This window comes from Uloborus diversus, chromosome 2 (assembly GCF_026930045.1).
Source record: "Uloborus diversus isolate 005 chromosome 2, Udiv.v.3.1, whole genome shotgun sequence".
Classification (NCBI taxonomy): domain Eukaryota; kingdom Metazoa; phylum Arthropoda; class Arachnida; order Araneae; family Uloboridae; genus Uloborus; species Uloborus diversus.
Window position 1 is genome coordinate 62,760,847 of NC_072732.1, and position 72,089 is coordinate 62,832,935.

Below are 72,089 nucleotides of genomic sequence, written 5' to 3' on the forward strand. Positions count from 1 at the left end.
GCGTGACTGTTCATGTTGCTTAATAACTTGTTCAATTAAAAGTATATACTTATTTATTTATTATTCCTTTCACAAGTGTCTCAAATACTAATTGTTTAAGTATATTTAATTTTTTAATATTGTGTTTTAGTTCGTTTTAGAAGGACGAGGAGTCATGTCAAGCAATAAATTCTCACCTCCGTTACCTAACACACAATGCCATTCCTCATTAACACGTGGCAGTATTGACATCAAATTTTATTTTCCATGATGATACAAGGGAGGCCCCTTGTTTATTTTCAGCCATAGTTGAAGTTGTGAGATTTTTGTTGAAAAACGAGAAGATAGATTTTGCTATGAAAACTTAGCATAGTTATTCTGTCTTCTCACCTCTGTGAACTTGAATTTCAGGGATGTAAATTAATGTAAAAAAAAAGAGAAGTGAACATGTTTTATATACTTAACGTGTGCAGATTGTAGCAACGAAGAAATTTTTTTTCTCTGAAAAATGTATCTATTACGCCTATATTAATGGTAAATTCCTCACCTCCGTGACCTTATCAATGTCATTATTTCTGAGGTGAAAATAAATGATCTAGGGGAAATACATCAACAATAGGCATTCTACCAAAATTAAAAATTGCCAGTACATCTTCATATTTACTAAATACTTTTTTTTAAACATACATTTGAAATTACTAATTAAGCCGTACTTTAATTAAGAGAGCTTAATATTAGATTCCCCAATCATTAAAATAGCTGATTGTTTGCCCAATTAACAAAATTACTACTTTGATATTAAATTGACCTCGATTTTTAAACATTAAAAGTTTTTTTTTTTTTTTTTTCATTTCCGTGAACAAGACATTTTTTAATTTTTTTATTTATGAATAAAATAATTGGAACTTTGCTGGGCCATTGTTTGTGGTTACTTCTAGTAGGTAACGCTTTCATGTATGAATAAAAACAAAAGGTTTCGAAATTGAAAAATATTTGAGTTCAAAAGTTACGTTTTCTGGAGAAGGACCCATATGTACCGGTTTGCTTTGTAGAGAAAATCTCCAAAAGTGACAAACCATCTAGTAACCCATTTCTTTACGTTTGCGAAAAATCTTTCCAGGGAGATTTCCGCTACACAGAGAATAGTTTATTTTTAGTATAGACAAGAATATTTGATATGCATCATCAATTTCTAAACATATATATATATTCTTTTCTTGAGATAATTTAATGATATCCGCTAGATATGGCGTAAATATCCGATATTTATATAAACAATTCGATATTTTCCACGGTCGAGAATGCGGAACATAACTAAAAATCAGGCATAATAATATACAACTCCAAAAATATTGTTATTCTTTCCCAAACGTTTTCAAACGCTAAAAACCAAAAATGAAGTGACCGAACTTCAATTGCTATTAAAAAGTTATCCAAACATTGAAAGCTATTAGCTGATTTAGAGAATAAGACCTAATGCATAGATAGAATGTAAACACGGAAAAGAAGTCGAACTCCTGGGTTGTGAAATCTATTAACTGGATATGATGTTGTTTGCGAAGTGGCAATGACCTACGCTTTATACACATGAGATGGTTTGTTGGAATGTTAGCGGGGGGGGGGGGGGGGGTTTAGCACATCAATACTTTGTCATAAACGTTCATATTTTTTATCTATTCGAGCATTGTCTGTCATTTGAAACCGGAAGCCACTAATACTGAAAAACTTACAGCTATATTATAGTATACGAAGAAAATATATTACTCGCATTTCCATTTCAATAATTTATTAAGATTCATTTGGCTTAGAAACGTTCAACGGTTTTTTGAAAATTTGGAAAATATTACTAAAGACTAAAGTCATAAAAGGGAACATCTCGCAGTTAATTATATTCATTCTCGATGGCGTGCAGCGTTTTCCAACCTCTTTCAACCCATAAACAGTCAAAAATTAGCGGGGGAGGGGGAACCCCCTGCAGACTGGTGAATTTTCCTCCACCCCCCTCCCTCCCTACAAGGTGGGAAAAATTCGGTATCTTCTGATTTACTCCAAAAACTTGAATATAAAGAAAGATACTTATTGTAACCAATATGCACAAGTTTATAAACCTTTAAGAAACACTTATGTTAAAGAAAATAATGCAAAATAATCAAAATTAAATACCGTAAAATATGGCAGTTGTATACCTGATTTTATCAATAGCATTAATGGTGACGAATTTCTAGGGTTACGCAAATGTCGAGTAAGTTTTTTTTTTTTTAATTTTTATATATTGCAATAGTTTTTTCGTTATTTTCATTAACTATCTTTGAATCCTTTCTGTCTGATGCAAAAAGATTTAACCACTTAAATAACAGCTATCTTGGGAAATATGGTACATTATTTAGGATACATTATGAATATGGTGGCGGAAAATTTACGCAAAGTAATTCGACAATTTTGTTTCAAAAATAAGTAAGCTCAAAGAAAACTTAAAACAATATCTTCAAGCAGTTCACTTGTTTCATAACATAATTGTTCATTAAAACTCTAGCTTTTAAACATAAATTAATGAATAAATATATTTAAATGATAAAGGGTTTACCGAGTTTATAAATGCAACGCTCACGAAGTTTGTTAATTTAAATAACCTAGATTTTTTTTTTTTTTTTTTTTTTTTTTGAATCTACGCTCATTTTTCATAAAGGACAACACAAAAGACAGACACAAAATTCGGCTTTGGAGGAATACTTAAATGATTAGATTCGGATAAATGTCAGCATGGAAGAAAAGGCGTCCCTTTACGTCTTTACTTTTACAGTATTTTAGAGTCCATTTTCATTGCATTTCTTTTGTTTTTAATTGTTGAAGTTTCAACGAAGAAGCAGTGCAAAAGTCACTTCCTGCAGAATATAACTCAGTAAATACAATAAAAATGACAGGTAGCCCTTACTCTTTCCCCTTTAATCTATTAATATCAGCGTTTCGTTTTATCAGGCCCAAGGTAGCAGTAAAAGGCTGAAAATACAAGTCATATTTTGCGCGGGGGGAATGGGGCGTAAAACAGTATTTCGCACAAAAACAAAAAAATATTTTATTAAAAATACGCAGGAAAGGATTTACAAAAGGCAAAATAAAGGAAAAGAAATATTTCTCCGGCTATACGAGGACACAAATGTCTAATAAAATGCTTTTATTACAACACTTATACTAAATAGCTCATCATTATTCCTTAACCACTATATTTTTGAGCCCGAACACCGTTCGAGATCTACGAAAAAGAACTTTTTTTATTTGTGCATTCATGCAGTGCATTTCCTTACAGGGTTCGAAAATATCGAATATATATATATATATATATATATATATATATATATATATATATATATATATATATTTTTAAGTCTACATATTGTAACATTAATATAAGGAAATAAAGAGTAATTTGAGGATGCATTTACTTTTTTGAAGACTTTAGTTTGCTTTGATTGAAAATATCGGATAGATATCAAAACATCGGATATATATATATATATATTATATATATATATATATATATATATATATATATATATATATATATATATATATATATATATATATATATATATATATATATATATATATATATATATCCGATGTTTTGATATCTATCCGATATTTTCAATCAAAGCAAACTAAAGTCTTCAAAAAAGTAAATGCATCCTCAAATTACTCTTTATTTCCTTATATTAATGTTACAATATGTAGACTTAAAATTCTTTCCCTATTTATATCTAATACTTCATTTTCAATTTTTATCGGTTTTAATGGAATTAATTTAGCATTAGCTGTTATACTCATTTTTCTTTACAAAAGTTATATGATTCAGAAATAAAACGTATGCATTAGTCGGTGCACAGTCATTAGACTTTTTTTTCTAACCAACAATTAATATTTAATTAGGGACTTTTAATATGACTTAAAATTGTTCTATTACTAACAACTTCATGAATATAAATCAATTATATTACTTTGTTATATTAATGATGTATTAATATAACATAAAATATAGTACATATCTTTCTGGTTATTTTTAATAATAAATGAACAATATTACTATGATTAATATAACTTTTATATTGAAAATACCGTAGTTGAAAAAATAAATATCGAAAATATCAAAATATCATGATATTTTCAAAATAAATATCGGATATATATCGTGATATATGTCGACTGATATATATCGGCGAACCCTGTTTCCTTTCACCAATCCAATGATTTGCCTGGTTATTTCACATTTTTAAAGCTTTGCCCGAACAGTATTTCTTCCCTTAGTTTTTCCCTTCGTAGTTAGTTAGTCTTAAAGTATTTCTTCCCAATTTTTCATGAAAAAAAGAAGGATGATTGAGAGTAAGTGGCTCATAACACAATATGCATATCGTAATTCTAATACTTGATCAGATAACTAACTTGAATTCTACATATATGTATATATGTAGAATTCAAGTTAGTTATCTAATGTAATGTAAACAATAATACAATAATACAATAATGTAATGTAATGTATCTAATGTAAAGTAAATGATTCTAGTAGTCAATATCTCCATGTTTTAATACATACCGTTAAAAAGTTGAGTTATGTAAGAGTGTAAAGAATGAAAGTTGTCTTTCTTCCACTTCTCCCCTGTAAAACGTTCTTCCTAACATAATTTCATCTTCAGAAAAAAGCCAACTTTAAGTAAAAATACCGAATTTTCTCTACGATTAAAAATTATCAAAAATTAAAAAATGCAATACTTTACGTTTTGATTGCTGATTTGAATTTATATAATCCATTAGAAATCAACTTGTTTTTCTTTTAAAAAATGCATAATTTTGTTCAAAATATGGCAGGAAAATGAAATGGTTAAGTGATTAAATGATATTTCACACAGGCTGAGAATTCTTCCTAAAACGTAACTGACAGAACTTTAAGATAGGTTAAATTTCGAAAGCAATGTTACTTAGCGGTACTTTACGAATACGAAAAGGAAACAAATATCAAATATTTTTAAATGATTAAAAAATACGTATTTTTCAAAAAACGACTTAAATCCGGACTCAAGTTCGAAGAATCTCACCTTTGTTTCATTTATAATATTTTGACACTACAAATGAATGTTTGATTAAGAAGAGATAACTTATCAGGCCTTCTTACCAAACACGTAACGAAGGAAAGACAGACAGGAACTTACCTAAAAATAAAAAAGAATATAATTAGTTTCAAAGGGAAAAAAAATAATGATAGACAGTGACGGAATTTACAGGTTTAAGGGCCTGTTGTAATGTGTTTGAGGAGAAAAGGATTACGTAAATTATTTCTCATGAGCCTTTTTGAATTCCTCTTGGGAGCCTCTAAGTAGTGAGAGCCTCGCGCAGTTTGCAACATGATAAATCCGCCACTGAATATACAATGAAAATAATAATAATAATAACAATAATTTAGGCAGTATTTCAGAACTCAACCAAGTATTTAGAAAAACAGCATTTTAATGCCGGCGTCAATAACGAATTCAAAGAAGTCAGAGGTGTAGATTTCCTATTCGAAACGTATCAGGCGCAATCAGAACATCCTACATGCACCACGGCCTACAAGACCAGAAAGTAGAAAAAAAAAATATTAACTGTCACTAATCCAGTTTCTTTATATTTAAAAAAAGGTGTAATCACACTCAACTGATGTCAATCGTCAAAGACAAAATTATGGATTTTAAAACTTCGAGTTATTATTAACTAGCGGCACCCGTACGGCTTTGCCCGTAGTAGAAAATAGAAAGGTCATTTGGTTCGCCTGTACTTTTACTAATAATGGTTGATGAATTTCTCGCCAATTTGCTACTTTGATTTGCTCGCCCCTGTTATGGTAATTTGCTCGTCCACGTTATGATATTTTACGCGTCCATGTGATGATAATTTGCTCGTCCACGTTATGATATTTTACGCGTCCATGTGATGATAATTTGCTCGTCCACGTTATGATAATTTACTCGTCCATGTTGTGATAATTCGCTCGATAAAATGTTCTTAATCGAATTTTCGAAAAATCGCCTCGAGGTGCTCACCCCTATGGTACGAACTAATTTTGTGCCAAATTTTATGAAAATCGGCCGAACGGTCTAGGCGCTATGCGCGTAACAGACATCCAGAGATCCAGACTTTCAGCTTTATTATTAGTAAATAAAAAACCTTTATAAAATTCACTATCATTAACAAGAACAATTTTTTAAATCGCAGATGTAAAGATATCCAAGCACTGGTAATATGGGCCGTTGCGTGTCCGCTGGTACAGCAGTTGAGAATCCTTGGTCTAAATTATTTTATATCACACTAGCAGTACCCGCACGCGATGCCCGTGCTAAGAAGTTAAAGGAAGTTCGTTGAATAAAGAAATCAACGCCCCCCGCCCCCTTTCTGATGCGAAATGATCATTTTCCTTCAACTAAAATGTATACACACCTTTTCAAAAGACCTATTCAAGTCTCTTTGGAATTTAAAACTGTTCGCCAAAACACATAAAAATATTAACAGTAGCTTTAAAACTCAAAATAGTCCTTCAATTGCATAGTTCATCGCTTAACGCGCCAAGCAACTACGCTACCGTAACCCTGCGTTTTAGCGAGTGAAGCGGTCCCCCCCCCCCCCTGCAATTTAAAGTATTTCGAAAATGAACAATGCGATAGTGAAAAAGTTATAAAGAACAATCAAAATTGAATAATACAACGAATCAAATTATTTACTTATAATAAGTAACTATCTTCAACTATAAGAAAAAAAACAAACGTTGAAGAAATAAGGAAAACAAAACCCAATAGAAAAACCTACAAAATCAAATTATGTACCTAAAAACATCGAAAAAAAAAAAGCATTAAAAAATCTGTTCTCTGATCACAATGGCCGGCGTAGCGTAGGCACGGTTACTCGCAGCTATCGACACTGTCGGCCAGCACCCTCTCGAAGAGTTAACTTATCCCGCCATCTGTTATGAATTCATAGAGCTAAATAATTAATTGAACATTTAATTTGCAATCACAAACATTTCGGTTAATCTGATTTTTTTAAAAAATAGCCTTTACCCTTCCTCAATAAATGGACTACTCAACACAAAAATAATTTTTCAAATCGAATCAGTAGTTTCTGAGATCAGCGCGTTCAAACAAACAAACTCTTCAGCTTTATAATATTATTATAGGCATAAATTTTACCGTTTTCATAACATTTTACATTGCTGCCACACACCCATTAGTCATAGCGTGATGTTATATAGCCTACCTCAATAAATGGACAATTCAACACAAATAGAATTTTTCAATTCGCAACTCCAGCGCTCGAATACGCTACCTTGCGGTGATTTATAAAACTGCCGGGAAAACTAAAACATTGCCACGTTGCGTTCCATGTGTGTCTGTTGACGTAAACGCAGTCAGTTTGTTCTGAGTATTGATTAACGCAATCGATTTGTCTTAGTTCGATTTCTATAGCTTTCAGCTACAGAAATTGTTTCGTCCCTTAGTAGTATTCTCGAGCTTCTCAGAATAATGTTAGCTTTCCTTATTTCCTTCTAAAATGTGAGTTGATTGAGAAATGGTTAAAGCGAAAACTCTGGATTAACAAACTTGGATAACGTTATACAAAGTAAAAAATTTTATTGTTTTGTATGAATTTGTAAGAATATGGGTTTTTTTTTTTTTTTAATCTTAAATTAATTTAATTAACCATATTTTACAGCAGCATTCAGTTAGAATGGACGGTATGCAAAATATTTTCTTGAATATATTATCGTAGAACAAAATGAAAAATGTTTAACCGAGAAAGAATTTACTTTATTCCTTTTATTCTCAGTTGAAAGGTCTCGCCAAATTTGTTTAGGGTTATAGTTTTAGTATTATGCGAGCAAAGTAACCTTGGCGAGATTTCGAGTTTTTAGTTAAACCATTTTTAATTTTTATCATGAGTGGAATAAAACGGTAGTAAGATTACAGAATTCGATAAGTAAAAAGAAATAATGGTCAATCAACTGAAAAGAAAACTACTACCATATATCCGTGAGAATTTTGTTGATGATTTGCATAACATGACACAATTAAATCGTAACTCAGAAATTAGAAACATCGAAACAAAAAAATTTTTAATTAACCGATTCGGGAATTTGAGAGAAATAACTCAGCTACAAATGCAAAACAATAAGCGGTAGCCAAGCAAGGCAAAGAAGTATCATCTTTTGATAATAATTTGTAATGTCATATTAAATTTTCTAGCATTAATTGTTATTCTTGTCAGGCCACAATTATTATTTAGTTTTATCAAGAATTGATAAATATCGAATTCAACATCGTGGAAATGGCTGCTTAGAACTACGAACTACGTAGTTTGCATTAATGTTTGACGTTTAGTAATGCTTCTTGAACTTACATTTCTTTCTACGTGGGCCAGAATATCAACAAGACTTTGAAAATTAATTTAAAAAGAATAAAGCGAAAAAATCATACATACGAACTAAATTTACTAGGCTTATTAGCATTTTCTTCGTCACCACGTGTGTTTGTTTTAGTTTTTTCGTCCGCCATTAGACAGTGACTGCTGTGCCCCCTATAGTTCGTTGGAGTTGCGAATTCCTGAGATTAGCGCGTTCAAACAAACTGTTTAGCTTTATATTATTAGTAAATTAATAAGAAAAATAAGACAATGATACATATATTTTTTTACAAATCATTTTTGGCATCGTTAAGGATTTTCTGTGAAAAGTGTACCCTCGAGATTTGCCTCATAGCTGACTTGAACCTACGCCCACTAGATCGAGAAGCCCACATTTTCAGGTCGAGCCACCGTATATAAGCATAATCTGCGTTCCAAGCATTTCATATTATAATATAAATTTTCCCGTTTTCATAATTTTTTTATTGTTGATTTACTCGTATTAGCCACAGCGTGGTGATATAGATATAGCCTTCCTCATTGAATGGACTGTACAACGCAAAAATAATTTTTCAATTCGAATCAGTAGTTCCTGAGATTAGCGCGTTCAAAAAAACAAACTCTACAGTTTTATATTATTAGTATAGATAAGCGATTATAATTGTAGCAGTGAGAAGCAAAGGGGTGTAAGTGGAAAGTGTTGAGAAAAACGCATTACAAGTTCAAATCCTCTATAGGCTTTCATTAAATTTTTTTCTGAATCCTGCTAATTCTATTCCTTGCCACGAAACAGAGGAGAGGTTCGCCTACCTTTTATACAGGTTATATCGAAATTTTCTATTTTGGCAGTTACATCCCTTTGCTTCTCACTGCCTCAGCTGGAATCTGAGGGGCTGAAGAAGTTATAACTGCTTACTGTTATTCAAAATTCCGGAGCAGAAGTTAAACAAATAAAAAATTCGAATTACAGCGAAGCACCGCTTATACGTTTCTCTTTTATACGTTTTTATCACTTACACGTTTTTTAATTTGGTTCCTGCAGAATTTAATACATATTAATGTATCCTGCTATATGTTTTTTTTATTTGTACGCTTTTTTCATACAGTCCCTTCAGAAACGTATAAACGGTGCTTCACTGTATTTATCAATTTTATCTTCCATTGTTTTATTGAAGTAAAAGCAAGAAGATAATATTAAAAACAGTTATCAATAACTAGGTTTTATAATCTCGCGTCGATTTCAGTCCCGCGGGATTTCGGGATTGTAAGAAGCTAGTCCCGCGGGATCCCGGATTGACTTTTTTCTTCGAAAAATAGAAAAAGTTGTGCTTTTTAGGAAAAACTGCTTTTGTTTCTTGAATTAGAGTTTTTTTTTTTTTTCTTTTTCTTTTTTTGAATTCAGTACACCAATTGAAGAGCACTACAAAGTCAAATTCCAAATAGTAATTGTTTGGTATGCAAAAGTGTGTCCTAAAAAGGTCCAATGCGTCTTAACAAAGCATCGCTAGTACAGGATGAGAAAGGATTTTGACTCCAAAAATAATGAGTTTGACGAAAACACGTGCTGTGGCTCCACTTTTGCAAAATATCTCCATTATCTTCATCTTCTGAAATAGATTTTTCTACTCTTATTATGCTTGGTTTTTTTCCCCAAGAACTGCAAATTTCGGATAAAAACGATGGCTTTGTATGTTTTGCTGTATCCAGTTTAACTTGCATTAAGAATACCATTGTTGTTTCATAAACGTTGGTCATTGAATCAGTGAATTTGGTTCATTACTGCAAGGGGTGAGTGCTACTTAGTTTCACTAAGTCGTAGGCTCAGTAAAAGTTTTTGGATAATTTCACTAATTTTACCTCTTACTTTAAAGAGACATTCAAAAACTTGAGCAGTTTAACTTACAGCACTGTCATGCGAGTCATCCTATGTTTCATCTAAGTTTCTGTCGTCTCTTTTAAAGTCGTGCCGAATATATAAATAATGGCAGGTTTTACATTGCTTTCTTCTTTGTAGGAAAATATTGTGCACTTTAAGTTAAAGCTTTTGAGTGCATTCCTTAATCTTACAGAAGTTCTTCAATATTGCATTGAGGATACTCCAGCAGGTTTTGCAATCTCTCTATTTTTTTCTAAAGCGTTATTTTCTGAAATTGAAATTTTAGTGAAGGTTTTCGAAAATGTTTTTAAATTACATGCATTTTCTCAATTGCTGAACGTATGAAAATTAAATCCTCCGAATGAGAATACCAATTCAAACTCAGAAAAATAAATTCAATTTTTATTGTGTTCTTAAATGGTAAATCCACCGTTCATCATATGAGAAACTAAGTTTTTCTTGCTCACCTTGCAGATATAAGAGGAAAGTTCTTCAAACTTCAGTTGATGCCTGTGAAAATAGTTATTTTATGAGCGGCAAAAGCTGGAAAACGTTTACATGGGAAAAAAACTGCGGGATTTGACTTTCAATCCTGCGCAATTAGTCCCGCTAAATATTATGCGGGATTCGAGATGGAATCCCTATCAATAACACATTTAGCTTCTGGTGGATTGGAAGGAGTCATTTTGGCAAGGGTTCAAGTACAATTTTCGGCTGCAAAAAGAAAGGGTCTGGAACATTCCGAAATATAAGTCCAAAAAATGCAGTCTTAAAGTATATTTGGTCGCTTAAGGGGAGGGCTGGTGGCATGATCCCCTCTGCATAACCTGTAATAATAAAACACTGATATTTGAAGTACCTTAAGAATGCTTACATCAAGCAACGAAAAACAAAAACAAACGTAAAATATTTTATCAATTACTTTTCTTTGGAGGTACTAATTTTAAACAGTATAACATGCTACTTGATTTCGTATTAAAATCGAGTCATGGATTATTTTTTCCTCATAAATTCTCTATTTCAATAAAATAGTTTCTCATTCTGTGGAAAATGATTCCAGTTGTTCCTTTTAAGTGCTCTTCCGGAAAAAATGTGGGTTTATGACAGTTTTTAGTATTATCGTGTCTTTTTTTGTCGATTCATAGCCTGTTTAATATGATGTGTTAAATTTATGTTCCGCCTGAAAGCAGAATAAATTTTCTAAAGTTTTCCATACGTCATAAGCGCGTGTAAACAGTGCAAGAAATTAGCACTGAAATTTCAGAAAAAAAATAAACTGTAGTCTGTAAAATTTAAAATTATTTAAATTGATTTTATTTATTTATTTATTTATTTTACATTTTATTTTATTTGCGCCCTCGAACGAGCACGCTTTCGTTTTTTACTTCCTTTTACAAAAAAGGAAGTATTGTATTCGCGAAAAAATTTTCACTCAAAAATCGCCCTTAATTTCCATTTTGCTCACCCCCAAATGAATGTTGAGTTTTTTTTTCGATTCGACCACATGCGGAAAAGTGCCTAAGAATGTATAGACACGCGAAATATCCATTTTGACCATCACCGAGGTAATTACAACGACTTTTCTCGTGACGTCTGTATGTATGTGCGTATGTGTGTATGTGCGTATGTGCGTATGTATCTCGCATAACTCAAAAATGGTATGTCCTAGAAAGTTGAAATTTGGTACATAGACTCGTAGTGGGGTCTAGTTGTGCACCTCCTATTTTGGTTGCATTCGGGTGTTTCTAAAGGGGTCTTTTGCACCTTTTTGGGGGGAAATCATTGTTAATTTCGATGCAAACTCAAGTGGTGTTATAATTCGGCGGTCACTTGGCGATATATCGCCAGTCTTTTGGTTGCCAAGTTTTGTCGCCAACTTGGCGAAAAATTTGGCGATTTTTTTTTTTTTTTTTTTTTTTAATCTGCTTTCAATGTGGCCATTGCTAGTGATATTTAAAGAGTTAGAGAGAGAATCCCATTAAAATTGCAATAATAGGGAAATAGCATTAAATTGGTGTAAAAGGAAGTCATGTGATGCACACATCAGCTCGTTGAAAAAAGTTATTAGTATTTTTTCCCCGCCCTCGAATTTGGGAACCTTCCTTTTATTCCGTACTCAAACCTGTGCACCGTTGGGGGGGGGGGGGGGTTACGCCCTCAAACCTGTGCTTCTGTTTTTTTAGGGGGGGCGTTAAGGTTGACGTCCTTTTGGAGGACCCACGAACACAACTGGTGCAAACACTACTCAGCACAACGCTTGACGGCAAAGACACCGCCACGCCACTCCAATAGTCTAATCAGTTCTTTTAGTTATCCATTTGCCATACGTTTGTTCTAATAAACTACTTTTTATATTTTTACCCGGATTGGATGAATTCTCAAGTGGGTTTACTTTATTACAGGAAATATTACACATTTACATTAATGACAAAAAACTTCAACGGTGATTACTTTGTATTAACATTATTCAGCTTTAAAACGTTTTTCAAAGTCGCAAAAAAAAAAAAAAGAGAGAGAGAGATTTTGCTTACTTTTTATACCTTTTTTTGATCTGCTTTACCATAGTCATGAAGTGTCTCTATGCATTTGAAATGCCATAATTAATGTTACCTTCTGTTCTCGGAATTGACGATAAGCAAAATCTAAACTAATGTCTTACGTTTTCAGAATAACTTGATAAAATTTCCTTGTCCCTGTAGAAAATTCACTTCCAATTATGTTGGGTTAGTTTAAAAATTTAGTCGCTAATCTTGCCTAAGACGGCAACATATTATTGCCAATACTATTCAGGGGCTTGCACATGGGGGGGGGGACACACCTGTTGGCCGATGTCCGTACCTGGCCCAAGATTTTGAAACTGAGGGGTGAAATATATGTAGGGACGTAGGGGTAAGTAATGTGGAGGGGGTCCTGTAAGAGTCATTTTTGACGGACCCCAAAATTTTTATTCAAGTTTCTGATACTATTTACTATTATATGTAATGTTAGGGACCGGGGAGGTTCGATGTCTTTCTTCAGACACTTTTGAAAATTAAAGTTTGAAAAAAGATCTCTGTAGATCATTTTCAGCAACGTTACGGGACACGTATGGGGTTCAGAGACTTTGCTTCCGTAAATTTTTAAAAAATGATCATCCATAAAAGTAATTCAGGTGATTTTCCGTTATATTAGGGAAAGGTGGTTGAGGGAAACTACCCGGAAATTTTTCGAAATTGAAGTCCTAAAAACGCAATTGTAAGCCAGCTTTGATAACTAAAGAGAAAGAGGGTGCTTGGAACTCTCTCCCTGACTTTTTTTCAAAATAGACGTTCCCAACAGGAAATTTTTCACAATCTCAGATGACGTTAGGAAGACAGGAGGTTCGCATCCCATAATTTTTAATACTGAAGTTCAAAAACTGCAATTTTACGTGACCTTCAATAACATTAGACGAAGAGGGGATTCGGGGCTCTTCCTCGGATAATTTTTGGAATTGAAGTTCGAAACATTTGCGACCAATACGTGCAAAAGATAAATAATAAGCGCCTTGAAAACTTTCTAGATCTTCCCTAGATATTGCCATAATGTTATTCCGATTGAGAGAAATGATTTTTCTGGTTCCATTCGGTTAAAACAGGATTTGACTGTATACATAGGATGGAAGCCAATTCTATAGTGTGGTGTCTGCATGTATGCGCTTTTCATGTCTCAAAGCAAAACAAAGTCTCATTCAGATCGTCTCAATTTCCGAACATAATAAGCAGCGATACTAGCAAAAACTCGTGTTGACAATTAATCGACATTCCCTTAAAAAGAAAATCTAAGCTGGGAAAGGAAGAGAGGGAGGGTGTTCTCCAAAATCTGAGCGACCTTCCGCGGACAACATTCTTCTACCTGAACACAAGCCAAGTGAGAGCCAAGCCTTTCTGCTGGGTAGAGGTAAACCAGTTCCACAACACACACAATCACTTCATATTACTCGCGGAAGAAATCTAGATCGGACCCGGCGAGCATTGGGTGCCTTCGTTCTGTGTGAGACGGCAAGAAACTAGTTCAGCACGGTTCTTTTGGAAAAACTGGTCGTTAGAAAAGTAGTTCTATGGGAAAAACAGCCCGTAAAAATACGCATGAAAACATTCTCAGCTCGTTTGTATTTACTTTGCATGTTCTAGAAAAGTGTATTTGAAGGGGGGAGGGGGAGCGAGAGAGCGATCCGAGATTCAGCATCATATCCTAAATTCGGACAGCGAAATGACCTACTCAATCTGAAAGCTTTATTTGATCAAGAGAGAAAAAAAACAATGCGATAGGAACCAACAAACAGTTTTTCCTGCTCTTCTGGGTTCTCATTGGATATTATTTTTGCTTTTTTTTACTGGCGTGAGTGACAACATGCTATGTGAAACAAAATAATTAAAATTAATTCCGCTTCGACCAGTAGATCGGAGTTGATGAAGAAAGTTCAGAAAGAAAGCGATATATACGAACGCTTAACTCATTAAACTGCAAAATTAGAAATGGGCTAATGGGGAGAATGTAGGTCACTCCAAATAACAATGAGGAAATGAGTGAAAAAGTATACTTAAATATTTTGAAAATAATAACTAAATAGAAATGAGGAAAATAAATAATCGCAACCAAAGATTCAATGTAAAAAAATTTATAACATTTATGACTTGAAAAATTACTTTGTATAAAATTATACAAGTATTTATACTACGCGCAGAAAAACATTTGTTAAAATATTATTTGAAGAAAATCAATACATTTTACTAGGTACTTTATGCAGATAAAGTAAAAAAAAAGCATTGTATTTTTGGAATAAAAATTTAAAAATAAACGAGAAATCAAAGAGAGAAAAAAAAAACGGTCTGCACACACACATTTTTACTATTTACTTAACTTTCATTTTTGTCCAAGCAACATTATCAAACATGATGCATCCAACAGAAAAGGCAAAACTTTGATTGCATTTGTAATTTATACGAAAATTCCTAATAATACAATTTACTCTATTCACGGCTGATTTAACTATTCTATTCACTATCTACAGTAGGGGTCTCAAACCCGTGGCAAGTGGGCCACCAGTGGCAAGGGAAGTGCTTTCGATTAGATAAAACTGAAACTTGCAAAAGAAAAAAAAAATGAAAAGAAAAAGGCAATATTTCCAAGAAAAAAAAAACTCTGTTTACCTTTCGTTCAGCATAAGAGTAAAATAGTTTACCTTATTTGCAACGAAAAATAAGCTGTAATATTTACTAATATTATAAAGAGAGAGGGAGGATTTTTGTGTGTTTATATGTTCGAGGTAATCTCCGGAACAACTGCCCCTATTTGAAAAATTCTTTCAATAAATGAAAGGTGCTTTCTTACTGAGTAACATAGGCTATAAATTCGAAAAAAATTCAATGAATAGTTTTTTTTTTTATTCACATTTAGGCCCAAATTTCAAGTAAATTGCCTATTATTGGCTATTAAAGGGGTGAAAAATTACTTGCACATATTAATATTATATATCGTTAAAAAGGGTAGAATTTTCCGCGTTTTAAACTATTTATTTCAATGCTCTAACTTAATTACGGCGGGAGTAATTTGCGTTTTTAGCTCGAACTTTTTTAGGCTTAGCTGAAATTCAGGCACTACTTTCTTCATTAAATCTATCAATAAAAAAAGAAGGAATCGTCCCACAGTTTTCTTTTTGACAGCATTGGAAAAAGCGACATTTTTTACTCCAGATCTCTCTCGACCTTTGGTCGAAAAAATTAGCTTCTATCTTCAAAGGAAAAAAAAAAGTTACAAGCGTTTTTAAATCAATTTCGAAATATGTCATTTTGATTCAGGTTTTCAACCATTTTATTTTCGCGTTTCCACAGTTACGCTTTTTGAATCAATTTTATTTTGCATCTGATATCTAAAACTTATTTTATTTCATGTTTCCATGGTTACGCTTTTAAAATCTCTTTCGCATTTTAATTTGGGCCGGGGTTAATTATAAGATCTGTCGTCATTGGAAGGGTAATTTTGCATGGTGTCTTTTTTTCTTTTATTTAAGTTATTCTTTAAGTTATTAAGTTATTCTTTTAATTAATTATTGAATATATGTCACTTCACACAATTTTTGTTCTCAAGGTAGACCGGGCAAAGTCGTGCTACGCAGCTCTTAATATGTAAAGATTTGAAAGCTACAGTTAATGTGATTTTGTACCTTTTTGTTTATTTGGCGAAACATTTATTTTTGCCAAAGAAAAAACATCCGCTTCACTCGCAAAAGGACTGGGTTCCGGTAGCGTGGTCGCTTGGCAAGTTAGGAGCTGAGCAGTTCAATCTAGGATTATTGTTTTAAGGCAACCGTTAATGTAATTCATTGTTTTGGCGATTTGTTTTGAAAGAAAAGAAACTTTTGGTTTATTTTTATCCGAGCGAAATGTACGATTTTTTTTTTTTTTTTTTTTTTTTTTGACGATGATTTTAAAATGCTGCGAAATTATTTTTACATTTGAAAGATATTATTTGACGTCTTTTTTTGTTTATTAGGCGAAATATTTTAAGTTGCAGTAAAAACCGCTTCACTCGCTAAATTTAGTTTTAAAGCAACTGTAAATCAAATTTATGATTTGACGAAAAATTTTAAATTCCAAAGAAACTTAAAATAGTTTTTTTTTTTTTTTTTTTTGAAAAGGTGTGTACGCATTTTATGCACGAAGAAAAACGATCATTTTACATCAGAGTGGGAGGGGGCGTCAATTTTTTTTATTCAACGGACTTCCATTAAATTTTTAGCACGGGCATCGCTGTGCGGGTACTGCTAGTGAAGGAATACAACATTAAGAGACGTTATGATACTAAGCACAGGGACATTTCGCTGTGATCAAATCAATGAGTGGAAATCACAGCTAAATTGTCAGCAGTCGTTTTTCCTTACAGCAAATATACGGAGTCTATTAAAATAGTGTTCGTGTAAGCAACATGATGGTACGAAAAATTGCTAGACGTGGAAAACCTCTGTGAAATTTTCGAAAACTATGAGGAGGCTCCCTCCTCCCCCGTAAAAACTCGTCAAATATGAATGCAAAAATGAATGGGGAAAATACATTTTAACAGTTTTTTTTTTTTAAATAATTTTTCAGTTTTAGAATGTGCTGTCAGCCTAAAATTTTCAGAAAAGGCAACTCAAAAGTTTCGCACATTTCGGATCACAAACACCTTTGCTATGACGTACTGTTCTTCTTCAAACTAAATGTTACTTTATGTTTGGTCACTTTTTTCAAGAAGAGACAAATGCACTAATATAAGCTAAAGAAGTAAAAAATCTCATTCCTCCTAAGCACTATCGATTGACTCTATCACCTTTTATCGATGCTTTAAAGTAGGTGGATTGGCAAGATACGTTGCTACTACTTCAGAATGAAAAGTATATCCTGTGACAAATGGATGTCTCAGTAAACGGGTCGCGACTGCAGGGTTGCTCTATCTTCCGGAATGAGTTGAAAGTTAGAAAGAATAACAAACTAAAATATCAGGTCACATATTTGTAATTCTTTAAACCAGTGAATAAATACAACTACAAAAAAACAGACCCAGCTCATCCCGTTTCGAACAGAATAAAGAATAACATCACGTAATTCGTCCACTTCGGAGAGCCATGATTGCATATTAAACCACGATCAAGAAACAAAACATGTTGACAAATATTTATTTTCTTAAGAAAACTAAGTGATGTTAGCAATTCATTTACATATTTTTGCGATAAATTCATAAAAATTTTAAGGAATATATACTACTCGTCCTCACTAATTTCAAAGGCAAAATTCAAGAATTGGACACATACGATAAAGAAAAAAAAAAAAAAAATGGAAAGAGATGAAGCTAACAAGATTGAAATCTGATTGTGACTCAGCTTACATTGGAATGGTTTCGAAATTGAACTAACAAAAACATTTTTTTTTTTTCCAACTTCAAGACTTTTTGCGAAAATTTTTATTGCAAATATCACAGATCGTTGAATTACAAAACTTGACTCTTCACAAAAATATTGATAGCCAAAACAGAGCCGTCAGAAATATAATGATCTTAAAATCGTAACTTTCTCAAAAAAATCACAACAAAAAAAGAAGAAAAAAGAAGTCCCTTTATTATCACAAAACCAACCTCCATATGAGTATCTTACATTTTTAATCGAGATTTCCGAAAAATAATTAAGATACCCCCCAAAACAGTGAAACAAAACGTTTTGGATGTCCTAGTAAAAAACCTAATTCAAGGAACAAAAGCATTCCTAAAACAGACTTGTAGTGTTTGAACAGAATCATAGTTAGAAGACCAGGGTAAAACATTTCATAAATTGATTCCCGTAATCCGTAAGTAGTATTAGTCCTACAATTCCAAAACCTTTTTCCTCTTCAAAACATGTAAATCTTCTCTCATTAAATTAAAATCCAATCTTAGGTAGTTGCCCCTAAATATTTCCGCAACACAGATTCTCCACAAGCATTTTTCCAAGAGTTTTGTTAAAAACGTTTAATGTATAAAATCAAAATTTATAATACTGAGTATCATTTTTTTTTTTTTTTTTTAAATTTTAGTCAGGTGTTGGACAGCAATTTAAGTTTTTTAACATCCACCGTTAAAAATTTAATAAAAACCACCAACAGTCAAAATTTGTCAACCCTGCTCGTAAAGATTTTACTTGAACTTTCGGTTCTGCTCATTTAAAATTCGCAAAATTTTCAGCTCGCGAATTCACCGATATCTTCTTCATTTTCGCGAAAATAAATGCTTTTACAGTTGGAAGGCAAAAGAAGATAACTTAAATGCCAACGTGTGAAAGGAAAAACTTAACAACATTTGGAGCAAGGTTTTTTAACCGCTTTTTGTGTCTCGTAGTCTTAAAAATGTATCAATGGATTTTCGCTCTTCTAAAAATTATAGTAAGTGATCCTTCGTGCGCCAAATTAGGGGTGCAAGTGAACTGAAGTAAAAATTTTGAAGACGGTGTGAAATTTTCAGAAACTGTGAGGAAGCTCGACTACCTCCCCCACCCCCTTCGCTGTAAAAACTCTTCAAATATGTATGCAAAAATCATTTAAAAAAAAAACACATTTTAAAAGTTTTTTTTTAAATTTATTTCATAATTTATCAGTTTCAAAATGCGTTGTCAGCACAAAATTTTCGAAACGGCAACCCAAAATTTTCGGATTACAAACAATGGCCAAATATAAGGCACGTCGAGTGCATGATAGACATGCACAGTAGCGCTGACAGCAAGTATAACCGAATAACTGCAACTTGGAAAACAAATTCGCGAGGAAACACACCACGCATATTTTTTAAAGGGAGAAACTGCTTTCAATTAAAAAACAAGGCAACGTTGACAGCTAACCAGAAAGCAAAATCATGCATCAAAACAAGCAGAACAGGTTTCTTATTTTACGATCCGAGGAGAGATTGTTCTTCACATGATGGTGAGTAGGTCGGGCGATCTTGAAGAATAACATTTCCCAGAAAGAAAAAAAACCCGGGCTCTCTGGACACTTTGGGTGAGACTGACATCGTTAAAGTCTTCTGCTCGCTAACACATTCAAAAAGATATAAAATGTCTTCCAGAAAAAGAGAGCCGAGCACCTTTTCATTCATGATAATAGCACCAGTGTTCCCTTTTTGCAATCAACGTAAGTTTTTAAAGGATCCCCCCCCCCCAAGTTCGACGCTTTATTGTGAAAAAATGGTTTCATGTTCATTCTTCGAAGCATTGTACATCGTTGGCCAATACCTTTTCCCAACTTTCTAGCCATTTATCGGATGGAATCAAAAAAACACGATGCGTCTTTTGACGTGATTCACGAATCGATTCAATTTTGGACTACATCAAAAGAGCGAAAGCGCTGATCCTCAAAAGCATGCGTCATCAACGAAACAAAATAGTAGTCTAACGGGGGCTGTATAGCGAGTGGGGTAGGACTTCCCATTTCAGTGTATCAAGGTATGTTTTGGCCGGCTGCGAGACAAGTGACCGAGCGCTATCATGTTGCAAAATTACCATGTTATGCCTCTCCTTATATTGTGGCCGTTTTCCCCGCAATGTTCGGCTCAAATGCATCAATTGAGTTCGGTAAAGTTGTTTGGCACTAGTTTTCGTCCAATATAGCCTCCAATTTGGCATCCTCAAACGTTTGTAGCCGTTCATCGGGTTCTTTGCCATTGGTGTTAAAATCGTCACTTTTAAAAAGCCAATACGAAACTTCGCATGTGGAAATCGATGAAGCATGTTTCCGTAAGCTTCTGAAAGCATTCGATACCCTTCAGATGAACCCCGTTCTTCTTCAAACGCAAGTAGAAAAGTGAACTTTCCCATAAATTGTGTCTTGTTGGCACAATAGTTGACATATTCAAAGCACACAAAACTATGTTGTTTCCATTTCGGCGAAATGTCACATGCTGAAAATAAAAGCCTAACGATAAGGTTATAAAATAAAATTTGTTGCAGCCTTTCCAATTTCAATTTAATACTTTTGAGGCCATTTCTTGAAAATCCTTTAAAACTTATTTGCCACTTACCAACTCTAAAAATCAAAGGGGGAAATCGACATCTTTAACGGCATCAATATCACAGAAATTAAGCAGGCCCGGTGCAACCCCAAAAATATATAAATGGATACAAATGCAAAATTATGAGCATACGTACTTAATTTTTAATATGTTTTCTTTAATCTATATACATAAATGGATACTTCTGTATGTAAGGCTGTCCGGAGAAAACTTCAAAACTACTGGACCGATTTTAACTATTTTTTCACCACAGATAGCTACATAATCAGGAAGCAACATAGGCTGCAATTTATTTCTAAAAAACTTAGTTTAAAAAAGTTATGATGAAAAACAGTAAATTTCCCCATTAAAAGATTAAATATAAAGCCCATCGCTACAAAAACTCGTTGCCTTACAACAGCAATATTAATAGTAATGATAATGAAAGTTTTGAATCGAGGCTTCTCTGGAGCAAGCATGACATTTATTGCTTTCTTAGGATTTGTATCCTCATCTATATACATAAATGGCTCTTCTGTATGTAAGGACAAGGCTTCATTCGATAAGACGCGCATCGAGTGAAGCCTTGGTAAGGATGTCCGGGTAATCTTCAAAACTACTGGACGGATTTTAACTATTTTTTCACCATAGATAGCTACATTCTCGGGAAGAAACATAGGCTATAACTTATTCCTAAAAATCTTAGTTTTAAAAAGTTATGATGGAAAACACTAAATTTCATGTAATTTCCCCATTAAATGATTGAATATAAAACCCATTGTTACCGAAATTCGTTGCCTTACAACAGCAATATTAATAGTAATTATAATGAAAATTTTGAATCAAGGCTTCGCCGGAGCAAACATAAATTTAAAGTTATTTAAATATTTGGAAACTACCTTTTCCACTCTTTGGGAAACATAGTAGAGACTTTTTGTGTATGTGTGTACTATTTAATTAAATAAATAAAGCGCACGATTTTTTTTAGTGATCTTTGTTTTTGTTAGTTCATATTTCGGAAATTCTTCCAATTTTTATATGCTCAAATGTCGTGCTTTCGTTTTGAACTGAATACTATTTCGTTCTTTATACTTATTGGTATTTGACTTTTATGGGTAAAGAAGAAGCTCGATTTTTAATCACGTCAAAGCGGTGTGTTTTGAGTTTTTTCAGCTAAAACAGAAAACGAATAAAAGTAGCGATTGTTTCTCACAATTATTTCTGACACAGGCAACGCCAGTTTTTTTTTTTTTTTTTTTTTTGCTAGTCAGTGAGTATACATGGTGAGACGCGGGAACCTCCTTTTTTGAAAATGAAAAAAATTTACATAATACCTATAAAAAAATTTTAAAAATTGCATACCCTATTGTTTAATTATTATTATCTTTTTCCTGCCTATATAAACGGAGATTTTTGAAAACAATATCTTGTAAGCGTTGCCCTCCATTGTCAATACACTGATTTAGTCGAACTCGGAAGTTTTGGTCAACTCTGTGGAGCATATCGTCCGGTTTATTGGCAATTTCGACTAGGATGCGGTTTCAGGTCCTCCAGGGTTCGTGGACAATCGTTATAAACCCGCGACTTCAGATAACCCCACAGGAAATAGTCACAGGGAGCTAAATCGGGAGGGCGTGCAGGCCAGTTTAAGTCCCCATTCCGATGGAACGGCTTTAAGGAAAATACGCATCCACAGTAAAATTGCGATGCTGTCTCGACCAAAAAGCATGATGGCAACTCCCAACCCCTTTTTATTTCTTTAACTATTAGTGTATTAAATTTTAAAAAAACTTTGAAGAGACTATGTATTTGTTTTAGACCTTATGTAACGGTTCCATATTTTAGAATTTTTGATTTTACTGGAAATGATTTCAGTTTCATATTTTAAGCGGGAATATCCTCTACTTCAATTTAGGAATCCATTCAGTACTTTGCTGTCATGTTTTGACAGTTATAAATCTTTGAATAATTATTTGTCAATTAAAGTTTAGAGAGATATTTAGAGCGACGTTAACTTTGATACTTAAAAATATTTTCTTTTTCCAAAAACGCATTAGCATATCAAAGGCAGGGTTCGTCAAACCGGGCCCAGCACGAAAAACCTGCTTGTTTTTTTTTTTTTTTCCCGGGCAGGCATACTTGAAAAAACCCACTACAGTGCCGCTTATTAAAATCACATTCGTTCTCAGGACATTTGATTTCATAAAGCGGCTGATTTTATTAACCGGCATACCTACATTTAAAAAAAATGAAAGGTTTTGAAGTTTAAATACTTTAAAAAACGAAATGCATTACGTCATTAATTTTTGTTTTAAGTATTTCAAAACACAGTTGTCATTTTTGCTGAACATTAGGGGGTTTTTTTTTCCCTTTAACACAAGGGTCTTAATATTACAGACAGACACAGAACAGGACAGACAGAATTGGAGAGTAAAGGTTCAATATCGTTTACAAGTTAATTTTATTTTATTTTATTTTTTTTTTTTATTTTTTATTTTTTTTTTTTTTTATTTTTTTTTTTTTTTTTGCGATTTTCTACATGTTGAAACATTTTCTTCAGAAACAAACTAAATATTGATCAATACTATGTCCAGAAGTAGACATCTTGCTTTCTGGACAGTATATCAAATATTATAAATTTGAAAATCGCTCTTCAAGGTATGAAGGGTGAAAATTGCGTCTACATTTGAACGAAGCCATTGCCTGCTTGGAGATATTTTCATAGTTGAAATTGTAGCCCTAACTCCAGTGAATGAACCCTAAACTCCAGTAGGTAGCGTTCATTTTTGAACCACTTTCTCGTTTCTTAATTCCCCTGAAAGGACACAGTCTTACCAGTAAAACAGTTAAGTTACCGGATCCAGTTCAGCCTTGTCACAGTTAAGCCTTTCCCTGCATGTTAAACATTATTAACACACATTATTATCATACCGTGGCGCGAGTTTCACTGTTGAAACACGCGGGTTACTCGATCATCGGCTATTATTCATATGAGGATTTAAGCTGCGTAATAGCCGTTTCTCATTTTTTTAAGTACTTATTAGACTGAAATAAGCAATAATTATTTCAATCAAATTTCAAGAATTGTTTTTTAAAAAAAATGTTGGGGTAAAATGCTCTGATTCACTGAAACTGGACATCTTTTTTTTTAACAGCAGCTCAATGCAAGGTTTCGAAGAGAAAAAGTCAGATTTCAAAAGTCAGTTTCGATCGCCTTTACATCCGCCCTTACTCGAAATAACTTCGAGGTATGAAGTAAAAACCCACACTGTGTTCGAAAATTAAAAATTTACAGATTGTTTTTCTTTTGATAAATTGAATGCAAAACTTTTTTTTCCCATGTTACATTTGTCTACAAAACCTCACCCCAGGTGTTAACCATATTTTGCTCGAACCTTAAAGCAATAAGACGCTCAAAAGACATTTGCACGACGGCGCCGATCAGGCTTGGCACGGGCCCGACGGTAAACCATTTTGTCATTGCGGATGCGAGGCAATCGGGTTTTGTTTTTACGTAGGGTAACAGCCCCAGTAATTGGCACGGCACCAGTAATTGGCACTTCCAACAAAAATGTCCTAAAAAAAAAAGACTCGTATCCATTTTTTTTAAATAGAAGGCTATATACCAACTGAATGTACATTAATTTTAAAGATTATAACTTCATTTCACGTTACTAAATGGCAGCAGTACGTAGGAAAGAGAAACAATTGCGGCTGGTGTCAAATCAGCCATTTTTGTTGCAAAAGCTTCTTTTCTGGCTTAAGGGAAGCATGCACATAAATCCATTAAAACCTGACTTAAAATATATTTTAAATTTTCGTTGTCAAAAGTTTTATTTAGTTGAAAGGTGTTACTTTAATTGTGTACAAGTATATTTTCTTCCCTATTTGGAATTTTAAAATAATGATGGGTGCCATTTACTGGTGCTTTAATTTTGCTAGTCCCCAGTAATTGGCATGTGTGACAAGTGTATGTGCACTCTTTGATACAAAAATATTTGCAAGATAGTATTTTTTTTTCTAAGCACTGAAAACAGAGGTAAGTTTAAGGACAAACTCTTAAAGTGCCAATTACTGGGGTCTTTACCCTATATAAGAAGAAAACAGTACGAAACAGAAACTGGTAGCGAAGACAAACTATTGGTTTAAAAAAATAGTATGAATACATATATGCATAAATTATAGCCCATGTCACTCAGTAAGAATGCACCTTTCATGCAGCGAAAGAATTTTTCAAATCGTTACAGTGGTTCTGGAGATTACCTCGAACATATAAACACAAAAAAAAAAAAAAAATTCCGCTCTTCCTTTTTTTTTATATTAGTATAGATTCATTTATTTTCTTAAGAAATACTTTGTGATCACCCGCAATCCCCCCCCCACCCTCCCCCCTTTCCCTGTCCAAAAAAGCACCATTACACCACCGCCAATTCCTATTTCCACACAAAACTATTAAATATTTCCTAATTATTCACAACCGCCCATTAACCTCTTTTGAATCTTTTATCTCCCACTCAAACAACACGCCTCCTCGAAATATTATCACTGGTGATAGTGCCATTGTCCACCTTCTTGGAGAACAATTACTTTCATATTTAATACCTATAGCTGCAGTTCTTTTCGCAACACGCACACAAGTAGTCTCTCCATTAAAAAAAAAAACATCTACTCCCACAGCTTTCCACACAAGGAACTTGCTTCGAAAAACGTTCATTTCGATCACATAAAAACAGCGAAAGCGAATGCACCTTTACGATTCCTTCTCACCCCGCCCGGTTCACCCATGTGACTCACCCTCAATCCTCAGTCGGGGAGAAAATATTACACAAGACTCGAGAATCTCAGGGTTGAAGTTCAGTGTGAGTCAACAAACCCCCACACTTCAGAACGTAAAAAAAGCACCTTAAGTTCAACAACTCATGTAGGTAGAAAAGAAAAAACAAAGTGGAGACATACCAAAAGAAATGCAGAAAATACTTAAAAACGAATATGAATCGCTCATCTACTGCTACTATTAGCATAACTTATCCTGGTCCTCGCCAAAATAATGAAAGTTGAAAGAACTTGAATATTATTTAACAAGTAGGCGACCTTCCCAAGGACGATATACGGTTTGTTTAGATTTTGGAACACCTTGCAAGAAAGATATTTTTTTACTCAAAAGCATAAAAAAAATGGCAACTGAAATTTTTTACACAGTAAATACTTTTTTATTCCTGCAACCTTCAAACCTACACGTGGGAGGGAAATGACATCAACCTGTTTTTGCTATTCTCATCGTAAAAATACTTTCAGATATCAAATTTTGTTTGGTATGATTTAATAGAAAACATACGATTTTACAACCGCTTTTCCCCCAATAGTCAAAATGCAAAGACAGTTACTAGTTTTTTCCAGTCAATGACGGACGGCCTCGGTACATAAAAATAGTTTTAAAGATGTGCAAGTACCCAACTATAGACACAGTTTTTTTTTTTTTTTTAATGAAAAATTCCCTTATTTAAGGCATACAAGACAACGCTACAAGTAATTATATATACAGTTTCAGAATGCCTCAGACAAGCGGGTTGATCCAACTTCTAACAGAGGGTATCTAACAGAGGTAAATGCGTTATTCTCGAAGCAATATGGCAATTCAGAGGTCTTCCCAGATGTGAACCATCATTGTAAGTAAATTCGGCCTACGAGTGCCTCAGAACATGGCAGGCCCTTCTCCTGGGGTAGGCGACCTAGGCGGCCGCCTAAAGCGGCAGATTTTTAGACGCGGAAAATTTCGAATTGGAACGTTTTTTTTTCTTTTAAGTATGAATATTTGTTCCAGCGCCATAAAAGATTCACTGCTTCAATGCAAAATAACAATAATAATAATTTAGAGTGTTTACAGGTGCGGAATTTAACTAGAAATTCAATTTAAATTTAGAGGCGGCAAATTGTGTGATTAAATTATTTTTATTACTTAATTTTTATTTTATTAATACATTATTTTATATTATCATCATTATTATTATTATTCAATGGAGGGGGGCGGCACTTGTCAATATCACCTAGGTCGGCAGAGCTACTAGAGCCGGTCCTGGAACCAGGTACGTCATTTCACATTTTTTTCGAAAGGGGGGGGAGGAGGAATACGTAATGCCAATTTTACCGGAAACTACAAAACAAAAAACGCGCTCACGTACATGAAAATACACCAATCTCTAAAAGTCAATTCCCCACCTTGATCCATTTAAACGACGGGGCTACACAGAACATCCCAAATCACAAATGCACAAGAAGACCGGGAATAGAAAGTTTGCCACATGCAACACAAAGAACATTATTATTTTATTGTTAACTTAATTTGTTTACAACAATTTAAAAACTATCATGTCCTGCTTAACACGTCCAAACCAAACTGCCTTTCTACTGAGAAGATGTGCAAACCAAAGCCCTATGAACTGGAGATTTGAGTAGTTGGAAGGTGCTCTTGGAGTGTTGAACACTTAGCAGGAATTAGTAAATAGAGGGAGCTAGTCCAATCATTGGCTAAGCAAAAGCTTGGGCAAGGAGTTCAAGTCACATGACTCAACAACGACGAATGGTTGACACGTTTTGCGTGAAACTAGCGAATGAAACCTGATTTCGTCCAATGCCTTTCTTTAAAATCTATCTCGTAGGGTCTTGCCTTTACTCCCTCCATTTTATCTCTTCTCGATGGTTGAACATTTTCAGGCCTCTGCATCAGTAGTGAATTCGTAAATATTTCAGAATAGAAAGCCAAAAAGAAATAATTATTGAACCAGGGACGGATACAAAGAAGGGGCGATGGGGGTGATCGCCCCCATCGCCTCACCTTCGGTTTATTTTTCGAAAATTAAGTTCAAAAAACGCAAATTTAGACGAGTTTTATTGTTAATGAGAGATGGCAGGTTTGGTTTATGACTAGGTTTGCCAGATGCCCGGGACCGTCCCGGTTTTCAGACAAAATCCTGGTGTCTCGGCCGATTGACTTCATATCCCGAAAAATTATAAATTTGATTATAAATGAGCAAAAAATGTCAAAATATAATTGAATGTGAAAGGTTATTTAGGATAATTAGGTAAAGACCAAAAAAAAAAAACTTTAAAAAAGGTCTATAAAATCTAAATATTGTTAAATTTTTATTGATCATTCAAAGTGTTTTTTCTAACTAAAATAAATTGTAAATATTTTCATCTAAGAAGTCATATGTTCAAATTTTATCTACTTATGTCATTTTTTACTGCCCCTGCTTTAGGTTCATAATTATTAGCCATTTATTCATAGCATTGAGCAGCCCTAAAAAACACTCAAAAATCAAACACAGGTGTGTGCCTTTTTTGTGTGCCTTTGTGCGAAATGATACTAGCCTTTCTGATACTAGCTGGGGGGGGGGGGTCCCGGTGTCCCGGTTGAACACTTCAGAAATCTGGCAAGCCTATTTATGACCCTATCTCGGAACTGTTTTGGAATTCAAGTCCAAAACCTTTGTGATCAATATTTGCAAATCAGTATACATAGTAAAACGTAAGTAATAAAAATCAATCGCCGCCCCTCCCATGAAAAAATTTTGGATCCGGCTGTGTATTGAACCCTGAGCTTTAAGCGAAATACTTGATTTTTTTCAGACAAGAGGTAAAGAGCGGCTTTCCGGCACCAATTCAACCCTGCTCTTGTCCGTACCGACAGTCGAATGACGTAGCTTTTATTTTATTTTTTTAATGAAAAAAAAAATCCTTGATTGCGAAATAGTTTCAATTATAAAGTACAAAAGTTTGGCAAAAAACAAAAAAGATTTAAGGGTCGTTTATCGCTTAAGTTCAGCTTCCGCGTTCACTCCACAATACACTAATACTTAGCAGCTGTCCTTTTTTTTCCCCCTTCCAGAGTAACATCGATTTCTGGGTTTTGTTTTGAGTCTTTTGCGGTCAGTAAAATTTCATTGCAACCATGTAACGTTAACGTACTTCGAATACAAACCAGTTCCAAAGGTGCCCATATGCAAAATTTTAAGGGGGGGGCTCAGATATTTTCCCCATGGTTTAGCAGGATTTTTCCCCCATGGAAATCGATTTCAGTACAAATTAGAGTAATTAAAGTTCGACATTTTAAATAAATTATTCATTAATGGGTGGAGAGGAAATGTTTTTACATTTTTGCAAAGAAAAAAGTACTAAAAGCAAGGAAGTTCTAATTTCTGAGGGGGGGCTTGAGCCCCCTCTTGCCCCCCTATATGGGCGCCATTGACCAGTTCATGGATCAACATGTCTTCATATATTTTTATGCCAGGGGTGCCCCCCCCCAAGGGGAAGGGCGCACCCCCCCGCAATATGACGGAAACCTCAAAACGAAAAAAAACATCCCTCAAAACAACCCCCCTAAAAAATTTCAATGGCGCAGTCTACGCCATGCCCCCCCCCCCCCCCAACCCACAGGTGGTCACCTCTGTTTATGCAACAGTTTTTTTATTTCGTACTTTTAGAAAGAAGCAAAATAATATTAGTTAATTCATTCATTATTCAATTTATACATACATACATACATAAATAAATAAATATATATATATATATATATATATATATATATATAGTAATATGCGAGTTATCGGACTTCGAGTTGTCGCGAATATATATATATATATATATATATATATACAGTCTATTCGCGACAACTCGAAGTCCGACAACTCGCATATTACTATAATTCGAAGTTTTTATCAAGTCCAGACCTGTTTGTCTTTAATTCCATGCTAATTATTCTAATAATATTATCTAATAATAAGAAACAAGTGACTATGAGAGAAAAATTAATTCACCTTCACTTGCAATTCCTGCACACTAAAGCAAGAATAGCACTTATTGAGCCAATGTGTGATAAAGGAGTCACACGTTTGGAAATGAGTTAGCTTGTTTTCTTTTGTTGTACTGTACTGTTTACACTTTGACATGTTGCTGGACTACGAATTTGCTTTTAAGCTGCCAAGTTATCAAGTCAACTAGCTCTATTCCAGTGGTTCCAGCAGTATCGAAATCAAAACATGCGTTTTCATTTTTTTTCTCTCAATATTTTTGATTAAACTGTGCATACTGTGCTTAAAAACTTTTGAGTTCTGTAATTTTGTCTGTTATATGTACATATTAATTGAATATTCGATGCATTTTTTATTTTAAGATGTCGAAAACCGAAACTAGCGGTAAGTCGAACTTCCGAAAAGTCAGTTTTTCGTCGGTTTCTTTAGATTCGAGTTATCGCGAATGGACAGTGTATATATATATCAAAAAAAAATTAGCTGAATTTCCGAGAATTTTCGACACAAAAATTAGCGTTATGTGAATATTGTTGGAGCAGATATTCAAGGAAAAGGGTTATGTGATTTTTTGGACCAATCACGTGGTCAAAAAGGTATGGTAAAAGAGGATGCAACATGCAACGCAGTTTGAGGTCTTGTTTTTGAGACATTCTCGTAGATTACGGATTTTCTGAAGGAAGACGACATGAAATTAGGAATTTGTTTCCCACATACGTTGTGGCGCCATCTATTAGAACGAAAAGAAACTTCAAATTTGATGATGTATATACTTAGGTTTTCCAACTAGATGCCCACTTTTTCAATAGAAGAATGGCATGTCTTACCAAAAAATATTAATGGGTGAACCTTTTCATACATAACAAAATGAATGTACTTTATGAGGTAAAACGTATAATAAAAATTACTTTTACTCTATATTTATTTTTAACTACAAAACTCAACATATAAATTAATACAATGAAATATGAACCATTCATTGAAAATCTAACAAGAGAAAACGCAAGAGAAACACCTACGTCTGTCTCCTTTCTTATTTTAAAATAATGTTTATGAAATGAATAAAAGAAGAAACTTAGGCATTCTATAATTTCAAATTACACATTTGTAACATACTTAATCTTTTTCACTGGTAAAAGTTTATAAGATGCTGTTCTATGAGAGAGAAAAAACTACCATTTTTCTAAAATTAGGGTTCCCGATAGGGTTGAGAAAAGAGAGGCGAAAACAGTGTTCATACTTAAAAAAAGCCATCTTTTGGCACTGCAAATGATATAGCGAGGGCATTCAAGGAAAGAGCTACAGGCTGAACTATATATATATATATATATATATATATATATATATATATATATATATATATATATATATATATATATATATATATAATATTTATATATATATATATATATATATAGATATAGATATATATATATAATATTTATATATATATATATATGTAACAGTAAATACTTATATAATAATAGCACAAAGTAAATGTCTAAAAAAGGATAATAGGCTTTGTATATTATACAATTTTTTTTTAGGTTCACTCGAAACTCTTACAAGAGCTAAATACTTTCCCCTGCTTGCAAAAGGATCAAACAGTCATGCACTGCACAGAAAAATAAAAGTATGAGTATAGTTTGAGAAAAATTATTGTAGCAACCAGGAATAAAAGCTTATTTTGCACTGCGTACAATTTTGTTGAAAGATGTTGAATAAAAAACACAATAAACCTGTTAATTATTCCTACGAGAGTTGTGTATAAACGTAAATAGAATATTTTACGAAAAAAAAAGAAAGAGAGAGAAGTTTTTAGCAATACACTAGGATAAAAAAGAACATTAAAAACACACACGTTTGAGGTTACACTTTATGTAGAATTTTTCATGAGAATTTTAGTTTTGACATTACTAAAATCATGACTAACCGTTAATAGTGACTATGAACATTTTTTATTTGTGTATGTCAAGAGTTTGTCAAGTTTTTTGAACAATTTATCAACACTGCAGTAATTTCCCAAAATTTGGTGAGTTTATTTTACTAAACTTAGAAATATTTGGATAGTTAATGACACTTTTTAAATCTGCAATTGAAGAGTAATCTTGAATAAAAGTAGAAGCTTGACAGTATAAATACAATGTTAGGAATCAATATAACTATAGTGTATTTCTTAAACAATTGTTTTTTTTTTTTTTTTTTTTTGAAAACATTAAGATTCTAGTGTCTCAGACACACATAAAAAAAAGTTAATTTATAAATTATTTGCATTCAATAATTTTAAAAATTTAGGGGACTCGATGCTCATGACTCCCAAATCAAAATACTACTAAATTTGTGACGTAAGTCGTAGTAAAGATGCCTGAGCCGCAGAACAATTCTGTTCAAATGTGAGAGGAAAACTCACAAATTTTCTGCAGAAATTCTAAAAATTTCAGTGAAATTTCTGCAGAAAATCTACAGAAACCGTGGTACCGAAAATCTGCAAAAACTGAGATGCAGAAAATCTGTAGAAACTGCAGATTTTCTACAAATATCTTTCAACTCAAGATAGAATTTTGCAGAAGCTCTTCAGATTTTTTAAAATTAGAAGAGAATCTGAAATTCTCGCAAATTAGGATAATTTGGTAGAAAGCTTGGGATGTTGAATTCAAGAAGTGCTTTGTAAGACTTTCCCAATCGCCCTAGTAAAACATATGTAAGACTTTCCCTCCACTGCAATTTCCGCCATACACATATGTTTTGGAAACATGCCATCATTGAAGCACATCTATCGCCGGAAATTGCGTGTCTTGTCTGAAATTTCAATCCCTTCGCATCTAGAAAATATTTCAATTATTTAGAAAGTTTTGAAATGTTTTATTATATACAACCCAAACTCGACTCATTTTATTTATTACTTCAGTAATTTCTTTATTTAGTAACATTACTTTAATAGCTCCTTCATGCCATGTAAAATTAACCAAAAAAAAAATGTGGTTTGACACCTAGGCTCAAATTTTTATCAAATTTTGTATCTGCTCTTTCTATGCATTTTCGAAAGCATATAAACTATTTTTGGAAAATCTCAATTGGTTTAGGTTTGACACCTTGTTTAACTTTTTGGATCTTTTAGCTTTTATGATTAATTAATTTTCCAAATTCAGTGCTCTCTAATTAGTCATTTGGTTGAAAACTGTGTTGTTACAGGAAAACTCCTATATGAAACGTTTTTGATTTTTGGCACCCAATTTGTGGAAAAGGTCACGTTGGTGAATACAATGCTTAAAGTACTTGCAGAACAATTTTGTTTAAATGATTTTACGTTGCAGAACATTGTAAAGTATTCTGCTTTGGGGCTCATGACCCTCAAAGGGTAAGAGAAAGAGAGTCGCCTATTCATATAGCTGCCTATCTTGCCAATAGATGGCAGCACCAAAAATGTAAGAGGTGATGGTTTTTCCAAGATTCACATTTTATTTCGAACTAATTTATTTTCTAAATAATTACAAATCACTGCGAAAAAAAAAATCTGGAAAGAATTAGAATTTTAGCCACACATATAAGAGATATAAAAACATTCTGGAAACATAACATTCCCGTTTTTCTCAGTTCCATAGTAGCAATCACTGATATTTTTAGTTTACCAGTAGTTTTGAGTTAACTTTCAAGTCTAATATGTTTTTGCTGGATACATAATGAAGTAGCTTTGCTTCAGTAAATGTAAATCTCGCTAATTTTCCAAAATAAAAATTCTTCAGGAAACTTTCAAAGTTTCTTTCTTGTTTTAGCAGTTATTTATTTCAACTTAAAAATTGTTACAAAAGAACAAACTTTATGTGAACTTCATTTCGTCAAATTCACTTATAAATCTGCAAACTTATTCCACATTACCTCGCCCTATGTGTCGTTGTGTACGTAAATGATTGGTAACAAGCAAACCTAGATAAAATTCAAAACTGTCTGCCAACTCAAATAATTTCTTTTAAAATTTTCTGCAAAAAACACTGCTGTTCCCGAGTCCTATCTCGCCGCAAACAGCAAAACTGACTAGTTAAAAGCGAGTAGAATATCATAAGTGACCAACATAGTTTTTCAATTGTATTTTCTAGTTTTTCTCTCTCAGTATCATTAATAGAAGATGCCTCAAAATTGACAGCCGACATTTGTCTCTCACCAAATAAATTTTATAATGCAAGAGTTTGTTTAAAAATATATCAAAATTTCCTGCAAACTCTTAAATTTTCTGCGAACAGCGTTCGCGCATTCGTCTATATTATCTGGGTCTGGTAACAAGTGGAAAAAATAAGCAAATTTGACACACCAAGCCCTACCATGGACTAAAAATATTTGATTCCTCTCTAGCAAATTACTTTTTGAAAACCTCCTTCAGCCAAAAATTATGGAGTTCGCAGGGGAAGAGAAAATCTGATATGAACCCCACACAATTTCCTTTTACTCCTTACAAATAGTGGGGCGATATCGATGCCAAAACACCGACCTTTTTATAAATAACGAACACTTTCCAATATATTTACAGACTTATACACATGATAATCTCCAAAAAAATGTTTCAAGTGAGTTAATGATTCTTTTGGCAGTGCCTCTGCGAAAAAAATGGCTAATAATTTCGAACGGTCAAAGAAAAGCCAATAATAACGCTGCGCTTTCAAAATGCTTCTGCAATAATTCTTACTGATTCTTAAGTAAAATGACCCCCTGAATCAAAATATATCCACCGTTTTCCTTAATAAAGTCATTTTTTGGAAAAGGCGTGCGTATAGTTTGGGGCGGCCTATAAATGCTATCACGCTTTGCAGGAGCGGATACAAGGGGAGGGGCATGATAAATCGCCGAAAATATTATCCATCCAGATTATGTTGCAAACCTTCATGAATAAAATGTAGAAATATTTTCAATTCTTTAATGATTTATAAAAGTAAATATTCGAAATGCTACTTCTTTTCATCGCTTATGAAATTAATTTGTGACGTTTATGCTCTTTTTGATGCATGCTACCAGGACGATTTAGTGATTTTTATTTACTTCTAAGAGCAGTTTCAGAAATTTTTCGAACCCAAAACGCTACGTTCGTTTGTAGCAAGCTTAGAGCCATAACATTTGAGGCAGAAGGTAAAAAAATTAAAATCGACGACCATTGAAATTCCTACGAGAATTAGTGCAGCTCTGGCGAAAAGTCCTCCGTGGAAGGACGCAGTCACGAGGTATTCCTTCCTTTCCCCCGCGAGGGTCCGTGAAAGTGAGTTTGTGACTAGGGGATGGAAGAGGGTAACAAAAAGTGTGACATCACGGATCTTTTATACGCACGCAAAACAGTGACTGACATGTGACAAGGGGAGGGGTGGGGGAAGGTGAAGTGTGACAAAGGAGGGTGACAAATTCATTGAAAAAAGTGACATCATTTATGGACAGACTCTTTAAAAGAAAAACATGAAATAACAGACGGAGAGAAGGATTCCATATAACAACTGTCCTGTAGCAGAGCGGTTGTTGCAACAGCTGCTAAAAACGTAAGTACCGTAGTCCATAGCCGTTGATAGGTAAGAGCGTAGATTCTACGAGTTCGTCCACCCTTTCACAAATTACTCGTACGAACATTTCGAAATACATACGCAAACAGAAGTGAAACAAGTTAGCGTGCGCAAGGCTGATGCGAAGAAGTGCATAAGCTACGCATCTGTAAAAAAAAAAAACAAATGGAGAAGAGGAAACAATGAAAATATGGTGTCCGAAACGAGGCGCTGCCTGGCTAGAAGCCAACGTAGCGGATTCCCGATAACAACGGCTATTATAAGCTTTCCCGATATGGAGCAAATTGCGATTTTAATCACGATGCCTATGTTGCTGCAGCTAATAAAAATCCGAGGAATGGATAACTAATGAGCTCTTGAAAATGTCAAAGGGCGTTTTATTTCGGTATCCTTCCAGCCAGCTGAAAACAGTCATATCCAGACACGCTCACATGAATGGACGTATGCTCCTGGGTGAAATGCAATATACAAGTGACAGAAATAATGAATCTAGTATATTCAGGAGTGATTGGGGGGGGAGGGGGGTTGATCGGTGCTGGAACAATTCTGCAAATTAATTTCTGTTTCATTTCAAATTGGTCCCATTTCAGGATTCAAAAATTTCTCGTCTGCTGGAAAACTTTCCAATTCACCCACACCGGAACGCCGTTCGAGTAGTGACTTTCTGGGAAAGTTTTTTTTTATATATATATATAAATAAAATTCGTTCAATTAAACTTTTTTATTTAGTTTCATTTTTACACTAAAGATTCGCAAGTAGGATGAATACTCGTACCACAACTAGGCAACTACATTTAGCTTTTTAAAGACTGCTTAAAGGAAAACGCATCATATTGTTTTATCACGATTTTTGTTATGAAGCTATATTCAATTAGGAGTATTTATGTCTTCTTCAGAGCCAAAGTTCGAAAAAGTAAAACATTCTATTCTGCCAAATTTGTAGCTACGTAGTTCTTGTACTCGGCCCACGAAGTGATCTTTAACCAGAAGAGGGGGGGGGGGCTGGCTTTACTTCAAAACACGGTTGTGGTACAGTCAGAAATCGGTTAATTCCCGTCGACGCTCCAGTTTTGGAAAATTTCAGAAGTCACTCTGATATCAGTCAGTCAGTTCAGCCAACATTGATTTTTACAAACGTGATCTATCCTTAAATGTAATTTGTAAACAAATAAATAAATAAAAACTTTTCGTAGCTTAAACATGTAATAACGCAGCACCAAATGAAAAGCCGCCTTAAAATGAAATGGCATACGACTGTCTTTTCAACCAGCCGATAACGCCATCCGTATCATTACGTCAAACATTCATTATTGTTTTATTTCCCCAAATCACCACGTGTTTCAAAGAACGGCAAACGAGAAACAAGAGTGAGAAAAAAAAATAATTTTCAAGGTGACACACGCGGATGTGAAAAAGAAAGGTTAAAAAGAAAACTATGATACATCTTTTTGATATCGATTTCGTAACGAGAAGAGTGAAAGTGTATCGTGTGATGCGAGGTTTCGCTAAGTAAGACGCATTGCATTTCCGCTCAGGTGAATCAGCCAATTTTGAAATAATGGCGCGATATCTTTAATTCAGACTGCTGCATTAGACAAAACATAGGAAACCAGACACACGTGTCGAAATAAAGTCATTGACGGAATTGTGCTGCGGCGCGTACCAACATTGTCAAAGAAAAAACGAAACCAATTGTTTTCTCAAATAAATGTTGTTAAAAATTAAAAAAAATAATAAATTTCAGATTTTTTTTGAAATTATCCGGTATTCGAACCCTCCCCCCCCCCCCCCCTTCTCCTTTGGAGCATGAAAGAGGTTTTAACAATCAAGGTAGCAATTGCGCTATTGGTTGATCGACTTAAAAATTTGTTTGGATTCGATACAAGGTTCATTTCGAAAACAGCAACACATCGAGGCATTTGCGGGGAGGGAGGCGGGGGGCTACCCAGTCTTTGAAAAAATAGTTTTTACAGATAAGTGGGCTTGGGTTTTTCTGTTTTCCGATCAAATTTGCGACAGTGTAAACCTATTGCCCCCCCCCCCCACTGAAAAAACTCGAAATGGCGGTCCTGAACACATCAAAGAGAGTTCACTGGCTGTCCTTAGGTATATTAAAACGCGGTTGTTAAAATGCATAAATAAATAAATGCAGACAAAAAACTCCCCCCCCCCCTTACCGTGTTACATTTTTTTTTTTTTTTTTTTGTGCGTGTAGCTCAAAAATTCATACATTTGGGTGAGTATTTTTTCTTACTTTAATTTCTTATTTACTACTAGCAAAAATACCCGGCGTTGCCTGGGTCAGTAATAATTATGAGAAAAAATCGTTACTTGCTTTTGTTTTCTGTTTTAAGTGAAAGAATTTAAAACACATCTTTTTGACGTGATTAAAAATCGAGTTTCTTCCTTACCCATAAAACTAAAATAGCAATAAGTATAAAGAACAAATTAGTATTGATTTAGAAACGAAAGCACTATATTTAAGCATATACAAATTTCCAAAACATGAAATTAATCTTCTCGTGTTTAAAAAAATCTTGATACTTTTTTTTTTAACATGGAGTCTAAAACCTTCTCTGTATAGCTATTGAAGTACGCAGTTTTAAAAAAAATATAGCCGCGCTCGTAATCCCCTTATACTTGCTTTAGTTATTTTGGGAAATTTCAATCATTGTGGGCTCTTGGTGCGATTTTACCGAATTTGCTTGAATCGTTTTTGGGATACCTTCGATGATGCTCCCCCCTTCTTTCCTTACTTTGTAGAACGATATGATATTAATTTTCGTTGAGATATTATCGCCAGGTGCTGAGATACTTTTGGTCACCATAAAATGGCGCTAAAGAGTTTCATCCGAAATGTTTCCAAAATAAGTAGTAAAATTTGGCGATTGTTTGACACAGTGGTTGGAAGTAGCGCGCTACAAGTAGCGACGCTACTGTAGTAGCTACATTTTTTAGTAGTTTGTAGTGTAGCGCACTACTTTTCAAAAAAAGTAGTGTAGCGAGTAGTTCGATACAATTCAAAGTAGTTTTTAGCGATTTCTAGAAACTACTTTAAAATAAAATTTCAAAAAAAAAAAAAAAAAGAAGAAGAAGAAGGAAGAAACGAGGTTTCAAACGAATCTGACTGGTGCAAGTCTTACGCGAGTAAAACTTGTACTAATCAGGTTCGGAAGACTCTAGAAAATACGAGTTGACGTCAGACTGACACCATACGTTCTATCTGTTTGACGCCATTAACTTGTTTAGCATCGACATTTTCACATTTCCCCAATATTCACATCGAATGGCATAGAAAGAATAAGCGATAACTGTTAATGTAGTAGCGCGTTTCATGGGCACCCATATAGGGGGCAAGTGGGGGCTCAAGCCCCACCCCCCAACCTTTTAGAAATTAGAACTTCCTTGCTTTTAGTACTTTTTTTCTTCACAAAAATGTAAAAACATTTCTTCTCCAGCCATTATTAAATAAGTTATTAAAAATGTCAAATTTTAATAATTCTAATCTGTACTGAAATCAGTTTCTGTTTTCTGGCAGCTGATAATGTCCCGTGGATGAACATTTTAGACGTCAATGAAATTATTGTGTCAATATCCACCTAGTATGGAAGCTACAGTTAATGTTATGGAAGAGGATGATATTGAACTGGCTTGGCCGGCTAACAACAAATATTATAGTGTTATAGAAATGTATGATCACGGAAATTTTTCCGTTTCTTGCAAATATGCTCGTTGAGAAAAAGCTCTCGGTATCCATGTCAGATGTCATCTGCATATACGGTGGAATCTCAACTTACGCGGGGGATGCGTTCCAAGACTCCCAGCGTAGGTTGAAATTTCGCGTTGTGGAAAAGGCGGAAAAATGCGATTTTTTATGAGCATACCAATAATTTTGAAGCATTTGAAAACATCCCTCAAATGATTTTTACCCATTTCTTAACCTTCTATTACCAAATTTAAACATAGAGAACTGAAACTTTACTGTATTTTTAAAAAAGCTATGTTATTGAATAAAAATACTGTTAGGTTGCACAAAAATCAAAAGGGAGATAATGGCATAAAATGAAACACTGCGGTACGTATAGTATGTAGCAATAAAAAAAGTGAAACACTACAATAATACTGTACAGTAGATATTGTAATTATATTCGATACACATTTTAGTTGTTCAAGCATATCGAAAATCTTTACATTTCTTTAGTTATGAGAGATTTCTATTTTTCCTTCCATTTTTAAACTTTAGATGAACAGCAGCTTATGTGAAATTATGTTTCAACAACTTCATATTTAGAATGAAAAAGAAGCGAGTGGTGATTTGTAAATTAACAAAGCGATGTTTCGGTTGGGGAACTTCCGCTTTCAGTGAATCAGAAGCGAAAATTTATTCACAAAACTAATATTTAGTAGCCAGTAAAGAAGGTGATACTTAAGCCCCGTGATTCCCACTCGAAAATTTTCGTGTAACGAGGTGAGGAATTCGCGTTAGCTCCAAAATTCAGTACTCGAGAAAAGCTCGAAAATATATATTTCGTTTAAATAGAATCGCGCTGTCGCGCGAGTCCATTGTAGTTTAAAATTTCACATTGAAGTAAAGTATGCATTCTTAGTTATGTTTCATGTTTCAGATGTCATCATATATATACTAGCGAATGATCGAGTAACGCTCTTGACGTTATCAACTATTAAACACACGCCACGACATGATAATTTGAAAATATTCTTTGGTAATGTTTGACATGCAGGGAAATGCTGTACTTCGACAAAGGTAAGACTAATTTCAGGAGAATGAAGAAACCAAAAAGTAGCCAACAAAATTAACGCTATCTACTGGAGTTTAGAGTTAATCCACTGGAGTTACGGTTACAATTTCAATTATCAAAATATCACCTTACAGGCAATGGCTTTGTTCAAAAGTAGAAGCAACTTTTCTTTTGATTGGGTGTTGGATATATTAACATGATAAAAGTCAATTATTAAATAATGTAAGTTTTTGAGGTTATTCGGTGAAATTGAAAAAATGCTTTTATTTCATTTTATGAGTGGCGTAAGAAACAAGGCCGTATCCAGAGGGGGGGGCCTGACGGGCCCGCCCCCCCCCCCCCCCCGAAACCCGAAATGTTTTGTACCATAAAACAGAAAAAGTTTTTTTTTCTTTTCTTTTTTTTTTTAAATTCCTAATGTCAGAATAGGAAAATAAGATTTTTTTTTTATTCTTAATTTTGCTACTATTCAAAATTTAAAATATTTTGTAGAAATACAGAAATAGCAGTTCTAGTTCTCATTAGCTGCAAGGCACACTTGAAATTTAGACCTTTAGTTAGGACTTCCTGCTCTCTTCCCCAATTCAATTCAGGGCAGTCCAGGGTCAAGGCAGGCCCTTTGTCAGTTCGGTAGACTTTTCAAGTCTACCGAACTGACTTTTGTGCACTTCCTCCTCCAGAGGCGTGCACAGAAATTTTGGGGCTGTCACAAATGCTTTTTTTGGGCCCCCTCCATATTGTTTACCCATATTTTCAACCCTAGGTTTAAAAATATTGGGCCCCTTTTAAGCTGGGGCCCGGGCCAACAGGTGTCCCTTCTCCCCTCTGTGAACGACCCTGCCCTCCTCCCCCTAAAACTCTTACAAAACTTACACTGTACTGATTTCGAGCCGGGCACTCCCCAAAGGCTGGGCCCCTAGTTTCCGATTAGGCGAGTATCTTCTTACCAAGATGTACCAAATTCAGCTCCTTGATACATCCTGAGTAAAAAATGCAAAAATCACGATTCTCGCGTTTTTGTAGCATAATTTTCAAGATCATTTTTGTGACTGATATGTTTCTTGTCTTGCATTTATTTAATGCCGAATTCAGTGTCATGGAGGTTCTTTTGTTATTGCTTGTTTTTTTTTTCCTTACTTCTACTGCATACTGTTAATACCTTAAGTATGAGGGGGAAAAAAATAACACTTACTCTACTCTTTCATTTTCTGCACTACTTGTGATTGAAAAAAAGTTTGTTTCGAGAAATATTTCGTTGCATTTATTTTTAACTTAAAACGGGTGTGTCCTACAAAGTTATAATCATTTTGTAAGACTGCAATCAACTTCTGAATAGTGTAAATAAAGAGCTTCAAATAATTTCAACTGTTCGAGAATCTTTGAAAATTATTTAAGTTTTTGAAATTCCTTGAAAAGTTCTTCAATTTTGTATCTTATCAAGAAAATAAAGTATGAATTGTCCAAATGGCCAGAATATTACTCTTCCGTTCTTATTTTCTGAATGTCTACACCATTTCTTTTAAACTGTTTTGTACAATTTTCATACTGTAGGGCATTTAATGAAAAAAAAAATGGGGGTAGGGGAAGTGATCAAAAACAAACTTCACTAAAAGCCGATATAAGCAGATGGCGGGGTGCTTCTCTTTTCTCCTCTATAGTTTTTCCTCTCTGTCCATTAAGTTCCATGACTTGTCGAGCAAGCAATTTTTATTTTGTTTGATCTTGATTTGCAAAAGAATGTATAACTTTTAAAAGACTTTGTTTGCCTATTTTTTTTCCATATTTTTGTAGTCTCAATTACCTAATATAAGGCCTCAAATTACAGATTTTTTTTTTTTTTTCAAAAATTTTTCGGGGGGAAAAACCCCCGGACCCCCTGAAATTATGGATGTTCTACATCCGACTTAAAGGGACATCTCCTGTTATCCTTACCACTACAAGGTGAATAAGAAAAATAATAAGAAATTAAAATAACAACAATCCAAACAGTGCAATCATTAAAAATCGAAACAAAAAGTCTTCTATGTTAACATTTTTATGCGTTTGGTGTGTCTATTATACTATATGTGCATGTGTGTGTTAGGACAATGTGTTAATCCGGGCCCCTCCCGAAAAAAATTTCTGGATACGGCCCTGGTAAGAAAGGAGATAGTGTTGTGGTCCGGACCTCTAGCTAGAAGCTCAAAATTAATTCGTTAGTTCCAGCAAAAAAAAAAAAAGTTCCTATAAAATTAACTGATATAATGAAAATTAAAGTTTTTCTCTTTTGTTTAAAAGATGTTTTTCCTCATCTAAATCAATTTTATGTACATGTATGTCTATATAAAATTTAAAACAAATTATGACTGCATCCATTTACATTTTCAAGTAGCCGAGTTGCACTTCTTGAATGAAATATTCACTGTTAGGAAAGGATTAAACATTTTAAGGTTGAATTCCTTCCACGTTTAAATCCTTTCTTGCAGCGAATATGCGTAAAAGTCGTTAAATATTTAAATGACAAATTAGCTCAGCAAGCGAAGGAAAGAATAAATAATACTTGGTAATATACCATGTTCAAATGGATTCAGTTTACTAACCTAAATCATTTTATGAATTTTTTCGTTCAATCCTCAAACGGTGTATAAGTGAATGCTTTTTATTGATTAACTTTTTTAAAAAATAACTAAAAAGTAGCGAAGTAGCGACTACTTTTTAAAAGTAGTTTGTAGTTGCTACATTTTGAAAAAAGTAGTTGTAGTTGTAGTAAACTACATTTATACTAAAGTAGTTGTAGTTGTAGTTCGCTACAAAAAAAATGTAGTTTTTCCGACCACTGGTTTGACATTGTGCAAAAAGGAAAATTAATGGAAGTTTTTGTGCTGTTTATGGATTTGCCTAATTTAGTTGCTGGATTATTTAACACAGTAAAAGAAGTTTTTTAAAGATTCTTTGATTGGCGATATTTTGTTTACATGGTGAAAGCTGAGAAACATTATAACGTAGTTTTCGGCTTCAAAAACAGCGACGTTGAAAAAAACTGCCAAATGCATCAGCTACGGAAATCTTTCTGCAAAAATTTTGGCGATCTGCTGATTGATTAGATAATGAGTAAGTGTTCAATCAACATAAATGTTAATAAAAACCATTAATTACATTAAAGCTCCGTTTAAATGGAAAATGATCAGCCAAATCATGTATTATTTGCCAATTTTGTGCAAAAATCTTACTTCAAGATTCGACTTGAGAAAAGCCTTGAACAGTCACGAAAAGCAAAGATAGCCAACAATACAACAATTGCCGCTATCGACAGGGAGTTGAGATGATACACCAAATACTGTATTGAGTTGAGGAAAGCCTTCGAACATGGAACTAAAAAGCTCATAACTCGTTTTTTATTCTACTTAGAAATTTCGAACAGGTGCCATCTTCAGCAGAAAAATCAGAGCTTTCGATGGACATATAATGTAAATATGTGCAAGTATTTTTTTCATCCCTATATTAGAGAATTTATACGAAAATTGTATTTTATTGCCCCCCTAAGGGGGTTTTGCCCCCCATAACGGGACGAAAACTACCCTATGTGTTATTCTGATGCATAAGCTATATTATTGTAAAGTTTCATAAAAATCCGTTCAGTAGTTTTTGCGTGAAAGAGTAACAAACATCCATCCATACATCCATACAGACAAACTTTCGCATATATAATAGTAGTAAGATTTACCATTTTGTACTAGCAATTATTTGTGTATTGCTTATTTTTGGGGAAAATGACTTTCAGCATAAAAGTTCCTTTTTCGTTTATAATGCTTATCTCCCAAGTTAAGTCAAATATCACATAAATGTTCGATAATAATCCGCTAAACATCCGAAGTTAGTTCCAGCAATGGGCGTTTTACCCTCGAGAAAATTTTGGTGGTTTTAGGGTAGAAAAACCGTAACTTAAAATCAGACGCGATGTTTAAAAGTACCGATTTTAGTGTTATTACAGTTCGCCTAGTTTTTTTTTTTTTTTTTACATAAATTGAAAAAAATATGGAAAAAGGGTATTTCCTGCTTTCTTAAAAATGTCGGAACGTTCATCTGATTTTGTGCGAAATACCTTGTTTAGCAATGATTACAAATTTCGGGAGGTCACCAGTGAGGATATTACGAGTATACTTTCGATTGCCTAAGAATGAAGAAATTTTCTTCATACCTTTTAACCCCCTTAAATTTTACACATAGAAGAAAAAATATTTTTAATAATCTTACCGAAACGAGACACTTATTTACGGAATATCAGAGACTTACCTGAAAAAGAAAAAAACAATTATAAACCACATGAAGGTGAAAGTTAAGAGTCATTTTTTTTAAAGCTGGACAAAGTGAATGGGAGCCTGATAGTTGACACCTTCGATTTTCCTGAAACTTTCAGAATATGTTGCTAGTATTGTGATAAGACAAAGTGTAGCTTCTTTCTTCTCAAATTTGACTTGTTGGCAATTCAGTGGAGGTCAAAGTTTAAGGATGTGAGAAAAAAGAGCTTAATATATGATACCTTTGCTTCAAAACCAATGAGTGTACCAAGCCAATTTTTTTTTTGTGGATACTACTTGATACTAGGTACATGCTAGCCGAAATATTTTGGTCGCTCATTCATGGCTTTGAGGGCGAAGGTCAATTGAAAATGCTATTTTTTTTACTTTTTTTGCCTTGTTTGGGCCCGGATATCTGCTAAAGCCGTGAGTAACCCTCGGAAATAAGTATATACCTAACTACTCACCACAGTATAGTACTAAGAAAAACATGAAATAGCATGGGTTACTCTTTGCTTTAGTAGTTAAACGGTCTCAAAGTCGATGATTTTTTAAAAATAGCCAAGTTTAGACGTCAATAACTCTGATCGCGACGCATCAGCAACTTTGGGACACAGCTGTAGTTATATTCCAAGTGGTCTATTTTAAGGTCCAGGTTAGAAACCCATGGCAACTAATAAACTTTTTTAGTTATACGGCCTCAAAGTTGAAAATTTGAGCTAAAATTTCATTTTTTTTTTTTCAATTACTCTATGATTGGTGAGTAAGTAACTTAGAAAAACATCTGTAATTACATTCAAAGTGATATAGTTTTAGACTCAGGCCAGAAAACTTTGGGATCTAATCATCTTGCTTAATTAAACGGTCTCACAAAAATGATAATTTTAACATAAAGTGTCAAGTTTCAACTAAGCTAATCCACGAAAACAAGACTTTCAGACACAGCTGTAATTGTGCTCCAAGTGATGTAGTTTTAGAATCTGCTTCATACCCATGACACTTTTAAAATTTCAAAAAAATATATTTTTAATTCGAACTTTTACTTGTTCAATATAGTTAATAGCACGTGTTGAGTTTTCTCCCTTTTCAAAATGTATTTCTGAATTTTTTAAAAGTTTCGTACTTTATTTTATAGATGGCAGCATTAAATTATATGTAAAACCTATAAAACCGGATAGTAGTGGCTGATGTAGCCATTTTAAACAAACAACACTGAACCGAAGCTTTGAAAGGCGGAGCATTCAAAACAAAATCTATCAACAACCAGCTTTTTTTAAATTTTTAGCAGAGAGAATGTTGGCCAGATATTGTGTAAAGGTAAGGTACTGCTTTTTTTTATGTTAACCAACTATTTTTTCATTTAAGTAGTTTACAAGTACTAGTGTTCAAATAGTTGTACTATTTTAATGAGACTTAACACGTGGTACAATAGCCGAAACTCAAATCCCACCATTATCTACTCGCAAAATAATGACTGAGAAGCTGTATGAAAAAATATTCTTTGATGAAACTGGATGGGCATTGCCAGTTAGAAAATTTTCAAAATTTAGCGATAAGCAGAAGAATTTTATGCGTCAGCTGTTTTTGGAAGGAGAGAAGACTTCCATAAAAATTACTCCCGAAAAAGCGGCAAAAGAAATGAGAGAAAAAAGAAATCTAAAGGGAGAAAAACTATTTTCGCCTGATGAGTATCTGACGACTCAACAAATTAGGAGCATGTTCTATCGCATGGCGTCTAAGATGAAAAAAGGAAAACTTGTGGAACATGATCAGACTCTTGAAGACAATGAGCAAGTAAGTTACTATACATAATGCATTCGCATTGAAAATTTAAAAATCTAAGATTTCCTTTTGCTTAATAGAATCGAAATATTTTTTTTAAAATAATTGATTAGATAAATATAAGGAAAACTTATTAGCTGATAATAGCTTTTTTTTATAATGGTAACCTTTAAATTTGAGTGTCTCTATCTTGTTAAACTTAAGTGTACTTTCCCTAGGAAGAAGATAGAAATGAAGTAAGATCAATTCTCCAAGAGATAAGGGCATTGGAGCTATAGGAAAGCCACCTTCATAAGTTTCAAATGTAAATTTTTCTCCATGCAACTCCAAACCTCGGGTCTGCAAGAGCAAATCTGTGCTGTATTTTGAGTTATATTTTGCCTTTTAAGTTTAGTAAAAAAAATATTTATTTACTTTCAATTGTTTATTATTCATGTATGCAAATTTCTACTGTACTTACTTTATTGTGCAATTGAAATCCTATTTATAAAATACAGCATTGACTTATTTTGATTATAAAATCAAGAATGACATTAAGAAATAGGAAAATTGATTGTTTTGCGCAAATGAAGAGTGAAAAAAAAAAGGTTGTATTTGCAAAAAAAATTAACAAGTCCCATGGGTATATAATCTGGGTCAAAAACTGAATGCTGGGGACTGAAGCTGTAATTACAGCTGTGTCTCAAAATTTTGACTCGTGGATTAGCGTAGTTGAAACTTGACATTTTATGGGTAAATTATCATTTTTGAAACCGTTTCATTAAGCAAGATGATTAAATCTCATGGTTTTCTCACCTGAGTCTAAAACTACATCACTTAGGGTATGATTACAACTGTTTCTCGAAGTTACTAACTCATCAGTCATAGAGTAATTGAAAAAAAAAATAAGTTGAAATTATAGATCAAATTTTCAACTTTGAGACCGTGTAACTAAAAAAGTTTATTAGTTGCCATGGGTTTCTAACCTGGACCTTAAAATAGACCACTTCGACTATAACTACAGCTGTGTCCCAAAGTTGTTGATGCGTCGCGATCAGAGTTATTGACGTCTAAACTTGGCTATTTTTAAAAAATCATCGACTTTGAGACCGTTTAACTGCTAAAGCAAAGAGTAACCCATGCTATTTCATGTTTTTCTTAGTACTATACTGTGGTGAGTAGTTAGATATATACTTATTTTCGAGGGTTACTCACGGCTTTAGCAGATATCCGGGCCCAAACAGGACAAAAAAAGTTTAAAAAATAGCATTTTCAATTGACCTTTACCCTCAAAGCCATGAATGAGCGACCAAAATATTTCGGCTAGCATGTACCTAGTATCAAGTAGTATCCACATAAAAAAAATTGACTTGCTACACCCATTGGTTTTGAAGCAAAGCAATCATATATTAAGCTCTTTTTTCTCACGTTCTTAAACTTTGACCTCTACTCAAGGGCAAACAAATCAGTTTCTAAAAAAAATAAACTTCACTTTTTCTTATCATAGTACCACTAACACATCCTGAAATTTTTACTAAAATCGAAGACATCAACTATCAAAAGTGTCCAAGCTTAAAAAAAATGACTCTTAACAACAATGCACTTTAATTAGCATACATAATAAACAAACATCACACATTAATAAATTGCCGTATGACATAGACATAATTCCAGTGCTGTAGTTGGAAAAAAGTATTTGGAGGGACGAACTTTTTTTGTGGGGTATTTGGGCCATAAGAGCTTAGTTGATGTATACTCAAGGGCGCCCTTCAATTGGCAGCTCCAATTTTTGCAGGTTTAAAATTGTTCGTAAGTCTGTTCCTTTGGTCACAATTTTAGACAAGTAACAACACTACAACTATCAATTAAACAAAACTAACATTTATTAACATAAAACAAATAGAATTATAACCATAAGAATGGTTCTTGCTGGTATTATAGGGCCAGCGGTTCCTTTCGTAAATTCAACATCAATCAATCTAAAATCCTAAAGCAATCTGAATCTGAACTGAGATTCTTTCAATTTAAACTTAGGCTTGCCATAAAACTGGCGAAATATTTAATCGCTAAAAGGAACTAAAAGGGAGATATAACACGCCCCGATGGGAAGTCATGGGAGGTCACTGATTTCACAAAAAATCCTTATTCGGCAAATTTGGAGACAATATTGCAACCCGGAGATGCTTTCTTTTTTCCTTTCATTCTTTTAAAACTTTTCTTGGTGATACCTCATGTACCTTCTCATTGGATGTCATGTATGTGATATATGCGCATGCTCGTATTTTATCATTTAGAAAAATCGGAATTTTGTTCAGCAAATTGAGAATTTTCCCCCTCTCAAAAATTTTAGTTCCGTAGCACCCCTTCTTATACCACCTTCAATTCAAAAACTTGACATCGATTTTCCTGAAAAGGTGGTTTCAAACGGATAAACATTAAATTTGTGTTATTTTTACAGTGATAAACCAGTTGTTTCGGAGATCGGTGCCCCCCCCCCTCCAACTACAGTACTGCGTATATCAATACATAAATCAAATATCATATTTTATAAGTTTTCGTTACTTCCTTTCATCTACTAGAAACTGGATGGTTCCCATTAAATTCAAATGACAATTAAAAGTTTTTCTTTTCTTTCTTTTTTTTGGAGACTTTCCCCATTTAGGGGCCAAATTAAGCCAACAGATTCCTTCCCCCTTGCCTTCTTGGTGGAAAGCACTATTAATATACACACTAAATAGACCACCAATGGCATGAAACACTGGAGAAAATTTTTTGCCAAAACAATATTGGCGAATCTGGCTAGTTTTGACAAACTTTCACCAAAGCTGAGCCAAAGAACAAGTACTCCAAAATGGAAATAATTTACTCATTAGTTTGATGATTACTAAATAAATTTAGTTTAAACATAACTAAATAAATTCAGTTATGTTTAAACGAAATTTAATTCTACAAACAAAATAAATTTAGTTTAAATATAACTGAACAAAAATTTGTTTTCGGCATAAACAAATATTTTTAACGCATGACAGTTTATTTTCCAGCAAGTTTCGTGTTTCGAATTTTTACCGTAATTGTAGTTAGCGAATCGGTTTTGAAAGCTTTAGATAGTCAAAAGAAGAAAAATAACGGAGCGGGGGGATATGAATGCAGCTATTTCTCTAAGTCATTACAGTATTCTTTCTTTCTTATCGAAATTATGGAACATAAATTAAACTGAAATGCAATTATAAATGACATTCAAACGCTAGTCATTCAAGAACACTATGCAAGAGCACGGATATGCTTGCGAGTTTGCCCATGAACTCAAAACAACAATCATTAAGTGCAATGATTATTCTTAAGCATGAATCTGTGTCAACGATGACTAATGGATGATGTAATGTCTAAGTAAATGAAATAAGCAACTAATAGTAATTCAAATAGACAAGCAATGACGAAATATCTCGTTAACCATTCACGTACATTTATTTATTTAATCATTTAATCGTACAACATAGCTTTCAACAGAGCTCCTTCAAAATATGCATTAAAAAAAATATATGTATTAGCAACTTTGTAAAAATGAATCTTTACTAATAATAAAGCTGAAAGTCTGTTTGGATCTCGGTTTGTCTATCTGGATGTCTGTGACGCGCATAGTGCCTAGATCGTTCAGCTGATTTTCATAAAATTTGGCACAAAGTTAGTTTGTAGCATGGGGGTGTGCATCTCGAAGCGATTTTACGATATTCTATTCCAATTTAAGGCCTATTTTCCCGAGCAAAATTATCATAAGATGGACGAGTAAATTATCAAGTTATCATAACGTGGAACCGTAACATGGGCAAGCCAATAGGCGAGAAATTCACCATACATCATTTGTAAATATACAGGTGAACCAAAAGACCTTTTAATTTTCTACTACGGGTAAAGCCGTGCGGGTACCACTAGTGAATAAATAAATAAAAAACTACGCAGTTAGAGGATTAAATAATCAAAAGCACATCCTAAGCTTATGCCATCAAATAAAAAATAAATAAAATACAAATAAATCAGTGAGTTACTTAGTATCAAAAATGAAAGAAGTATACAACAGATACAAAAGTACTCAAAATAGTGCTTGAAGGGGAGACTGCGCAGAGTCAGCCTTAGCAAATGCGGGGTCCGACTAGAGAATTCTTCTGATCCATTTCACAAAATGATTATACAATTGAGCAGTGCCTGATCGTCGATTCTTTCGACGCAGGCCAAGATTTGAAACTGTTGCAATTATTCATCTTTCTCCAAGTTTCTACATCACGTTTCATTTATTTTATTTTTTGAAAAAAAAAATTAATGAGTAAAATCTGTTTAAAAAAAAAAACCTTTGAATTAAAAATATTCAATAGTTACAGCTTATTGATCAGCTAGCTCTACTCCCTCCACCCTCGTCCTATTTCTTTCCTTTTTTTCTCTTTTTTCCTAGTTCGTCTAAAAATAAGAAAACAGTCAAAATTCTGCTAATCCAAATCCCCCCCCCCCCACACACACACCGAAAGCATTATGGAATATCTGAAATTTTGTTTTCAGACCTTCAATTTCGCGATATTTCCAGCTGAAAGCACCCAAATACTCAACAACATTGGAAATCGCTTAAAAGTGCGTTTTTGGAGCTTTACTTTTCAAAATTACTGAGCCTAATATTACAAAATATGGCATTATAATCGCTGTTTTAAGGCTTGAATTTCAGAAAACAGTCGGGCAAGGGTCCACATACCGCCTTTCATTTATATCATAAGCAGTTAGGTTTTTTAAACTACACCAACAAAAAGTTTTGGCGAATGGCTCCTGAATATAAAATATTGCTCAAGTTTTTAGAGCTATAATTTTCAAAATTTTCCCCGGAAAGAGCTCCAGAACTTCCTTGCCGTAAAATTTTCAAAATTTGTCTAAAACTCTTTTTTTAAAACTTCAATTTCGAGAACTTGCAGGGGGGAGAAGGAATTGATTTAGACATACTTTTTTTTAAAAAGGAATCAATCGGGGACAGTCTCTGACCCTCAGCAAATATGGCATATAATTGCGTTTTTAAGGCTTCAATTTTTAGAAATTTCCTCTGAGACCCCTATACTTTTTTTTCCCTAACATCAGCAAAGAACTCCTAAAATGGCGTTTTTAAAATAAAAATTTCTAAATTTTTCCGGGGAGAGCCCCCGGACCCCCGTTTCTATCAGGTCACTTTTCTCTTCAATGTGCCAACCCCTCCCCCCACCACTAAAAAAACTTCTTTTTGATTGCGCTACAAGTCACGAAAAGTTTTTGTCACAGCAATTAAGAAGTGATTTGGGAACTATAAGTCCCCAATAGTTGGTACAAAAATTAATTCTATGAATTCAATTACTTGTCTGTGAATATTTTATGATTAAAAGGGCCTAGCAAAACTGTGAGCATCGCAGAAGTCTACTTTTGCTCTCGCGCCGCCACTGCTGGTCGAAAGTGGAAAATCTTCACAGTGGAAAGAAGAGGCACACACACTACAGCTGACCGAAAAGGTCAAAAGATGATCCCTCGGAAGCTGTCGGAAAGCAAGGAGAAAGAGGTTTCTACATATTGATTTAAAAATAGACAACTAGAAATTTTTTAAATAACTTGGGGGCTCTGCCCACGGCTCGCTAATGCTCACGAACCTCCGAAGATTGTTTCGTAATCTTACTTGATTCGCCAAGATTTCAATCGTCAATCTGAAAGAAACAGATTAAAAACGCATTATGAGCTCCCTTTGGATCAAAAAGCAGCACTCCCCCGGGTTTCAAAAAAACTTGTACCAACTTGCAGAGCCGTAAGGGCTAAGAGGCCCATGAGCATTGCAAAACTGTAGTTTTCAACGTTTGAAAAGTCACTTTCATATGCTCGGTCTCTAGTAATATATTTTGCTCCTTAGCTCGGGGCTTGAATTGAGTTGAGTCTAAGATTTTCCGTTAAAATCGAAACCCTTAAAGTTTGAGAATAAGAAAGAAGAAACATGCGAATCGAAAAGACGTAACTATGGCAACGCGAAATAAAACATCAATAATTTTAATGGAGATGAGATTATTCTAAATTGATTTTTAACGGCTTGTAACTTTTTTCCCTTTGGAGATAGAAGTTCAGTTTTTCGACCATAGGTAGAGTTAGATCTGGAGTGAAAAAAGCCGCTCTTTTCAGTGGTGTCAAAAGAAAACTGCAGGACAATTCCTTCGCTTTTTACTTGTAGATTTAATGAAGAAAGTACTGCCTAAATTTTAGTTAAGCCTAAAAAAATTCGAGCTAAAAACGCAAATTCCACGTGTTTTCTTTGGGGTAAATTACAGGCTTCAGGCAGTTTGTGGTATAATGTAATTTCAAAAGAATAGAAAAGAAAGCTTCCCATAAACACGATGAAAAATTACTGTCGTTCACTGAGCGTCAAAGATGCCAACAATGCTAAGCCAAAAATGCTAAGATTTCCATACATTATGAATGTTACTCTATTTACTGACTGAAATAAGTAAATAGTTCTTAAAAGGGAAGGCGAATAACGGAATAAAAATTCGCTAGTTGAAATTACTTGATAGATTAAAAAAAAAAAAAAATCAATTATTTTCATATGTTTACACTGTAACAGAATACGTTCTTCATCATGAACAAATACATCAAAACAATTCTAGTCTAGAAGAAACTTAAAACCACCGTTTCAATAATAAGTACTACACAACGCTGTCACGTAAAAGACTTTCAAATTTTACTTTTAAATGAATTTTGAAATATATTTTTATTCAAATGCTTTGTTATTTTCTTGTTTTAACCATTTATTTGATTTATTCTTATTATTATAATTAACCTTCTTTATATACAGTTCATTTTATTTAGTAATTGCAAAAATGTATCATCTGATTATAATCATGGCTGTAAGCATGTGAGATGAGAACCCGTTTTTTTACGTTGGTGAAACATCATCCTCATCACACTTTTGCAACAAAAAAAGCCACTTTTTAAACAGAGAAAGAAACGCGAAAATTAAAACATCGTTAGTTCAGCAGTTCTTCCCCGCGATAAAAATAGACGGAAACAACTCTCAGAAAAGCGTGAACTTATATGGAGGCACCTGTAACAACAATCTTTGCGTCAACGCGGTCACAAAATATTAAGGATGTTTAGAACCATGATTCTTTAGGCTATTAAATATCAAAGCAGAGGCAACAGAGATGCGTGATCTCCAAAACGATGAAGGATGATGGGAAGCAGTTATGCCTGATTAGATGGGTTCTTGACGTCAATGAAGCTGACTCCACCTAATTAATTCTCCAAAAAGTCGTCAACTTCCTTCCGCAAGTGAAAAAAATATTCCCTGCTGGAAAGATATTCCCTCCTTAATTTTATTGCGAACGAGAACCTTTATATACTCCTTATAGTCTTTTTTTTTTAAAAAAGAATAACTTCTTTTTTTTCTTTTTTCGTTGATAATGTGCTAAGGTTGGTTCTAATGTCTCAATAACATGAGAAAAAAAAGCGGGGGGGGGGGAGGAGGAGATTTATAAATAATTTGTATTTGACGATTTACAAAATAAATTTTGAGCTGGGGACATGTATCTCATAACGGTACTCAAAGTGTTAACTTTAAGTTTTACATAAATAGGATAAAAATGTTACTACTATTTAAATTACTAAAAAATATATTAATAGTATAACATTTATTAGTAGCATTAATAAATGTTATACTATTAATGCTACTACTAATTAAATATTGCTGTTCCTTTACTTTTATTATTTATCAATTTATAATCGTCTGCAATGTTTTATGTTTTTTTTTTTATTTTTATTATTTATTAGTGATACCCACACGGCTTTGCCCGTAATAGAAAAATCAAAAGGTCTTTTGGTTCGCCTGTATATTTACAAAAAATGCATGGTGAATTTTCTCGCCAGTTGGCTTGTACCCATTTTACGGTTAACGTTATGATAATTTCGTATCTCGCCAATTGGCTTCTGCCCATGTTACGGTTCCACGTTATGATAATTTCGTAATTTACTCGTCCATCTTATGATATTTTTTTTTCTTAAAATTGGAATAGAAAAAGAACCACATCGAATTTTCGAAAAATCGCTTCGAGGTGCACACCCCCATGCTACATACTAACTTTGTGCCAAGTTTCATGAAAATCGGCCGAACGGTTTAGGCGCTATGCGCGTCACAGACATCCAGACATTCTCCGGACAGAGATACTTTCAGCTTTATTATTAGTAAAGAAAGAAAAGATAAAGATTTAGCTCAATCATCGTTTGCTCTATTTATTGCTTTTTCGTAATGGCAAAGATAAATTTAAATAACAAGATTTTTTTCCCTTCGGTATATAGACTTAATAACAGATTTTCGTAAAATATAAAATAATATTCTCCGGGGATAAAAAAGACCCCAAACTCCGGGACAGGAGAGACTTCTCTTGTTACATTAGTGCTCAGCTATTCGCAACTCCAGAGCTCGAATACGCTACCTTGCGGTGATTTATAAAATTGCCAAAAAGGATAAAACATTGGGTTCCAGGTGTACCATTTTGGGCAAAACAAGCAGCTTGTTATGCGTATTTTTTTTATTTGCGTGATTCATCATTTGGAATCGGCATCCGCAACAGCGTAACATCAAAAATATCTGCTAAAAAACTGGGAGTAGACATTTTATTTGTCTTGTTTCGAGTGAATTTGCATAAATATTAGTTTTTCATTTCGTTTTCGATGAAAAAACTGGACATAACAAGTACCAGTGAAGAGAAAAAAACAGTACAAAATGAAAATGTTGTTCAAGTGAACCAAAAATTTATGAATATCGAATTCAACATCGTGAAAATGGCTGCTTCAAAACAACTTACTGTGTGTTTTGTATTAATTTCTTACTCTCGTAATACTTTAAGATTTCTCATCTCTTTTTACATGGGTCAGAATAACCAAAAGACTTTTAAAAAAACTTTTCAAAAAAAAAAGAATGAAGAACAAAAAAATCATACATAGGAACAAAAATTTCTGTCATTTTCTAAGCTTAGAAGCAATTTATACGTTACGGCGTGCGTTTGTTTTACCTTTTCATCCACCATTAGACAGGCTGCAGCGTCCCCTATAGTTTGTTGGAGTTGCGAATTTATTGAAGTCTAAATTTAAGGCCTCTCAAAAATTCTCGATTTACTCGTGCAAAAATAACACTCTGGATAAAAATGAGGAATTTTTTTTTTTTTTTTTTTTTTTTTGTCATAGAGAGTGGTAATTAGCAGTGTTTAGAAGAACATTGTTATGGAAAAGAAAATTGAACCCCAAGCAAAAACACTACTAGTTATAAATGAAAGCGTTACGACTGGACCAACAGTTATTTTTATAACTCGATTAAAGCAGCCATTATTAGAGGAAAGTAAAAAAGCAAATCGGAGGGTAGGGTAATATTAAAATAGCCCTGTTAAGTATCTCCTTGTGTCTTAAACGTACATGTTTGTTTTTGAAAGTGCTTTTAAAATAAAACTTGAAAAGGATTTTTTTTTTCTCAGTTTTTGTGCAGTAACGCGTTTAAAATCCTTTTATATGAAAGATATCCAAACCAACTAAAAGAAAAAAATCTAATGACTGAGGAAAAATAGAATGGCGAAGACTGAAATACTATTCGAAGGCAAAAATCATACAAATACGTAAATAATTTTGAAAGTATCCTTATAATTCTGCAGACACAGGAACTAAAATGAGAAGATTCTATTGACCGAGAAGGGAATTTTATGAAGAAAGAAATTTTAATCAAATTCAAAAAAAAAAAAAATCTAATAATTAAAAAGAAAAATAGAAGATGGGGAGAAAAAATCCGATGCATACGTAACACATTCAGAATTATTAAGAGGGTCGTCCACAAATTGTAACTAGTATGTTGTGGCCATAACGAAACTTTCTTCTATATCTTTCTTATAATTCTGATCCCTCCCCATGCTTGACGAGAAAACAATATTCCGAGTTTTTTAATTAGGTTGTTTTTCTGCTGGGGAGTTGAATCCTTTTTCGCACGGGATACGGGATTTCCTTTTTGTCTTAGATGTACCGTGATTTTTAATCGCAATTGCTTACCACCGTAGGCGTCAAACTTGGCGTAAAAACAGGAGTGGATTTGTTTATTCAACGAACTTCCTTTAAATTCTTAGCACGGGCATCCCCGTGCGGGTACAGCTAGTATTAGATATAGAAGAAAGTAAAAAGAAGGTTTGTGAAATTGTGAGGTTGCGACGAGGGGGGTAACAAGGAAGCGTGACATCACACATTGGTAGAAATAAAGACACTTAAAAAACAATATGTTATGGCATGATATGTGACAAGGAGACAAGTGGATGGAAGGGGGTGGTGAAGCATGACACTTTGCGGCAAATAGGGCGATGGCATCGAATATGTTGGGGAAAACAGTTTGACATCGTTTATGGACAGCCCCAAAGCTGAAATTTTTAGAGCAGTAGAAAGAAAATTCAAGAGTAAAAGGTGGAAAAATGAAATGACTAAGAGAAAAAATCCAAATAACGTTAGCCGTTTTTTGATGGTAACAATAATTTCGAAATAAGTAGTCTATTAATATGAAATACCAATTTTTTTTTTTTCTTTCTTTCTTTCCAGGGTCTATAAATATGTAAAAAGAATCGTAAGATCAAGCAATCAACAACAAACGAACTAAATCGTTCTGTCACCATACATTTCATATCTCAAGAGCATTAAATTTATGTACAGTAGAATGTCAAAAACACCAACTAATTGGAACCACGGGTAGTTCGGATTGTCCAACTGTTAGGATTTTCAAAAATAACCAAGAAAACGTCTAGGAAAATAGTGTGTCTTAATCGAAAAAAGTGATTTTTCAACATGTACATAATGTGAGGACATTTGAAAACAAAATTGAACAAAATGAACTGTAGTTTTCTGAACAATAAAAGAAAATTTATTAAAACTTTATGTGATGACGTTCGGATTTTTTCACATTTCGGATTTTTGACGATCAGATTGTGCAAGAATTCACCAGAAGCTGTCATGGCTCGTCAATTATGTCAAACGGAACAAACATAGCCGTGAGGCTTTTCCCAAAACCTATCATTTTACTCGGGAAGCCAAAAATAAAACGAACTCCTTTTCTACTGCATCTCGAAAAGAAACGCGAGATAAAAAGTGGGAAAATCTTCCAGGTTGATCGATGGGTTTGAATAAATTTTGTGTCATCAAAAATGTATGCTAAGACAACCAGCCGAAAGCGAATGCGGAAGCAGTTGACATTCTTGATCGCACGCTTCACTTCCCTCCTGAAAAGAACATGTGCGTTTTTTATCATTCTTTTCCGTTCCGTTGTATTCACGTTAGATCAGTGAGTTTTAATTTTTCATTATTGTTATTAAGGATGCACCCAGTGGCGCAGCAAAGGGGGGGCGACCCCCCCCCCCCCCCCCCGAGTCATTGGTTTTAACACAAATGCAAATTCTAATACAGTAGTTTAGGCATATGAAAGGGCTGCTTTGATCAAAAAAACTCCTTTCAGAAGAAAGTGTGATCAAAGAATACCCTCCAGAAGGTGTTTCTGATCAAAAAATCCCCTTCAGAAGGTATTTTTGATCAAAAGTTCTCCTTCAGAAGCGTTTTTGATCAAAAACTCCCCTTCAGAAGGTATTTTTGATTTAAAAAAAAAAAAAACCCCAGTAGGTATTTTTTATCAAAAAAATAATAATAATAAATAAAAAAAAACCTCTAGAAGGTGTTTCTGGCTGTGCTAGTGGATGCACCAAATTTAATATTTTGCCAAATACCGAATATTCGGTCAAAATTTTAATTGCCTTTAAACTGTAACATTAGTATTTTCATTTTACACCAACTAAGATGGATATCTATTTTGCAATGGTTAATTTAATTATACTTGACTTTTAAACAATGTTTAATATCTCATATGAGGCAGTGAAAAACAAAGGGATGTAAGTGGCAAAATTAAAAATTTGGAGAAAACCAGTACAAATAGTGGGGGGACTTCCCCTCTGTCTTGAGGCATGAGATAGTACTAGTAGCACTGGTAGGTTCTGCTGTACAGCATGATTTAGGGGGGGGGGGGAATCAATGAAAGGCTACCCTATGACGTTATCTTTAAACGCGTTTTACTCAAAACCAAAACTTGAAAATATCCATTTTCATTCCTTTGCCTCTTCAGTGATCGCCAACCAACCTACAGCCCTCGGGTCATAAATGGCCCACGATGCTGATCCATGAGGCCCGTTGTTTTGAGCATCTGCCAAATTTAACGAAAATTGTGGATTTGTATAAGGAACATGCACACACACATGTAGCCATTTAAATATTTCTATAGATTAAGATAGCACTTGATTTTAATGAGCATAAATACAATGAATATCACTAAATTAAATTTAAAAACGTACTGCTGTAAGAAGTAAAGGTTGACTGAAAAAATGCAATTTGCACACAAGAGAGAGAAAATGAGTAAAGTTTGGAGAGTTATTTTCGAAAAAATGTCAATTAACAAGGTTCCTATCATTAACTACGTCACCAGCAGAAAAAATCTTCGGACAAATTCCAAAATTGGAGGAATAAAACATGCAATTTGTTTTCTCTTGCTTAAACGATAATAAACGTCGAAAAAGATGAAATAAAACTAAAAACATTTAAACATTTCGAGCAACACAACGATGGCAGATCTGTTATCAAGTCTATTTTAACTCGCAGCAAATTCCACTTCAATTCTAAACTGTCTGGCAGAAGGTCACAGATCAAAACGAACATCGAATCGACCATTGCCTTTTAGAAACATTATTTTCACCACATTTTGTTGAATGAGTTCTATCTGTATCGTATCAATTTCAGGTACGGTAGGTAGGCGATTTTTTTCTGAAGAAATATAAACATGAGTTAATCCCATGGTTCCGATCCCCCTTTTTTTAAACCTCACTCGAAAAACCCAATAAAACAGAGGTGTGAATGGATTTTATTCGCTGTTCTTTCATTGAAAGAAATGCTATCGTATTTTTTTCTGGATGATAAAAAACTGAAGTAACTACAAATAATTACGAACTAAAAGAACTCACTTTCGGAAAGTTACTCTATTTATTGCTCCAACCTTAATGAAAACAGTTTTAAAAAAATCGGTTGCAGACCTCAGAAAACTTTTCAACACAGCTGAACAACACTTAAAAAAAAAAAATCAATATAACTATACCGTGTGATTATATTAAAGGATGTTTAAGACCATAGGTACTACTTGTTGATCATAAGTTAAAATCAAAAATATAAATAGTATTAAAATGATTGAATTCGGTATAACGTGCCCCCAGTTCTAACGAAGCCCAACTATCCCAAAATTTTATTACATAACATTTGTTGAAAACATTCAAAGTTAATGTAGAAGACAACTTCTGAAAAGCTTCGCAACGATATGCAACGTCACGACGAACTACTAAGGAATCTTCACTGATAAAAAATGAAAACATCACACTGAGTGTTTACCACCCGAACTCTAAATAAAGCCTTTTGGATGTCTATCAATATTCAGACCTCCCAAAGCGATCCAGGTAAAGTCGTTTCAAAAACATCCAATTCGCAGCCCATCATCCAGCGGGAATTAACGAGGGAAACAAAGAAGAAAGTTCGCATCGAATGAGCAAAAAGGATGGAATAAAAACCCACAGAGAAGTATCCAATCGATGCAGCAGCACCGTCCGATGAAGTGAATCCATTTTGCTCCACCTGGGGCAAGGAAACCTTTCATCTTTCATTATTGCGCCTCGGAGCTCTCGAAAGGAAAAGTGCAACAAACTCCGCTTCCATCAGACATTGGGAGGGCATCGAGTTGGAACAACTATTCTTCTTTTGGTGGTTGAAGTTCGAAAAGAAGAGAAAAGAGCGATGATTCGCTTCGTGGTCTTCCAATTTTTTAATTTATATACACTACACTACCATTAAAAGGGCCTGCACAGAGCCCCGATAAGTGTCATGTCTTGACTTCATTTCTAACGAAATAAGAGTGGGAGCCCTAAGTCCAAAAAATATTTTTAATACGTAAATCAGTGGTTCCCAACCTTTTTAAAGCTATTACCCATAAAGCTGGTAAACTATTAGCAATACCCCCAAAACGTTTATTCTCAAACGACGTCAATAAAAAAACAAACGTTTATTCTAAAAATAAATCGTATTTTTTTTTTAAATTACGAAAGTGAACAATGATTTTTAATATTAACGTTAATCATTTAGATACAGAAAACACTTGTTTTTTGACAAATTGTTATAAAAACAAGTAGTAGTCAATGAGACGGTTGATATTATGATATTGCTTAGTTATAACAATTTGTTTAATAGCTGTTGTTTCGGCCAGTGCACAAGTCCAGCTCCAAGTTTATTATATTTTTTTATCAATCACTAATGATTATCGATTGGATACATTTGATATACGTGATTTTTGATAATTTTGTATTCTGACCGAGCAATGACCCAATCCTGATACTTATTTTACCCCTCGGGAAATCCCATTTTGCCACTTTAAGGAGTAAATTACTCCTAAGTTGGGAATCGCTGTAGTAAACAGTCTAAATCCGGTGCAAAATGTGAAAAAAATTAAAAAATAAAATTAATAAGAAGTGAAGGAGCTGAGCTCCCGTGAGCTCCCATGCAAATTAAACCCTACTTTGCAGCATTATTTTTTCAATCACATCTTCCACAGCTTTAGCCAATTGTCTTTTTTTTTCATTAGTGTTGCATTTGATTGTTAAAAACAGCTGTGCAATTTTTCTTACGTCTTCATCAATATTTTTATACACTAGACCCTCGATTTACACGGGGGTTATGTTCCACGGAAGTGCCGCTTAAACCGAAACCGCGTAAATTGAGACCTAATAATAGTGTTAAAATAGGAGTTTGGTTCCGTAGATAACAAAATACTTCATTTTAGTGATGACTAATTGTATAATAAGTTTAATGTGTACTTATTTCGACTTTTATGCACAACAAGCATGAATGTTTTTTAACTCTCGTTTATTTTACCGTAAACTTTTACAGTAAAATAGGATTTTACAGCAAAAGTTACTGGCAACATTGAGCCAGTAGCTTTTACCGTAAAATTTCAGGATGTTTTTTTAACAGAGTAGTAAAGTGAAAGATCGTGAATGCCAGTGCAAAAAGATACCTTGTTCCAAATAAGATGTTCCGAAGCTTTTGTTTTCTCTCAGCACAAACCTATCTATCTGGCGGCACTCCATACAATTAGAACCAACAAAAAAAAAAACAGCATCTTCGGCTTGCTCCCCCACCCACTTAAACGCTGCTCCGTTCTGGTTCCGAGGCGGCGCAATGGGCCGCGAAACACGAGGTGAATGATATTTAGCGAGGGGGGAGGTCGGCTGGAGAAAAGTTCCGTGAGAAGCACCTCGGCCGGCGATCAGCAAAAAACTAATGACAAAAGAAACTTTTCCATTAACTAAAGTTGAAGGATCCGATTCTCCAGGTATGCTCGGAAATGAATCGAACACTAATGCATCCAGATTCTATTCTGGAGAAGCTAAGAAAATACTAAGAAGATGTGCCAAAAGATGTTGACCAGAAAAAATCATCATATACACTAGGGACTTTCCTGGACATTAAAGCACCTTCATACCGAGTTTGCCGAAGATACGCCATATAAACTGCAAATCAATATCAGAAAAACACATACACACAGAGCTGGATTTGGAAGTGTAAAGGCCCCGGGGCAACGAAGGAGTGGAGGCCCCTAATCAGAGTTCGAAAAGATCATCATATTTTCGAAAATATCCGATACTTTGATATATATCCGAATGTTTTGATATATATGTATATATCCGATATTTTCGACCCATGAAAGTTAAGATATTTTGTAAAAATTTTATTGTGGGGGCCCCTTTGTTGTGGAGGCCCCGGGGCAGTAGCCCCGCCTGCCCTCCCCTAAATCCGGCGCTGCACACACACACACAAAGCTGCAACATCTATATTATAGAGAGACGTTTATTTATGTTTAATTTCAAACTAGGACATTTGTTTCTCATACATTATCTTTTCTGTTCTAATAAAGCGCTTTGTAACTGTTTGTTGCATCTTACATAGCTGCCAACATGCCAACTCAAAAAATCTTACAACATATGCGGTGGCTACTTCTACGCTTTTTTGACCATTATGAAGAAAAGTATTAAAATTTGAAGTATTATAACATTTTCAAATCCCTACCTTTACTTGATTTGTGCTTTTATAAGCAAAAAATAAATAAATAAACTTAAAAATAAGTAAATAAATAAACTTTCATTTTTTTTTTTGAACTTAAACTTTTAAAAGTTGCTGACTTTGCAGCTTTCAAAAATTGTCTATCAACAACTTGTTTGAAACAAGAGTTTTTCTGTAAGTTCCTACATAATAAAATGTTCTCCATGCTGTTATCCGATTAAAAAAAAAAGTGCCCAGTTCTCGTACAAATCAGCCATAAGACCGTACAATCGTACAAATCCGAAAATCTTACAATGTACGGCTACATCCTACAAATTGGCAGCTATGCATCCACTAAATGCATGATCATCACTGAGGCAGAATACATTCATCGAAAAACACAATATACGGTGAAATACAATAGCATAATAGCAATGAATACGAAATTTTTTTCGGCAAAAAGGCATACGCTCAAATTTACGGTAGGGGCTGAGTTGTCAATAAACGACGTCACGCTTTGAGGGGGTGGGGGGTTCGTGAAATTGCGACAAAGGGAAAGGGAGTAACAGAAAGTGTGATATCACGCTTTTTCAAAGGAATATGTTCATAAAAAAAATAGCGTTGCGTGTGACAAACGGGGGAAGGGGGGGGGTGTCAAAAATGTTGAAAAAATGTGTCACTATTTGGAATAAAAATAAAAGGTAGCATTAAATCCAATATTTAATCGCATTATTTCGACATAAAAATGTAGCTTAAATTAGCTATACTTCATGTTCCAAACTGAGCAGTCGGACTGATTTTGGGTGAAGAAGTCGGAGTCAAAATCGGGAGTCGAAGATTTAAATTTTCAAGCGTTGGAGTCGGTCATTTTCCCTTAAAGTTTGTAACTCTGTCAGTGCTTCTGGAGTCAGACTGATTTTGGGGTAAAGGAGTCGGTCATTTACTCTCCGACTCCAGACCCTCCGACTTCTTTCGAGCGCGGGTTTGATTGTTAACTAGCTGTACCCACACTGCTTTGCCCGTAGTAAAAAAATAAAAGGTGATTTGGTTCAACTGAAATAATGGATAAGGAATTTCTCGCCAATATGGCTATGTTAATTTGTTCGTCCATGTTATGGTAATTTACTCTTCACTTTATGGTAATTCGCTCGGCATTGCTGCCGAGGAATTAAATCCACCAATTTAAAATTGGAATAGAAAAAGAAAAAAATCGAATTATCGGAAAATCGCTTCGAGGTGCACACCCCTATGCTACAAACTAATTTTATGCCAAATTTTAAGAAAATCGGCAGAACGGTCTAGGCGCTATGCGCGTCACAGAGATCCTGACACATCCAGACAGAGATTCAAACTTTCAGCTTTATTATTAGTGAAGAAAATTTCAAAAACTATAGTATTTTCCAAAAAAAAAAACGGATTCCCTTCTTACCCCGTTCCAGACAAAAAAAAAAATGATTGGCTGAAAATAAACTTGCTAGCTATTTATTTGGTACTTAAAAGCCACAACTGAATGAATAAGAGCAGCATGGTTAATTACCTTCTACGCACTCGTTAATTTACGCACAACGGTTGACTATTTTCCTCATCGGCAGGCTTCAATGCATACAATGATAATAAAACCAACAAACAGTAATGTGGCTTTGTGAAGCTCATTAAGAAGAATAAAACTAGAGAAATAAGCCAAGAATCAAATTATATGCAGAAAACTCATGTTTGATGTTATTACTGGAATGCTGCAATAGTCAAGGAAAAATAAATTTGTAGCGCGTTATTTCTAAACTCAGAAGTTTTTTTTTAACATTTGCGTGAAAAAATGTTAGTCCATTGACAAAACAAAAAGGAAACTTTGGTATGCTGAAATGTATGCAATATAAAATTTTGCACGGCGTGAGACAAATTTCACAAAAATACAACAATTCTTGTACAGCAGAAGGTTCTCGCGGAGAGGGCCCGGCTTCAAATGCCGGCAAGAGTGTAGATGCTATTGATCTATATAACACGTTTTTTTTTTTTTTTTTTTTTTTTTTTTTTTTTCAAATATTGAATAAAATTAAATAATTGAATAAAAATATTGAATTTAAAGACATTTTTATTTGAAAGTGATAACTTAGAAAAGATTAGGCAACAAAACCGTTTGCTGACAGTCGCTATAAGTAAAAAAGAACGTTATAAAACCAAGCAAACAATTGGCCAGAGGTCGCAAAAACAGTAAGTTTGGTAAACAATCAAACCAGTTGGTTGCCAATGGATATTATTTTCTAATTAGTTGGCCTTTACACATGAAAAAATGATAAAAAATGCAAGATGATTATGAAAATTTAAGAAAAAAAGAAGCTCGTAGTTGAAGTTGGCATGTTTTCTAACGACTCCGACTCCTTCACCCCAAAATCAGTCCGACTCCAACTCCACAGCCCTATCTTCAAAACACTAACGTGTAGATCAGCGTTTCTTATTTTCGTTCATAAGTGGAACCCTTTTTAATGTTCATTTATTTCACGGAACACTGGATTATCTTCAATAGCTTACTTTGAATTCAACAATTTAAAAATCGCTTATGCTAGCAATAAAAATGAAAATGATTTCAAATAGTACATATTTTCATTGAAAAGTAACGCAAAATTTCTTAAGATGATTAAACGTCTTTCGATAAAAATTTCGTATTGTTGTACTGACACAGTCCGAGGCCGTACACTGACAATAAATAGGGTTTTAATCTTATTTTGATGCATCCTTTGCTGTTCATTCGTAAAACACTGATTAAAAGCTACACTCAAATCTTATTTTTATCGACTTTAAAATTAACAAAACACAAGTTTCGTGGAACCCTTGAACGACCTCCGTGGAACCCCATGGTTCCACGGAACACAATTTAAGAAGCACTGGTGTAGATCATAGCAATAAACTTCGCAGAGCTTGGAAAAAAGGGCCTCATTTGCAATCACGACTGACCCGTCCAACACAAGCGCAGTACGTGCCCAGAAATAGCCAGCGTCTCCATTCTCATAGGATATACCACCCATTGAAGGCGTGCACCCACGCAATCTTTTCACAACAACAACCATAATCCACGCCGCGATGAGATCACAGTAGTGGACAAAGCAGATAACACCAGCTTATAAGAGAATAGTTCTTGGAACACGTGACTGCGCCGATAAGAGACGTAATGAAAATATGTATTGCAAAAAAAAAAGAAGAAGAGAAGGTGGAGGGAGGGGGAGCTATCGAGAAGAAGACAGACCATTGTTCTGGATAAGCACTTGCTGTAAATTTGCAGTATCATTCAGATTGTCTTCAAAACAGTTGCAAAAACCTAGAACACGAAATGGCTCTTACCGATGGAAAGAAAAAAAACTATTCAAAGGGATACAACTACAAGATGCAAATTGTGCAGCCACTAGCGACATTTTAAGCATGATTTACTAAGAAACTGAGAAATTTTTACACCATTCGATTCTGGGATGTCCGGCAGGAAAACACAATGAGTCCTCGTTGACGATCGACTTAGGAGTTTTCGGATGCTAATGAACTTATTTTTGTTTTTTGCCTTCAATTTCGTCGCTGATGTTGAGGTTTCAATCTATTGACGAAGTAGGCGTTACGTATATGCACAAATATTAAAGATGGAAAGATCAATCAAATAAACATCACACTTTATTCATCTGTCTTCTTTAAATTTTGATTTTATTGGCATAGATTAACTTTCGGTTGCAGTGGAATAGCTATATTCATGGTTTTTTAAAAACTAATATTGTATTTATTTGTTTCTTGTTTATTTATTCATTTATTGAAAAGAGGGAGGAGCTAAACGTTGAAAAATCTTTTATCTAATTTAAAACTTCATAAACGTTTATCAGTTAAGAATGCGACTTTTTAGAGACCCTTTCAAACCAAGCATTTTCACCTTTCACTTCATCGTCAAAAGTGGGCTAAATAATGGGTTTTTTCAAAAACCCAATTGGATTCAATCCGGTCAACCCTGGAATAGAACGAAACTGAACTTCCTAATATCGCCAGAAAGCGGCACATACGTCGTTGACGGAACTTCTAGCAATTCTTTGCATGCGCGAAAATAGGGTTTTTATGTAAGTTCTACGCATTAACGTATTTGAAGCCGTAATTATTATAGCAAAGCGAATCCAAGCGTACTTACGATTTAACGTTACTTCGGCAGTTCATTGCAGCTCTTATGTTTAGTATTTTTTGGCTTCAGTTTAAGAGTCGTCATCCAACAACCGGAATTGAATAGTGAAGAAATTTTCGTACTCGCTTTCCGGTTAAATTGCTTTTGAAGATGAGATAATTGATTTACCAATAATATGGATTTTGGATTGGATCTGCTGAAGAAAAATTGCATTTTTAAAATCAATATTAAAATATGTGTGTATCGTTAAAAAACAATAGTTTTAAATGTATTATATATTTTTATTAACCAAATAATGATTTCATTAATGAAAATTCACAGTTTACGTCAGATTTTTGCCAAATATGGCAGAGAGGTCCTTTGATGCTTAAGAATTCACATTGGGCAGTTTTCGTTTGCAATCGGAACCCCCCTCCCTCTCCCCCCGGGGGTTTCCTGTTACGAATCCAGTTTTCGTCGGATCTTTGCCAAATTTGGCACATCGGTTCTTTGATGCTTAGGAATTTTTATAGGAAGTTTTCGCCTACATATGAGGGAGGAGGGAGAGGGGCGAAAACACCCCACGGAGGTTTTCCTTATGCAAATCCAGTTTACGTTGGATTTTTGAAAAAAAATTGCAGACAGGTCCTTTGATGCTCAAGAATTTACTTAGGGTAGTTTCCGTTCGCGATGGGGGCCACCCTCCCTCCCACAGGGGATTTCTTTATACAAATCCAATTTTCGTAGGATCTTTGCCAAATTTGGCACAGCGGTTTTTTGATGGTCAGGAATTGTCATAGGGTTTTTCGCCTACCTAAGATTAAAGGGGGGAGGGTGCGAACACACCCCACAAGAAGTTTTCTTTATGCAAATCCAGTTTTCGTCGGATTTTTTTCCAAACATGGCGCAGCAGTCCTTTAATGCTCAGGAATGTACATGAGTTTTTTTTTTTTTTTTTCATCAAAATGGGGTGTATGGGGACCACTTAGGTGGGTTTCGCCAGAAAATCTAGAATGATTACGAAAAAATCCAAAGGTGTCTAAATTTAAATTTTGAGTCATAAAATTGTGTTTTCTACATATTGACGGGAAATGTTTAATTTTTTTTCTTTTTTTTTTTAAACCTGATTGTTAAACATGTGTCACTAGACGAAACTTTTATTTTCGAGGTAGACCGTGCAACGTCGGGGAAATGAAGCTAGTGACATATAAATTAAAGGTATATTTCATACTTATGTGTGCTTAATGGGTGTATGGTGTGATAGCTTCCAAAATTTATAGCTGCATTCTTTAAAGATTTATTATTAGTATTTCACTTGATGTTGCTCAACTAAGAAGTAAAAAGTCTTAAAGCAAGAGCTATAAAATGACTAAAAATAAACTATTTAAGACGTCAATACGAAATATAGTTCGAAGTACATTCAAATTATTGAGACTGCTCAAATTGAAGAACTTTTTCGTTGCAAAGCACTTTGGTCATGCATTGAGCCATACCATTTGCACGCCCCCCCCCCCCCCCCCCCCCTCCAGGAAAGTTTTGAATCAGAGAAATAATTGTATTTACTATATTTAAAAATATTTTTTGTTGTTTTTCGATACATTATGGCTTAAACTATAACCTTTGCACCCCCTTCCCTCACACGAATATATCGAAAATATCGATATTTTGAGAGCGATATATCTCGGTATTAAAATTCTGATATCGCCCAGTCCTACTCTGCACACATATAATTTTAAACACTTGTTAACTGCTGCCCCCCCCCCCTCCCCCGGTGTAAGACACAAAACACGGCGTTTCATATCTTGGTGAATATTGGTTGTACTAATTTCAAAACTTTTGTGTTGGAATTGTTTTTAATGAAGAATAATTCCCATAGCATAAGTTAGGGGACCTGGAGCCCGTATAAAAAGTTAAATTTTGTATTTTTTGTCTCATTTTTATTTTTGCTTAAAATTTGCAATATCTTAACCCTACATCTGATTTTAAACATTTTTGTAATTGGAAGTATACATCTAGGACTAACGGTTGCATAAATAGAGGTCTTGCAGGTTAAAACGGAACACCCTGTATATTAAACCAAATGGAAATTTCAACTCATCGGTGAACTATAAACTGACAAAAAGGAGTTTGACCCAATTATCGTTCAAATTTTTTGCATAGTTTTATTACTTCTCGCTCTCTTTAGTATTTTTCAATCATCTAACATCTCATTTTGAAAATAACTGTGCGTGGTTTTCCAAAGATCAAACAGAGTAATGATACATTGAAATTAAATTGGAGATAAAATGATTAATCATAACAGGACCGTAACTGGTAGTGAGCAACTACTTCCCTATCAAAACAATTTCTGCTAATGCTAATAACGGAATTTTTTACTTCACTTAATTAAACTTTTAAGGTCCCCTTAAGTTTATTGCTCTAAATCGGGGATGGCCAAACCGCTGCACGGTGGAGAATAAAGAGTGGCACGCGAATTCAAAGATTTTTAAAAATTGAGAAAACAATATCAATTTTAGGAACTTTGTCGCACTCTAAAAACTCTGCTCAATTTCGAAGGAAACATTTAAATATCCACTTGTAATTATCTTATATTTTATTAAATAATGATAAATATAACGACGTCAAAATATGGGCAACACGAATTGTCCGAACTACAATATTGCAAACTCTTAGCTTTGAATGAAAACGGCGACGACGACCGACTCCGATTCCTGAAATTTTAAACCTCCGACTCCTTTACCCCAAAATAAGTCGATTCCGATTCCGCAGCCCTGCTTGTAACTATTTTGGAGACGTAACAACGTAAAAAAGAATTCATCAAATGAAGAATTAAACTATAAATTAAACTAAATAAACGTGCAACATAAAAGAAAGCGTTGTCCAGAAATGGAACGTAATGCATGAAGAAGCATCTTTTTCACTCGAAACAGATACCAAAAGGAGAGAATTTCATTAACAGGGAAAGAACTCATCTTCCATACTAAAAATAATTTGTTCCGGAAGAAATTATGAGAAGAAACTAAAGGGAGAAAAGATCTTGTCACGGACGGATACATTTTATAACAGAAACGAAATGAAAGTCGTTTTCGCGCTTCGAAAACTAATTGTTTTTTTTTTCTACTACATATTTTTGCACAGGAAACAAGCGTAGTTGCTTTCTCACGAGAATTACCATAGTTCGTAATGATGAAAGAAACGGAAAAAAAAGGGGAAACTTTTTTAAGTTTGTTAACTGCAGCAAAATAGCGAGAATAATTCTACAGACCGTTCATAAATATGCAGTCAATAAACTCTTTCCTTTCGTGGCGCAACAAGCAAATTTATTGTAATCGGATGTTGATAATCTTATCCTTCTTCAATCAATACCATACTGAAAAATCTCCAGATATCTGACGCGCTTATTTTTTAAAAAGAATGTTTTTGAGGCAGAAGTATAAAGCTAAACATGAAATAATGATTAAAAAAAAGTATAAGGTGTATATATAAAATACAACCATGTCAAGTGATCAAAAATTTGAGAAATTTTTTCACTCACATTTTTGTATTTCTTTGAAATTTGGCTCATCGATTGTACTTTTCAAGGTTATCAAAAGTCCAAATTTTTAGATTTTTATCTCTTTTATTTATGAGACTTAGAAAAACCCTATTTTTGTTTCATGGATGTTTGAACATAAAATGGAGGATAACTCAACACCAAGTATAGATAGAAAGATTTGGTAAAAAGCATTTTAAAGTACGTTAGTTGCTGTTTAATATAATATGCAGCATGACTAATTTTTTTTAAAATTATTTTTAAAAATTTAAATTTATCAGAAAGCATATGATTTTTTTTTAATTCGCAAAAATTTCTGTACATTTTATCCTTATTTGTGCAAAGTTTCAAGTTGGGATCTCAATGGGATTATATTCTCATGAATTTTTGAATAAAATTTGTCTTAAAAAATAATGATATTTTTCAGATTCTATTTAGTTTAATATGGGATTCTCTTACTGGTGATGGTCAAATGAGTAGTAAGTAAACAAGACCATGCTTAAAATAAACTGGCATGAACTTGTAGATTGGTAAGCCCCCTCCTCCCCCCCCCCACAACCACCCGACACAACCACTTTTAATCTTTTTTTTTATTTTAAGTTTTTAAAATGTAAAAAATAAAATAAAATAAAACAAAACAAAACAGATAACAATTTAACAGCAAACGTATTAAAAAATGGTAAATGTTCTCCTTTAAAACAAGACGAAGTATATCCGCCCACCTCCCACGCCCCCAAACATACGATTAACACTCTACTGGTTTCACGCCTCACCTGGGGATTGAATTGAGAATTATTTTTACATCATATGTTTTCTTCTTTTCTCAGACCAAGTCTTTCTTTTTAGATAATAAATTCACAAAGTGTACTTGATTAATTCAATATCTGATAAGGAAAGTTATGATTCATACACCCCAGCACCAACCTTCAATTTCGGAAGGAGGAAAATAGTTTGCCCCACGATCATAGCAAAATAGTGTTTTCCCTATGTTGTTTTAATGTTTTTCCATTCTTTTCACACAAAACTACAAATAGATCAAAGTATCAGATCATGTCTGTCCACACATAACTGTATTTCTACGACATCTGATGGACTGCAGCTGTTTTCTTCTTTTCTTTATTGCTTGTTTTCTTTTTAATTTCTGTTGTAAAGGAGAGTAAGGGAACGAGATCTATCTATACAGAATTTAAAAGCAGTTAAGATCAAACTAACATTGTTCTTTTGAGCATAACCTTCCATGGCCGAGAATGAAGGGGGAGCTAGCTCTTCCCATACAAATAGTGACAACACTTCGATACCTGCATCAGTTGCTAGGAAGTCGCTTCCCTGGAAGCTTCGACCACGCTAACACTGAAGATAACCGCCTCAGATGCGGCCGAAACGTTTGGAGTAACAACACTCAGACCACGACACAACAGCCCGGAATCAACATTATTATGTACTAACATCATTACTATGTAGATCTGTTACTTAGATGTTCTATCACAAGTCTACGCTAAAAGTAAAAAAGTTTCTACAAATTAATAACGTTTTTAAAGGAAAGTTCATCAGAAACTTCCTCTTACACTATATCATATGCAATGAGCACAAACAAACAGTTTGAACAGATTCAGTTCGGTTCCACAACCTAAAACTAAAATAAAAATATCTGATGCAATTTCAATGTACTATAACTCCAAAAGAGAATTAACCAAAGGTGGACACAGAGAGCATTCAAAGAGGGGCGATTGATTTCAGAACGTATCCTTCAATAAATTCCAAACCTTCGGCCTCCTAATATCATGGAGGATCGTCTCAAATTAAGTATTTTTTTGGAGCTACCAGTTCTAAAAAATTCCGCAAGAGTGAAATGACAGATACTGAACCCCATCCCTCACCTTATCGTCATCAAAAGTGTCTTATAATTGCTTTTTTTTTTTTCCCTTGAACTTCCGCTCACTTCACTAAAGTGTTAAGAGAAATACTACAATTGAGTTTTCAAGACTTAAAGTTCTGAAAAAACTTCCGAGGGAGAGTATGCTTTTTAAGATCGTCTAAAATTACATTTTTGGAACTTCAGTACCGAAAACATGCCGAGGGAAAGTTCCTGCACCTCGGCTCAAGCTCAATGAGGGGCCGCTCCCCCCCTTGTATCCGTCCTTGGAATTAACACTAAGTACTTTCATTTAAAAAGAGAAAATTGGTATTTCTCAATGTACCCCCATTCAACCAGATAGGGCCACATGATCGTAAGTTATTTTTATTTAACAATAATACTGGCAAAATAATTACGCGGTCTAAACCGAACCACACATCACCTGACAATTGCCCACATCAAAAAACGTCATTCACGTCTGTCAGCAATTTCATTCATCGAAATAC